The sequence below is a fragment of the Epinephelus fuscoguttatus genome, linkage group LG3, assembly GCF_011397635.1.
Source record: "Epinephelus fuscoguttatus linkage group LG3, E.fuscoguttatus.final_Chr_v1".
Classification (NCBI taxonomy): domain Eukaryota; kingdom Metazoa; phylum Chordata; class Actinopteri; order Perciformes; family Serranidae; genus Epinephelus; species Epinephelus fuscoguttatus.
This window is the reverse complement of record NC_064754.1, coordinates 48,500,488-48,561,435: the sequence shown is the minus strand read 5'-3', so window position 1 is coordinate 48,561,435 and position 60,948 is coordinate 48,500,488. Positions and strand designations below refer to the sequence as shown.

Sequence of the window (60,948 nt, the reverse complement as noted above, 5' to 3'; positions counted from 1 at the left end):
CACCATACTTAGCTATGCAGGAGTCTGACGTTCCACTCCCTGGGGTGTCTCTCCTGGTTCGGTTTCGTGGTGGTTCTACGGCTTTGTCTCTGAGGGAAGACTCATAATACAACAGAGGTAAAACAATAACACAGGTTAACACAACAACTCCCAACACAAACCACTTATGGTGGCGTGGTTCTAATCCTAATAATTCTACTAATAATTTCATTTTTTTTTTTTTTTTTTTGCAAAAAGGTAAATATAAACGTGTAAAATATAAGAGTAAATATGGAGTGTAAATGTTCTGCAAGCGAGTCTTTCTTGTATCCTGGCTTTATATTACTCAAACGTACTCTGGGCAAAGTGTTGCTTCAGAGGAGCTTCAAACCTTCACATTGATCACAGGATATCTCTTCCGCACTTATGCTAAGCTAAATGAATAAATGTCGGTGTGAGTAAGCTGTGCGTGTGTTTTTTTTTTTTTTTTTTTTAAGCTTTAGTGTCTCTTATGTCCTCCAGTGTTCGGGCAGGTGTCTCTGCCACTGCACACTGACTCCAGTGATACCATGTGTCACCTTTTCCCTGTAGTTTGACGGCGTGGGACGTCCGTTCCACGACTTTGTAGGGACCAGTCCACCTAGGCTCTGACCACTTTCGTTTGATCACCTTGAGTAGGACCCACTCTGATGTTGGGGGGTCTTTCCCTTCTGCTCCCTCCCGAGCTGTGGTCACCTGTTTGGAGAAAGCTGACACCAATGCTGTTAGATGGTCCTAATAGGGTGTGTCTTGCTTAGGGCTTTCTATTTCTTCTGGAGTTTGGATCCGAGCTCCCGGTCCCGGGAACTGGTGTCCTGTTTTTAGTTCATATGGCGTGATCCCTGTCTATGCGTTCACCGAGCTCCTGATTGACATTAGTGCTAGGCGTAGAGCATCTACCCAGCTCATTTTAGTCTGAGCACAGATTTTGCCTATTTTTCCCTTAATAGACTGGTTCATCCTTTCCACCTTGCCCTGTGACTGAGGATGATAGACTGTGCCAAATGTGTGTTTTAGCCCCAATGCCTTCTCTACCTGCTGTAGGTCTTTGTTTTTAAAGTGAGTTCCGTTATCAGATCTGATTCGTTTGGGGAACCCGTGCCTGGGGATATATTGATTTATCAGAAATTTGATTACTGTTTTATCATCCTCTGATTTGGCAGGTATGGCTTCTGGCCAGCCGGTGTATGCATCCACCGCCACCAGAAGATACCTGTGCCCTCCCACTCTCTCTATCATATCTGTGTAGTCAATAATGACCTCTTGACCTGGGAGTTTGGGGAGAGGAAATTTCCCTTGGTGTGGTTTCACTGTGGGTCTGACATTATATTCTGTACATATTTTACATTCTCTGATGTGATTCTCAATCATGGCTGGCAGAAAAGGGTGCCACCAATGAGTGAGACCTCGCACCATTTGCACCTTTCCACAATGAGCCACCCCGTGAGCCTCCTGGAGGACTGATCTCATCAGCCCTGGGGGTAACACTGGTCTTCCGTCCGGAGACCTCCACACACCCTCTGTTCTCACTGCTCCTCTCTCTTTCCAGATTGTAAGCTCCTGTGGAGAAGCTTTCTGCTGCTCTGCTATTAACATATTTACATTACACGGTGGCAGGAGATCATGTACTGTGTTCTCTGTTTGTAGCATGATATACTGTGGACTATATCCTGCCTTTCTCTTGGCTGCCATGTCTGCAGCCTCATTCCCCTAGCGATAGCTGTCCCTGCTTTATCATGGCCCTTACACTTAATGACTGCTACCTGTGCTGGCTTCATCACTACCTCCTGTAGCCTCTTCATATCTTTTCGTGTTTAATGGGGTTTTGCTGCCGTTAGAAAACCCGATCTGATCCACTGTGTCATCTCCACATGGATTGCTCCTACAACATATGCAGAGTCTGTGTAGATGTTCACTCTCTTCCCTTCTGACCATTCTAATGCTGCAATCATTGCCTGGAGCTCAGCCAACTGTGAGGACTCTTTCCCTGTCACCCTTTCCGTGAGGACTTCCTCAAACCCTGTTTCTGTCTGTCTCACCACTGCATATGCTGCTTTCAGTCCTCAGTTGGATGCCTGAAACAGCATCCGTCTGTGAACAGTGTTTCCTCTGCGTTAGTCAGGGGCTTCGCCTGCAAATCTTCTCTCACCCTGGTGTCTTTCTGCACCTTTTCCTCACATCTGTGTGGCTCGCCCTCTCCCATGTTATCTGCCATGTTTACACCTTCATGTGTGAATGTTATGTGTGGTGCATTTAAGATCTTTTCCAGCCTCGTCTGTCTGAGTGATGTCATAGTAAATGCCGCTGAGTTTACATATGCCACTATGCTGTGCGTTGTTAGTACAGTCAGTGCGTGTCCCATCACTATGTGTGCTATTTTCTGCAAAATTTTTGCCACTCCTGCTGCATGTTGTGTGCACGGTGGGTGTCTATCCTCGGTTGGGTCTAAGGATATGCTTGCATACATCAGCACCTGTCTGCCTCCCCCTTTTTTCTGAAAAAGCACACCAGAGGTGGTGTGTGCCCTTTCAGAAACATCAAGAAAAAACGGTCGCTTGTAGTCCGGGATGGCTAGATGAGTAGCAGTAGAGAGTGCCTGTTTGAGGGAGATAAATGAGGTTTCAGCGTCAGTGGTCCACACCAGGGGAGCAGTAAGATTGCGCATGCCCTGTGTGTTAACCATGGCACGCAAAGGATAGGTTAGTTCACCATAAGAGGCCACATAGTGCTTGCTGTACCCTGTGAGGCCCAAAAATGACAACATGTCTTTCACGGTGTGTGGTTTTGGGTGATGCAGAATCGATTCTCTGTGTGTGACGGGACACGGCCGTGCCCTTAGCCGACACTATGCGACCCAGGAACGAGACCTGCTGCCTACAGCATTGTAGCTTGGTTTTAGAGACTTTGAACCCTGTGTGGTGTAGGCGTAGTAAGACAGAGCGTGTGGCCTCCAGGCAGGTGGAGGGATCGGGTGCGGCCAAGAGGATATCATCAACGTACTGGATTACCACAACCCCTTCTGGTAGTGACAATTCGGCCAGCTGCTGTTTGAGAACCTGATTGAAAAGACCAGGTGACAGGATAAAACCCTGTGGGACGCGGGTGTAACGTAGCTGTCTACCACGATGAGTGAATGAGAAAATGTCGCGAAGGGGCGACGAGAGGTAGGCAGAAAAAGGCGTTCGCAAGGTCTATACAAGAAAACCACTTATGTTCTGGCGACAAGCTAGACATGGCGGTGTATGGGTTTGGCACTGGTACTGTGGGTGTGGAGATTACTGCATTAATGCGTCTGAGATCATGCGCCATGCGATATTTGCCTGTATTCTGTTTCTCTACAGGAAGAATGGGTGTGTTCCAGCTGGAGTTTGAGGCCTCCAACACTCCAGCCTGTAACAGACCCTCGATAGTATCTGCAATACCAGCCTCAGCTGCTGGCTTGTGGCGATATTGATTCTGCCAAATCGGTGTCCAATCATTTAACTCAAATGTAATGGGGTGACCTGTGCACAGTAGCCACATCGGTGGGCCCAGAAGACCAGAGAGAGTCAGGAAGTGTGTGTAACATGTGTTCTGCGTCCGGAGGGTCAGTCTTTGCCTACCATGAAACCTCTCTATCTGTCGGTGTTCCAGGATCGCCTTGTCTGTAGCTCCCTGCCTGATGCGATATGCTTTCTCAGAGGGTGAGAAATCCACCTGAGGAATTTGAGTGCGGATCCAATCAGTGAGTTGCATTAGCCTCTTACACATAGGGCCCAAGTCTTTGGCCTGATGTTTTGCATGGATTGCCAGAGATATGTGAGGGGAGGCTTCTTCCTCCCCCTTATACCACTGTTGCTGTTCTGAAGCGAGGTCAACAGCTGCAGCCACTCACTATTGACCCACCAGTATACAGGACGACTGTATATCCCACCTGTGACCTTCAATTTCGTTATAAAATGCCTGCTGATACATCTCATCCCCTTTTCTATCATAATAAAGTGTTACATGGAAGGGATCAGGAGGAGGTGTGTAAGGATTTAATGACTGAACCCAAGGGCGCCATGACTGATAGAGCGCAAATCCCAGGAGTTGCTGTGGTGTTTGGCTCGAGGAGGCCCCAGTAGATATCTGCCCACTGTCCTTCAGCTGTGGGGGATGTGTCTGCAGATAACAACATTTGTGAAGATGAATGTACAGTTGACAATGAGCAGTTCACAGTGTATCCATTTGGGAACGTCACTATCAGTCCGTCCGGGCTGCACAGGATGGAGGCTCCACACTTTAATAACACATCTCTGCCCAAAGGTTAACAGGACATGCCATTGAGGAAACAAATGTGTGTGGAAATGTCTGATCTGCTTGGAGTATGGTAGTGGTGAGTGGTTTTGTGAGTGGCAGATTTTCTGATTGACCCGAGAACCCAGTTAATTCAACCGCTGATGATGACATGTGAGTAGCAGACACAGGGAGGTTTAATGTGGAATACCGTGCCCCCGTGTCCAACATGAAAGGCAGTTCTTGATTCAGTACTTTCAGTCGCAAGTAGGGGTCTGCCAGCCCCTCCCGCGTAGGGGTTCTTGGGCCCGTCAATATCCTTGGGAATCTTCCCAGGTCATCAGAGGATATTGACCCTGCGGGCGACAGTGGCATTGGGTGCTTGATGCACATAATCTTGATAACCTCCCCTGTGCGGTCCCTGATACCCGCCCCTGGGGTTCTGTTTCCGCCACCCGGGAGGTCCGAGCTGCCTGCCTCGCATCCTGTCCTCCAACCACTCGGGTCAGCATTACATGAGTGGGTCTGGTGTGGACAGCGTTCCCGCCAATGCAATGGGTCTCCACAAAGGAAGCACCCCCCATCAACCTGACCCCCTCTTGGGCCGCCACGTCTTCCCCCCCTGCCTCTGAATCTTCCTGTACCACCTCGGGAGCCGCTCCAATTGGGAGGGCGAGGGTCTACCCCCTCAGGGGTTGGAAAAAGATCGGGGGTAACTGTGGGTGATGGCTGAGGCTGCTGAATCATTTGATTGTTTGATTTTTTGTCTTTTTTCACATCGTTCGTTTTACGACGTGCATCCTCCAATTGAAGTTTGAGCAGCTGAACCTGTGCTGAGTCTGTGCTTTCCTTCTCTTCCGCCTGTTTAGCTCTGTGTTTTTTCATGTGGTGTGTGAGGTGTTTCTCCCACTGTTCAGTGGAACAGCCAGGAAGGTCAGGATTGTTCTCTAATGATTCTTTTACCTTCGTAGGCAGTCCCTCTAACACGGCCTTTCTGAACAGGGTGGTTTGTAGGTCACAAGACCCTGGGTGTACTCCAGCCACATCTACCCATGTGTTCTTACATCTGCTAAGGAATGTTGCGACGTTTTCGTCAGGTTCGATGTGAAACGTGAGCGTGTGCATGGCGCCAGATGGAATGGGAAACTGTTGTCGCATGGCCCGACCGATAGCAGTGGCATGTTGGGCGAATGGCTCTTTATCCGCTAAATTAACTGTTTTTGCCAACGTCTCAAGTGCAGTTAAATCCCAGCTGGAGAGCTGTTGTCCCAATAGCGCTCTCCAGTCCCCTAATGCTACTTTGTGACCCATGGTCTGTTTACAGAAACTCCATCCAGGGGCCTCCTCCCTCTAATGGCGGGGCATCTTATCCAGGATGCAGTGCATATCTGTAAAGGAGAAGGGTTGGTATACCTCTCCTCCTCCTGGGGTCTTTTCCAGGAGTGGCATGGCAAATGTTTTTGGCTTGTTCTTATTTTGTCGGAGATTATAAGGAGAATGTGGACAACCTGAACGTGAGCCCGCAGCACTGTGTGGCCTTTTGATTGACTTTATTATTCCTGTTAGTCTTACAGCCTTCGTACCTTGGTCACTCTCAGAGTCTGACCCTGACCATCCTTGACTTTCCTCATCCTCCATTTCCTCTATCTCAGAACACTCCTCTGGTTCTTCTTTCCTTTCCTTATTTCTCCTTTCTCTGTTGCTTCTATCTGACCTCTCTCTTTGTGCCCTCAACTGAAACACTGCCTCTGCTAGTGGCCTCGGCTCCTCCTCCGTTGCTTCCACGTTAGAGGTGCTGGAGGAAAGAGGGCCCTGTTTCATGCTTCTCTTACTGTCTCTGCTCTCTATGCTGCACACATCATCCTGCATGTCCCTACTCCTGTCTATAGATCTCAGAGTCTCCTGATACACATTCTGCGCTCCGCCACAATATTCATCACGTCCTGTTTCATTGCCTCCACCTGTACTATTCCCTGTCTTATTTCCTTCATCACTTCCTCTTTGGCCTTCACATACTCTCCTTCCCCTATCACATCTGTATTAAGCACACCGTCTTTAATCATCAACATTGGCATTTGCATATTCTTTCCTGAATATGGTGGGGGAATTGGAGGTGTGTGTGTTTGGGGTATCTCAGGATACAACCTATTAGAGGTGGGCTCTGGTGGGGGTGAGGCTGGATCCTTTGCAGGAGCAGACAGAGGTTGCTTATCTTTGTTTTGTTTTTGTGACTTTGGTCTGTGTTTTTCCAAGAGGCCCTGGCTGTAACTGCCATCTGATGGAGCAGAGCTCGTTTGCGCTCCTTCATTTCTTTTTGATGTTTCCATTTTCTCTTTATAAATTTAGGTTCGTTCTCCTTTTAGCGTGTTCTTCCAAATCATCTCTCGCCTTTAACTCTGCAGCCAGCAATTTCTTTGTAACATTTACTGCCTCCTCATCCCGAGGAAGCTCATTTTGGGCCTGTAATGCCTTCCATAAATCATCAAACTCCTTTCCTACAGCCTGTCTCTGCTTATCTATTACTCCTGACAATAACTGTTTCCTAATCTCCCGTACTGTGTTTTTACTAGGATGGGAGGACATCCACCTGCTCACGACAGTCCCTGTCAAATTCACCGTCCATGATGTCTCTCTGTCCCTCCTCTGTCCTTACTTATTTTACTCAGAGGGTACTACTCGTCACGATGTTAAAAAAAAAAAAAAACTTCACACAATTACAACAATACACACAATACTCAGCGCCACGTGACCGCTCTGCAGCGCAGTCTGCGCGGACTTATTTTCCCCTTTCTATCGCTGTGATTTCGCTGCTTAAGTTCCACCAATTGCAGGCCGACACATCCAAGCTTCTACACCACTCTCCTAGGAGGGTGCGGGATGCCTATGGCTCGCGACAATTGGCTTCTATCTTAAGGCAAAATTACACAGCTTCCTCTTTTCTTCCCCACAGAACGCGACCACCGCTCAGGCACGAAAGAGTTGGAATTCGAGTCACCTCTAATAGACTCTACACAACTCTTCCGCCCCGTAAAGATAGCTGGTTGTCGGTAAGCCACCCACAAAACAATATCCCCTAAAAGACTTATTTATTTACACTCCCAATATCAGGGTGGTTCTGCGGACCACTGAATAGATGTCTCAACATGAGCGATAGTATTCAGTGTTAGGGATCACATGGAAAACGCTCCCCTGCCCGCAGAACTCTGTAACCTCTTTTTTGTGTTGTAGCAATCTACACAAAGGTCTTTCAACCTCAGACAACCCGTGTCTTCAGACTATATTCTCAGCTGTCCAAGGGGCAACCTTATGGGTTCCCCCCCGAGCTTATCCACCTCAGGACACTTGTCTTTTTCTTTTTTAGAGATTAGATGGAAAACCTAATCTCAGGGTTTTTCACCCGACTATGTTTCGTATTTAGGAGTCAAATTTATGATTTGCTCCAGGGCCTTTCACCCGACTATGTTTCATGTTTAGGAGTCAAATTTATGATTTGCTCCAGGGCCTTTCACCCTGTCCTGTCGAGGTGTTGACTATGTTTCGTATTTAGGAGTCAAATTTATGATTTGCTCCAGGGCCTTTCACCCTGCCCCGGGGCTTTCACTTTTGTGTTTTGTTCTAACTTTATTCCTTTACATTTCAGACTAGGAGACTTTAGTACAATGACAACACAAGTTTTAGTGTTTCCAATTGCAGAACTTTGATAAAACAGGCGTCTGCTTACCTTCTTTTTAGGCCGCGGCAGGTGTTGTCACAATACTGCTGTCCTCCGCTGTTGAATGTCTTTTATCCCGTCACTTCTCCGGCTTCAAATCACGTCGGGGTCACCAATTGATGGACTGGGGGCTCATCCTACTCTCCAATGTGCTATGTGTGAGCTCAGTCCTGCATGTTCTTTAATGAAGCAATAGGAGAAGATATTCGGTCTCAGTTAATGTAGTTTATTAAGCAGTAAAGGAATAAAATTACAGAGCTCTGGGTCTCAACTTCAAGTCCCTGACGAACAACAAAGGTGTGTCAGTTCACGAAGTCTGACCTCCTGTCCTTTCCCTGACCCAGTATATTTGAGCGTAACAGAGTGTCATTGTGCACGCAAGGCGTTGTCCTCTTCTCATTGGCAGTTCCACTTCCTCCTTCACCACACCACGCCCCTGCCTCGTGTTAATCTGACTCCTTCCCGCTGACAGTGGGGGCGTGGTTCCTGTTTTGAAAGACAAGAGAACAACACAACTCCCTACACGTGCTGTACCTTACTATCTGTACATCACTTTCTATTATTTTTACCATATATGAAACTAATTATCTAAGCATTGCGGTATGTGCTCCTCAGATTTCATGTCTCTTCCTCTCCTGTACTTCTCCGCTTCTGCAAAGCAAACACATTCAGATCAGCTGAAATCATCTTAGTATTCTCATTGTTCACACATCTAAAACTTATATAGTGAAACACAACTGATAGTAAAATGCATAAAATCATTCTATTCCCAACAGTATGTATTAATACCTGGCAGTATACATGTGTGACAATAATCATATGTGTATAATAACAGTAGAAGTATGACTAATGACTAATGATGGCAGCAGCAGCAGCAGCAGGAGGCATCTGGCAGGACCATGGCAGCAGCACAACCACACACGTCACGCTGTCCAGGCACCGCTGCGATATGAGTTAATCTGAGAGACAGTGGAGCACAAAGGCTCCGGAGAAGAAGCCGAGTTAGTGACATCCAGAATGGCCGAGTTAGCAAGATGCAGTAATAGAAGATGAGAGTGAGAGAGAGAGAGAGAGAGAGAGAGAGAGAGAGAGAAGAAGAAGAAGAGAAGGTGCCCGGTGTATTATAGGGGGGTCCTCCGGCAGACTAGGCCTAAGTCAGCCTAACTAGGGGCTGGTACAGGGCAAGCCTGAGCCAGCCCTAACTATAAGCTTTATCAAAGAGGAAAGTCTTAAGTCTAGTCTTAAATGTGAAGACGGTGTCTGCCTCCCGGACCGTAACAGGAAGATGATTCCACAGGAGAGGAGCCTGATAGCTAAAGGCTCTGGCTCCTGATCTACTTTTGGAGACTTTAGGGACCACGAGTAACCCTGCGTTCTCAGAGCGCAGTGTTCTGGTGGGATAATATGACACTATGAGCTCTCTAAGATATGACGGAGCTTGACCATTTAGAGCTTTATATGTTAACAGTAGGATTTTAAATTCAATTCTGGATTTTACAGGGAGCCAGTGCAGAGAAGCTAAAACAGGAGAAATATGATCTCGTTTCTTAGTTCCTGTTAGTACACGTGCTGCTGCATTCTGAATTAGCTGGAGAGTTTTTAAGGACTTACTAGAGCTACCTGATAACAGAGAGTTACAGTAATCCAGCCTAGAGGTAACAAAAGCGTGGACCAATTTTTCTGAATCTTTTCGGGCCAGGTTAGGCCTAATTTTCGCAATATTACGCAGATGAAAAAATGCAGTCCGTGAGGTTTGTTTTAAATGAGAATTAAAAGACAAATCTTGATCAAATATTATAGTTGCCAGAGTTATGTGAAGAAAATATTCATTTCATCTTTTTCATATCTTTTACCGTTTTTAATCTGTGCCTCTCAAAGTACCATGAGCAAAAGTGGAGAAATTGTCAGTTTATAATGGGTGTGTATTGCACGGAATGCTGTGAGCTAGAGTGGAGAGAGCTCTAAAAATCATCTAAAACTTTTGTCTTTAACTTGTTGCCATGGCCACAATTTTCACTGTACAGACACAATTTATACCACAAAATGTAGAAAAATTTGTCCTGGTCACAGAAATGTTGACATGGAATCTCTCACACGTACACATTTTTGCTGAGTGGCTCCAAAGCGAAGGGAGCGCCGATTTTTTTCTCATTCACTCCCATGTAATCTGAGAGGAGAAATTTCTGGAAACAGCTGGGGTGCAACACATTTTAAATTCGCTCCACTGACCACATTTTTGACTCGAGAAATATAAAACACGACACGTGCATTCACGAGACGTGGCTGTCTCTCACAATCACTTTATTTTCTTGATTGGACCAACAGTTTGGGTATGGGAAGGACTTGTTCGAGGAGTTAAAACCCATTATAAACAGCCTTTGCTGATCTGCCCTCATGAGCTCTGTGTGTGCCCCTCAGGTGCAGGCAAGTCATTAATCGCCATGACAACAGCTGCACACACAGACATGGCCACACAGCTTTGTCTGTGTGTCTCACAATCTTTAAAGGACAGATTACAGCAGCAGAAACTTCATTTGAAAAAGCAAATACACATTATTAACCCCTAAAGTGCCAAAATGGGCTCTCTAGCGCCACCTAGGTGCACTAAACTGGCCACTGCAGCCCGTAGGAATGTCGTATCAAGATCAAACCAAAACTGGTGTGTTTGACTTACAAATCCCGCGCTGACACCCATGACCTAATTCCAACAGGAAGTGAGCTACTTGACCTTTCAAAGTAAGATTTCGCTTCAAACATGCTCTTAAAAAAAACATCTCCTCCTACACCGTTTATTGTATCGGCTTTAAAGACGCATACATGCCAGCTCAACTGCTACGAAACAGATCTTCTGTATAACTTTATCAACGGTTTGGGAATGGGAAGAACTTGTTCGAGGAGTTAAATCTCCACTAAAACAGGTCTCTTCTCTGTGTTCTGTCTCTGTCTGTCTCTACTCTTCTGCCAGGTGCACATGGCAACCACTGTCACACACAATATCCATTTTAACCCTTTAGGTGCCAGAGTTTATTGAGGAAAATATTCCATTTTCATTTCAACATTTCAAAAGACTGTGGCTTTCAAGTGGTGAAAGATAAAGGCATACTGTAAATCAGAAGACTATTCATCATGACCCAGAGTTTGTCATGGGAGTAAATTAACTCATCTAATTTGCACATTGTGTTGTCATTAGGTGGCGGCCATATTGGATTTCATACATCTCAGTAAAACAACATTTTGAACATATTTACACTGTAGATTTATTTTGATTTGTGCTGTTTTTGTCATCTCTTCCTCAAAATAAAGGAACAGGAATCAGATGGGAGTAAATTAACTCATCTAATTTGCATATTGTGACATCACTTTTTCATACCTACACCTACAGAAAGCATTCAAACATGAAAACGTTCAGCTCTGTAAGGATTTTCTGATGTTTGTGGCAATATGTTTGATATTTCTAACGACATAAGCTGCTTGCAGCTTTAATTATTAGGGACCGAGCCTAGAGGCAGAGGACTGCTCACAGTCTTTATGTCTTTAAGGCAGTTATGGAGTTTAGTTAATTGATTAGTTTCTTCTGGCTTCATCGATAAATACAACTGAGTATCATCCGCATAACAATGGAAATTTATAGAGTGATTTCTAATGATGTTACCTAAAGGAAGCATATATAGAGTAAATAGGATTGGTCCGAGCACAGAACCTTGCGGAACTCCAAAACAAACTTTGGTACGTGAGGATGATTCATTATGAACGTCAACAAACTGAAAATGATCAGATAAATAAGATTTAAACCAGCTCAGTGCAGAACCTTTTAGGCCAATTAAGTGTTCCAGTCTCCAGCAGTAGAATTTGATGGTCAATAGTGTCAAACGCTGCACTAAGATCTAATAAAACAAGTACAGAGACAAGTCCTTTGTCTGAAGCAATGAGAAGGTCATTTGTAATTTTGACTAGTGCTGTCTCAGTGCTGTGATGCACTCTAAATCCTGACTGTAATTCTTCAAATAAATTATTATCATGGAGAAAATCACACAGCTGGTCTGCGACTACTTTCTCAAGGATCTTTGACATAAAGGGAAGATTAGATATTGGTCTATAGTTGGCTAACACCTCTGGATCCAGGGTGGGCTTTTTTAGTAGAGGTTTAATTACAGCTACCTTAAAAGACTGTGGTACATAGCCTGTTAATAAGGATATATTGATCATATCTAATATATGAGTGTTAACTAAAAGGAAAGACCTCCTTAAGTAGCCTAATTGGGATGGGGTCTAAGAGACACGTTGATGATTTAGATGAAGAAATCACTGCAGTCAATTCTTGAAGAGAAATTGGGGAGAAGCAATCTAAATATATATTAGGTCTTACAGCTGTGTTTGAGGTTACATAGGTACTATCTGAGGACAGGAGGTCATGACCTTTGCCTCTAACAGTTAGAATTTTGTTGTTAAAAAAGCTCATAAAATCATTACTGCTAAGGGCTAAAGGAATACAAGGCTCAATAGAGTTTTGACTCTCAGTCAGCCTGGCTACAGTGCTGAAAAGAAACCTGGGGCTGTTCTTATTGTCTTCTGTTAATGCTGAGTAATAGTTTGCTCTGGCATTGCGGAGGCCCCTCTTATAAGTTTTGAGACTGTCTGTCCAGATTAAACGAGATTCGTCCAGTTTGGTTAATCGCCAATTCCTTTCAAATTTTTGCGATATTTGTTTTAACTTACAGGTTTGAGAGTTATACCAAGGAGCGAACTTTCTTTGCTTTTTTAACTGCTTTTTAAGAGGAGCTACAGAGTCAAGTGTTGTTTGCAGCGAGCCTACGGCGCTATCGACAAAATGATCAAAGTCGGTACGGGAAACCTCTGTTACTGAGGGACTTGGTATTGAATTTAACGACGGAGTAATCTTTTCCTTAAATTTTGCGACAGCACTATCTGATAAACATCTAGTATAGTAACTGTTGCTGAGTGGCGTGTAATCGAGTAAAGATAATAGATAAATAGATAAAAGATAATGATCCGATAGCGAGGGATTCTGTGGAAAGACTTTTAGGTTATCAATTTCAATTCCATACGTGAGAACTAGATCGAGGGTATGGTTAAAACAATGAGTGGGTTCATGTACACCCTGACTGAAGCCAATGGAGTCTAATAATGAGATAAACACGGTAGCCAGGGAGTCATTATCAACGTCAACATGAATGTTAAAATCGCCTACAATCATAACTTTATCTGATTTAAGAACTAAACTGGATAAAAACTCTGAGAATTCAGATACAAATTCAGGATACGGGCCAGGAGCACGGTACACTATAACAAATAAAAGTGGCTGCGAGGTTTTCCAGGTCGGATGTAAAAGACTAAGAACGAGGCTTTCAAATGATTTAAAATCTAGTTTAGGTTTAGGGCTGATTAACAGACTAGAGTTAAAAATGGCTGCAACTCCCCCTCCTTGGCCGCTGCCTCGAGGAATGTGGGTGTTTTTATGACTGTGAGGAGTGGATTCATTTAGACTAACATATTCATCTGGACACAGCCAGGTTTCAGTGAGACTGAGTAAATCAATATGATTATCTGATATTAATTCATTTACTAACACTGCTTTATACGATAGAGATCTGATATTTAACAGTCCGCATTTAATTCTCCTGTTTTGTCTTTCTGTCACAGAAGAAGTTTTAATTTTTATGAGGTTGTTATGCACAACTCCTCTTTGTTTAATTTTAGATTTCAATAATTTAGGTGGTCGGGGGACAGACACCGTTTGTATAAAACTATGAAAACTATGGCTGGGTAACTGAACTAGAAGCTCAGAGAGGCGTATAGGACTGCGACTCTGAGTCCTGGTCTCAACTCTGGGTTGTCAGGGATTTAAATTACAAATAAAGTTTGCCAGGTTCCTAGAAATGAGAGCAGCTCCATCCAAAGTGGGATGAATGCCGTCTCTCCTAATAAGACCAGGTTTTCCCCAGAAAGTTTGCCAATTATTAGAAACCACATCGTTTGCTGGACACCACCTGGACAGCCAGCGATTAAATGATGACATGCGGCTAAACATGTCATCACTGGTCAGATTTGGGAGGGGTCCAGAGAAAACTATGGAGTCCGACATCGTTTTAGCATATTCACACACCGAGGCAATATTAACTTTAGTGACCGTAGTAACTGGGTGTCATTGACGCCGACATGAATAACAATCTTACTGAATCTACGTTTAGCTTTAGCCAGCAGTTTTAAATTAGATTCAATGTCGCCCGCTCTGGCCCCAGGGATACATTTGACTATGGCCGCTGGTGTTGCTAACTTCATGTTTCTCAGAATAGAGCTGCCAATAACCAGAGTTTTATCCTCAGCGGGTGTGTCGCTGAGTGGGGAAAAGCAGTTGGAAACGTGAACAGGCTGGTGGTGAGCCGTGGGCTTCGGCTTGGAGCTGTGCTTCTGGCGTAACCCAACCTCCTGGCTGAACGGGAGTTACCGGAGGACAGTTAGCAGAGGCTAAGGCTATGCTATGTGGCTCCGCACCGGCTACAGGGGGCTGGCTAACTACCGCAGCTACTGAATGGTTTTCCATGGTGCAGAGCCACGCTTCTAATTCACTAAGCCTCGCCTCCAACGCAGCAAATAAGCTACACTTATTACAGTTACCACTGTCGCTAAAGGAGGCAGAGGCATAACTGAACATTTGGCACACCTAGCAAGCAGAGGGAGAAGCCATCGCTAGCTGTAAAGCTAATGTAGCTACCAAGGCTAGTAATGTGCAAACAACAGCTAAGAGCTTAGCAAGAAAGTCGTAGAAAGGAGGAGAGCTATAAGTGCTTAAACAGAACCAGTGTGGGTTAAGACTGGAAGTAGACATTAAAGCAACTGAAGTGAGAAAACAGGCTACTAGAATTCACCAGAGCAGTACAGAGATGCTGTCACAGAAACACCGGAAATGACACAACTCGCTTACCGCAATACTTCAGCACGTCCACGAGGACTGTCTCTCTCTGCTCTTCTGCCAGGTGCACTTACTTAATTACCATGGCAACCGCTGTCACACACAAACTCACAGAAACATGATGTGTGTGCGTTTCTTCATCTTACATGCAGACATGACAGGGGCAGAATCTCCATTTTAACCCTTTAGGTGCCAGAGTTTATTGAGGAAAATATTCCATTTTCATTTCAACATTTCAAAAGACTGAGGCTTGAAAGTGGTGAGAGATAATAATTAATTAAATTAATCCGAAAACTGCCAAAAAGGCCTCTCTAGCGCCACCTCGCAGTCTAGGCACACTAAAATGGCCGCTGTGGCTTGTAGGAATGACCTAGAAAGATCAAACCAAAACTGTCTTGTTCGTCTCATCAAGATCTACAAATAACGCACTCGCATCCCTGACCTAAACCCAACAGGAAGTGAGCTATTTCCCTTTCACAGTAAGATTTCACCTCAAAAATGCTCTTTTTCAAAATTCCTTAAAAAATCGAATCCCCCTACATCGTTTATCGTATCGGCTTCAAACTCACACACATTACTGATCAATGCGTCCTTATCAAATATTCTGTATAACTTTTTCATTACTCGAATGATTTGGATGTAATGGCATCTTCCAGGTGATGTCTTACAAAACCTCCTGACGATTTTTTGTTCCACCTAGACACACTAAAATGCCTGGTGTGACCAGTAGGAATCCTGGAGAAAAACCTAACCAACATTGGTTCGTTCGTCTCATCAAGACCTACAAATCTCATGCTGTAACCCCTGACCTAAGTCCAACAGGAAGTGCGGTATTGCCCTATCAATGTAAGATGACGTTTTTCACAAATTCTCTCTCTCAAAAAATATTTGCTCCTGCACCGTTTATCATAACTGCTTCAAACTCGCACACATGACAGTTCTACCTCTGGTGAACATTACTTGTGAAGGACTTTGTCATTACTGGAACGGTTTGGATTTTAGAAGCATTCTAAGGTGCGGGACACAAATCCTCATGATGATCTCTGTAAGAAAAGATGAGGGCCAACACATTGTAAACTTGTGACTAAGGTCACATTTTTGAGCCCATAGATATAAAACTATAAATGTCTGTGTTCAGAACAAGTTTATCTATCTGGTGATGCCTTCAGACTGAAGATCGGACCCACGGTTTGAGAACTGGAAGGACTAGTTCGAGAAAATTTTAACCCATTTTGTTGTCACCTAGTCTCTGTCTCAGCTGCAGCTGTCAATAATTAGCATAACAAAAGCTTTACCCTGACAGACACAAGCCAGAAGTGTGTGTGTGTGTGTGTGTGTGTGTGTTTTACAACAACATTAATGAAAGTAATAATATTATAATTATAATTATAATTATAATTCTGGCTATTGTGGTACAACTTGTGGAAAGTATATATTAATATCTAACAGTATACATATGTGACAATAATCATATGTGTATAATAACAGTAGAAGTATGAAATCAAACTTTAAGAGATGTTCTTGCGAAGCATGCTATTGTTGGAATCTAAACAGAACCATCTGTTCATCCAGCTAAGATTATACATTGCATTTACAATACAGGTGCATTTCAATCAGGAGAGACTTGTTTTTATGGTAAAAGAATATTGATTAATATGTGAACATATGAATAAAAATATGGAAAGTCTTTGGCGATTAGACCCTGTAGTGATGGTATGATTTAAGGAGGGTGATGAATCCGTAGTAAAATAGATGATATTCAATGATTGAAGATTCTGCCTTAAATGATGGCTGACAGCAGCAGAAAAGAGCAAATTTTGCAGTGGCATCCTGATTGGCTAAGAGAGATCGTGGAAAAGTTTGATTGGATAACTAGAGGAACCCATACACTCTCAGTCAGCTGATTAGAGGGAGTAGTGAGAGTGGGATGGAGAGAAATGTGAAAGGATGATCACACATTCACATTTTCTCTAAAATACATACCATTTCCTAACTACCTGCTTATTTCTTTATATAACATGCCCTTCTGTAGTAGTTGCATGTTTCAGCATTGAGTTATGTAAGTATTTCTCTGTTAGAAAAAAAACATACAATATGCTACAGTGTTCTATAAATTTACTTCTTCTTCTTCTTCTTCTTCTTCAGTCTAGTTGATCTGCCTTGGCACTACAAGTTATGGATGTTTCTACAAGCCATTGAGTCCATATGATAGAGGACTGGCCCATAGGTTAAGTTTTCTGTTGGGTACAGTGAAGCTGTCACTAGAACTGATCTGGAACAAGAAGGTAGTTGTCTGGTAATCCTGTGCACATTAACTGTTTCCTCCTCACATGGCAATGACCAGGGCCTGAATTCTAAGAGGCTTTCAGTTCAGCTTCATAACCTCAAATGTTCTCAGAAAAGTTAAAAGTTTGAGTAGCTACTACAGCATAGCAAAGTTATGCAGGTGGGTGACAATTAACAGGAAAAACTTGATTAATGAGTCGTGAAACATATGTACAGCTCAATGAGTATGAAATGAAGGGAATCATATGCTATGGCTTTCAGGGTTGCCAGATGGAGACCCAGCTGAACCACAGTATGTTGGTTAAGACATATTTGTAATCCTTTTTACTTAATCTCTGATCAGATACAGTTAGTATGATGTAGGCACGGACCTTTCCAGTTGCCTGTCTGTCAGCACCATTCAATTTGTGCTAAATTTTGCCAGGTCAAGAATTTCAAATGTAAACACTGGTAAACGCTGAGAAAAGATGGAAAGGATAGACAACAGCTGAACTAGCATCCTGCTAGCTATTGTACAGGCTATTGGAAAATAAACTGGACCACCTCCATGCCACATCAGTTTCCAATGGGATATCAAGTACTGTCATATTCTTTGGTTCACTGAAACTTGGCTAAATCAACCAGGCGCCATTCAACCAGGTCCCTCTTTTTCTATAAGTCAATCCAACACAACACAGGAATAAGTCGATCCAACACAACACAGGACTTCAGGAGAGAAGGAGAGGAGGAGTGTACTTTATGTCAAATAAGGACTGGTGTGACAGTGAGAATGTGAGGTGGTTCTTCCTGTGATCACTGCTATACACTGTTATTTAAGTGTGGGAGTGGCCTATTTGAATCCCTTTTGTTTGAGACCATGCTGCAAGTTGAGTGTGTTTGCTGATCCTGTAAGTTTATTTACCTCCTTTAACTTTAAGGTGAATGTGCTAGGAAAGGTAGTATCAGCACTGCTTCTACCTGGAGCTTGCATGTACGGAGCCTGGGTTTGGTTGAAGGTGGTGGTGCTGTTTGGGCTGAGAAAGCCATGTATAAGTAAGGTAAAGGAGGTTATGGGGATGGTGCGGGGAGCAGTGAGACCTGGCATTAGGGAAGTGTCTCTGGGACGCCAGAGATCACTGTCTAGCCTCCTGGAGGTGTCGTGGGACCAACTAGACCAGGGGTGTCCAAAGTTTTTTTAGTGAGGGCCAAATACAGAAAAATAAACAAAGGGCCACACACTAGAGGTGACATATTGACACATGAATACTGTGTGTATTTCTAAGTCACCTATAATGTGAAGAACATTGCTCTCAGTGGGAGCAGTGATGCTGTCCTTTGGATTGAAGGATGGCTGACATGTCAGGAGAAAGTTTGGTGGTTGAGACACAAAGGACTTCACAGAGATGGCTATCAGTCATTCTGGTTCTCAGTCTGCTTTTGTTCTGATTTAACAGAGAAAATGTTTGTTCACATATGTATGTTGAGCCGAACAGGCTCATAATTCTTTTTGCGTGGTGTCTCATCAGAAGAAACTTCGCATTATCCAAACTCTGATAGAAGTCAGGGAGCGAGAGAAGCTGATGTTGACTCTTCAGAGAATCATCACATTGCATTTCAGTCAGTTCTAACTGCAGACTCTCTTCCACTTCTTCTGCATCCACCAGGAAGGGGGTCGAGAACAGCTTGATTTGTTTTTCAATGACAGAAAAATCTTGGAAACGCTGGTTGAATTCTGTCACGAGAGATGCAATCACAGACACATATTTCTCCCTTTTAGCAGAAAGGTCGGCCTTTGGAAAAGCAGACTTGATTTCAGACAGCGCAGGGAAGTGTGCAGCATTAAAGCTTCGTAGTACACAGAAGGCTTTCATGTGTGCATACAGGTGTGGCACCAGCTGTTCTTTGCCTTGTAGGTTCTTGTTCAGTGTATTCAGATGATGAGTAAGATCAACTAAATATGCCAGGTCTGCCAGCCACAGAGGGTCACTCAGTTCATGAAGAGGTAGGCCCTTCTCTTTCAAAAACTGGTTGATTTCTGATCACAGCAAATAAAACCGCTGCAGCACAGAGCCGCGGCTGAGCCAGCACACATCAGAGTGGTAGAGTACATCCCCCTATTCAGCATCCACATCAGATAGGAAAGCTTGAAATTCTCTGTGGTACAGTCCTGTAGCTCGAATTATGTTGACAGTTTTTACAACAGTGTTCATCACATCGCCCAGCTGGACAGTCTTGGCACACAGTGCTTCTTGGTGGATTATACAGTGCATCCTAACAGCCTCACTTCCGCTCTCTTTTACCTTGGCGCACACCATCGATGCCATTCCTTGCCCGTCATGGCCGGAGCTCCATCCGTTGTTACTCCACAGAGCTTGTCCCATTTAAGCCCCATCTTTTCAACTGCCTCTGACACAGCTTCAAAAATATCTCTACCCGTTGTTGTGCCTTTTAGGCTCATCATATCAAGCAGCTCCTCCGTACAGCAAAAATTATCATCTACTCCCCGCAAAAAAATTAACAGCTGCACGGTGTCTGTGGCATCTGTGCTCTCATCGCATGCTATCAAGTAAAAATCAAAAGCACAAGCTTTGTCTCTCAGCTGAATTTTCAAGTTAGCTGACAAGTCCTTGATTCTCCGCACCACTGTATTTCTGGATAAGCTCATGTTGTTGAAATCCTGCACTTTTTCCGGGCACATTATATCTGTGACTTTGATGAGGCACTGCTTTATGAAATCATCGTCTGAGAACGGTTTGCTGTGCTGGGCAATAAGTTTAGCGACTTCGTAGCTTGCTGTTGTGGCGTTTTCCTGTATTTTGTTAGCACGAAAAAAAACCTGTTGTTGAGCTTGCAGGCTAGTTGCCATTTGGTTGACTTTCTGCGTTCGTTCGGCACCGGTGTACGATGTGTAGCTCTGATGTTTGGTGTCATAGTGCCGATGCGTTTCTTCTACTCTTTCATCACAGCAACATCTTCATTGCACATCAAACAGACACACTTTCCGTTGATTTCTTTGAAGAAATATTCATTTTCCCACCGTGTTTGAAATCTTCTACATTCACTTGCTATTTTGCATTTCTTCGGTGTTGCCATTTCTGGTGACTCGCGGTAAAACTTTTTCTTTGCTTAATTTTGTTTAGTGGAGAAGCACCGTTTCCGTGGCTGGCTCCATCTAGTGTTGAAACTGAGAAGTGCAACATAGTTGAGCTCAAGCTTCTTGTGCGGGCCATATTCAATTATATTTTCAGAATTTGCTGCAGGCCAATAAAAACTGGACCGCGGGGCCGCAGTTGGCCTGTGGGCCGTAGTTTGGACACCCCTGAACTAGACAAAACACTGGTGACAGGAGGTTCCCACCCGATGACCCCAGAGACATGTTAGTTATCACTGCTCACTGGTCTGTATAGTTAAGCCTTGTCATAATAGCTTATCAGAGGGCTTAGGAGGTTATTCACTGAGTGCTGATCCTTTCTCTAGAGCACAAACTTCTTGTGTTTATTTGAATTCAAAGAAGGCTACAAAGTGGTACCATGTTCGGGATGAGCGAACATGCCACCAACTTGGTGGAGTCACGATTTGTGGACAGTTTAATCATTCCACAACCAGAAACCATGGATTACCAGAACCATCTGGACACATGGACAATTATAAAGCAGCAGCTAACAATGTAAGAAGACACAAAAAAGGAATATCTCACAGTGTACACATTAAAGGAGCTGATGGGGTCACATTTCACTGGTGTTTTACCTTGTATAATTCCATGTGATAAATTAATGATTGATTGATTGATTGATTGACAAAGTCTATGGTTTAGATTATAATTGTGTTATTTTTTAGGCAAGTTTGTACATAAAAATGTGCTTTTAGAAATATTGAACGTGCATATAAGCAAAACAAAATGATTGCAGTTTTTCTGAGCTGCTTTGACACAATCGAGTGAAAATCTATACCCTCCAATCACTGTGTGCGAATCTCAGATCTAGATCTCAGATCTGTTTGTTTTCTTACATCATATTACAATATTGCACCAATCCATGACAACCTTCACACAGAAATGTTTCATATGTTCAGTTATCTTCCATTGTCATAATGTCACAATATATATGGCAGCAGTCACATGGAAATTATGTATCCATCCATTTATTGCATCTTACCACATTTTGTTTAAAGTAGTTTACAGGTGCAACTCCTCAGCTATCAATTCTCAAACATATTTACATCACAGAAGGAAAAACTGAGTTTAACACACTGTAGGTGCCACGGTTACTGAACATTGAGCAGACAGACATCAGATGAGGAACGAAAGGCTTTTTGTGCTGATAGAGGTGGACACAAACCCTCCATGCTGTCTGTGTCGATATCCAGTGCATCAACAGAGCCATGGAAAGGGAGCTGGTTTACAGCTTGGAATTGAATGATGTCCACAATAGATGTCACATAAGTGCGGTTTCTCTCAAGCTGGTCCTCATTCACAAGCATGGACACCTCGGTCCTAGTCCCTTCTCTCCTAACCCTCTCCTGCCACAACGCCACTTGCTTGCTTCGTGCCTTGCCAGTCCCTTAACACGCACAATAGCATGGCGCCAGTTGTTATAGCCACTAGTGGTGAAGACATCTGTTTTACTATGGCCAAATCCAAAATTTCTACACGCATAGCAAAACACAGCATCATTTTTGCAGGAATATTCAAGCCATTCTCTGTTATCGAACCATGAGCTGCAAAAGGAACGCTTTGCTCCTCCAAAAACTGATGATGGATACTTGTGTAAACACACTTGAAGTGGCTCCTCTTTACCTAGGTCGTCTGGTGGTGCTTTGGATGAGCCGGGCACCTGCTCTGGAGCTGGGGGTGAAGGCAGCGGCTGGGCGGGAGTGAGCAGGATGAGGCTGCCGCTTGCTCCTCAGCAGCTTGGCTAATGCTAACCACACATTGAGGTCGAATCTCTGTCTCACCACCATTACCGTTGTTGTCTGACTTGTTGTTGCTAGTCATCTTTTGCTTGAACCATTTTCTTATATCCATGATGGTGATCTCGTTGACGTTATAGGCTGAGAACGTACAGCAAAAAGCTGCGTCCGGCTGGAGCAGCGGCCGCCGGTAACTGCGCTGGACGCAAATGAGTGACGTGCAGTCACTTGCACTTGTCATGACAGACAGCGTTGACAGTGACGTTGCTGAAAAAAGGCAGGAATTTTATTTACCACTGAATTAAAACTAAACTGGCAAATAGAATACTCACTTCACTATCAGTGTGTTCTATATTGTTATGTCAACATTAATTTAAAAAAAAAAAAAAACTTCTTCTCAACTGAGCAGCATGCAGACACATGAGGGTGCAATGCATGCTTATGCACCCTCGTAGAACTGGGCCTGGCCTACATGTACTAGGATGCACTGCATGTGAGCTTCAGACACCTATAGCTTTTACTTCAGGTGCATTTGGAAATACTCGCTCTGAGTGTTGAAGCACACTTTGGTATTCCATTCACAAATTGGGAGTGCTGTTGGAATTTCCCATGTGATTATTTCGAACACCACATGGGGCATTCTGTCTGGGGAGGCGGAGCAGCAGAGCACCAAGCAGAGTAAATATGTGACGAACTTAAGTGTTCATGTAAAATTAAAAGATCTGTTTCTCATTTTAGTATAGTACGTAATATTGGATTTAGGCATGCACCCTTTGTTGGCCAAAACAAAGAATTAGGCAATAAAAAAAGATCGCTTAATGGTCATCTTCCTTCATCGCCGTGGAGTGCTGGGGGTCTTACAGCACCCCAAAAAAAAAGATGGAAAAGCCAAAATTAAAGTTCTGTTTGTAGCAACAGAGTAGGTTCTCTACTAAGCTCTCCTAAGGAACTATTAGTCAGTTTGTACACACATCAGCCACTAAAAAGTGCTGCACTATGACTACATGGGGCATTACCTAACTAGTCCGGACACAAAGTCATAGCAAATCCATGTGGCCAATCTCTGATCAATGATAGAGCTCCATGATCATGGCTACTGTGTACGTTAGCTTTCTGGTTGACACGAACCAGTGGTATTGTAGTACATCATAGTATCCAGATCAATTATTGAATGAGAATATAAATATGTTAGGTCTCTACTGGACTACTGTGTTGTAAAATGGCATGCGATAAATGAGATAATGATTCTGGGAGGCAGAAAATAACTGCAGTTTTACAAAAAGATAGTGTAATATAATTTATACCTAATCTATAGTGGCATGTGTAACTATTTAGTTGTTACTCAGTTATGTTGTAACTTATCTTTGTGGTGCAACCACTTTTATTTTAGTAATGCTTAAATCACAACTTGGTAATAATTTATGTCGTAAGTAGTTTAAGTTTGAACTTAAACCCAGCTGGTGCAACAGGCTGCCGCAATGCAGGCAGAAAGACAATGTTCTTTTATTTTAATGCTTATGGTCCTTACAGAGAGGGGCCAAAAAGAGTAAATGTGCAACTTTCGGTTTAAACAAAACCAAAAACAAATTTGGGCTGAGTTTTATTTGTTAGTGTTTCCCTTGAAAGAGGAAGCAAATATTCAAAAGGTGATGGAGGATGCTTGGGTCAGGTCTGCTGATTACATTTTATTATATGTACAGCATATATGACGCCCAGTGAGGCTGGGGTCGGGGTGGAAATGTAATGACATATGTATGTATTCAAACCCTAATCTACACAACGAGTGTCATGTTGTAAAGTAAACAACTCTCCAGAAATGGTTCTTTATTATCTTTCATAGAATGAGAAGAGCAGTAGCACCAGAGACTTCCACCTGCCGAGTCAGCTGAGAGGCCATAGACATACTACGTCTTTAACCGCTTGAAAAAGGTTGGGCACCAGTGCTACTCTTATACCTACTCTGTGCCAGCTTTCAAGAGTGCAGAGGCAGATTGCGTCAGAAGTTGCTTAGCAACTGTAACCAGCAACGTATCATAGCCTATTTACCAGAAATCCTGACTGCCAAGCTTCCAAGCGCTGTTTTTCAAGTATGTAGGCTCAAAATATTGTCTGTGGGACAGATGTAAAGCTCTGGATAGTCCTGCACTAAAATGATCAAATTCTTCTCCATATTTATCACAGGCTGATATTTACAGAAGAAAGATATTTGACAGCTGTGATTGGTTGTTCCTTGTCACATGACATGTGGTGCACAATGCTACGTTCCAAAAGTTGAAATCTGTTTATTTCAGGGCACAGCCATTATGCCCTGAAGAACAGGCATCCGAGAACACTGCGTGAGAGCATAAAACACGTTACATGTGTACGGTGCCTAATTCAGTGCTGTGCTAATTTGAATGAGTATAATTATTCTTTTGTGTGGCTTTTGTTTCACTTACAAATGTTATCAGACCCAAATGATCAAATTCTGATGGAGCTGTGATGCTCAAAACAATTTATACTCCATTTTACAGCTGCAACAGTAGCAACGTAGTGGGCTACTAGGCTATTAACTAACATGCTATGATTGGTCAGTTAGCCCAGTCCTCGAACATGCATGCAGTACACTCATATGCATCCCCAAATGACAGGCACACAAAGAGGATCATTTTAAGTAAAAAAGGCAAACTTTTAATGCACTGTTCAGGAGTATTGCTCTTAATTTTGTTGTATTACACAAATCCTGTTATCCAGAGTTTATTTGTGGACTGCTCGCTCCTGCCCCCGGCAAAATTAAAACTGCCAGACTTGTAATGCAAGGTAACACACACATGGGCTCCCTTTGTGTTAGTGTCAGTGACAGCATCCAACAAAAACTGCCCACGCTGAAATTCATTGCAGCAGTATGATTCCGTTTCTGGTGGCATCATATGGCAGTTTGAGCAAATCACCAGTTGGAGTTTGCTCTCAATAGCTTAGGTTCTAGAGGGCCATCTACTGTGACTCCAGTAAATACAGCTGAATACCTGAATCAGCCAAAACAATGTTAAATGTATTTTTGTCCACATCCTCTGCATATTTTGGTGTTGGAAACATAGCTACATTGCAATAAAAGGGAGGAGAACAAGAAATTCGGTTCTGGAGTGGCATCTAGAGCCTGCTCCCTATGGGGTGCCGTTTGTAAAGTGGCTCACGCTGAAAATAACATCAACATTTTGCCACATTTAGCTTCAAACAATGTTTAAAAAAGTATTGTGAATTTTTTAACGTCACCTTTTACCACATTTACAGCAATATTTGTTAACTTAGAAATATATTAAATAGTTAAATCTAAATATTAAATGTGGCACCTAAATGTTAAATGTTAAATCTAAATATTAAATCTAAATCTAAATCTAAATGTTAAATCTAAATGCTAAATATAAATATAAATCTAAATGTTAAATCTAAATCTAAATGTTAAATGTTAAATCTAAATGTTCTGGGTGAAACTAAATATTTAGCTAATATGCAAAATGTGGCAAAATGTTGATGTTATTTTCAGCGTGAGACACTTTACAAACAGCACCCCATAGCTCCCTGCTCCTTCCAGGAGGTGAAATTCAACCTGTAGTTCTTCTTGCCTCCAATTATATCACTGTTCATCAAATGACGGTGTTGGAAGATGGAAGGACAATAGAATTTGCTGCTGGAAACTCAGCTTTTTCTGTCAATATATGCATTTATTGCTTCAACTGACTTAATTTACCATCAACACTGATTGGACATTCCCACTGTGGTGAATTTTCCATTGCATGTTTTGAGAACTGCAACATTCAGGAAATGGGCAGAGCAGGACCTTTTACATCAATGAAAAGACATATTGTAACCAGGAAAAGGCTTTGTGGTGTAAATCTGCCTGTCAAAACAGTGTAACAGTTCCTATCCAAGCCCCGTTGACAACAGGAATCCATCAGCACCCCTTAAACTTTAATATGACAACTTTGACCATTCCATCAGTTTTTTTTTTGTCTCGCTTGGATGACATACCTTTACTTTCAACCAGACTATGTGAATTGCATATTCTAATCCACACCTACAGGAAAAAAATAGCATTGCAGAGCGTCATTCCTGTTGGGTACATGAAAACTAAACCCCTGCACTTGCCTAAGACTTGCAAAAAGCCGCTATTTTTAATTAACCCATTGAGAGAGACTCTCACTACGCCCTTTTGCACCCTGACTAAGACCAGAGAGTTGAAACCTGTCAGTGTTTTTAATGTCAGCAGCCATGTTTTGAAATAAAGGCTTTTTAACTTCATTCATCTGTTTCTGATCCAGGCATGAGTGTCTGAAGTTCATCTTTTGTTCCCTTACTACAGCCTGTTCTGTTTTTTTCTGAAAATGTCAGCCTGTGGACGATAAATGAGGTGCAGACTACCCTCTGTGTCACCGGTGATGAGGAAATGCATCGAGTGCTGGATGGAGCAGTGAATGACAACAATCCCGGCCACACTGTTTGCATTGGAAACACATAATGGACCTAGTGTCTAGGTACCATGTCTAAAGGGTTACTTTTGGTTCCAAAGGTGCTATGAAGAACGTGTTTGGTGGAAATGTGGCTTAAGACACATCCACTGTGCCACTCACTGCCACTCTGCCTCAGAAAAGAAAAAACAAAAGACTGAAATGTGAAATATATGAAGGCCACTGCAAGCAGATACCATGTACTGAATTTCAAAGTCATAACTTTGTTGACTGCAGGTCTGGGTTCTGAGGCAGGGGTGAGTGGGCTCTGATGGCAGAGGTGTTGTTAGCCAGCATATGTTGAGGCCAAACAGCTTAGACCCTCTTTGGACCAGTTAAGAAGTACAAGTCAGGTCAGGCAGCCTGAGCACAAATATTGTGCTGGTATGACCTCTTGAACAGATGATCCTGACTTGAGTGCTCCCCCACCCCCTTTACACAAACACACACACACACACACACACACACACACACACACACACTGCCTACAGTGAACTGTACTCAGCAATGTGTGGTTAAAACAACCACCAAACACAGGTGTTGTCGTATGTAGAATTTTAAAGCCTGACATGAACTTAATTTTGGCAGATGACTGGGATCAGACAAATCCAATGAGGCCAGCATTGTGGTTTAAAGTTGTCTTAATGCTGGTTTAGGATGAAACACTGTTGACATGTATGCATGTCTGCCACTGTGTGCCTTTAAAGAGCTAATTGTATTAAGTCATTGCATTAGTTAATTGCAGACTAATGCAAATGTAATTAAAGTTTACAATGCAGTTTAATAAAGTTTCTTTTTTTTTGTCTGTATCGCAAAAGAAGCAAAGCAGCAATGAAACCCGAGGCTAACTGTACATATGATGTCTATGATTGAATAATAAGGAGTACATCATGTATCATGCTACAGTCAGTGGACTGTATGTCCCTCAAAGTAACACTATGTACACTGTCCATGCACCAGACACAGACCTGTTAACAATAAGGTAAACTGAGCTACTGGACGGTGGTAGACTTAAGAGCTGTCAATCATCTCAAGGCTGCACGCGTTAAAGAGACCACGTTTTAGTCTTCTGGGTGTAAAACGATCAGGTAAAGTATTTGACAGCATGATGGCAGATTATATGATGAAACATCAAGTGAAGGTTGTGGCTGGCCAAAGTCTAAAGCCCAGTTCAGACCAAAGATGCATGACAAGATGAGTTGAAATAGGCAACTACTTGCTGGTAAAACCTGCTGGTTCACACCAGTGCCTCTAGATGAGTAGTAATTTGTAGCTTTTTAAGATTTAAATGAGGATAGTGATAGTGAGATACTGGCTACTGAAAAACAGACACAAAACCAGCATCAGATGGACTGTACTAATAATAAGTATGCCACAATAATATAAATAACCAGCGCCAATTAATCAGTCAATGAGAATGAGTGTGTGTGTGTGTGTGTGTGTGTAGGAGGGCATAAGAACATAGAGCGAGCAGCAGCAGTGACCTACCGTCTGACACCAGTACACAGGACGGAAACAGAGGGCTCAGCAGGGACAGAGCACCTGCTGCAGCAAGCAAACATGCCGTCTGTGGTCATTTTTACTTGACCACTGGACTTCACTACAAGCTGATTGGCTGTTGAAACAGGTGACGTGCTTTACTTTGTAAAACCAGCCACCAGCGATTTGACTGGCTGAGTTGCAGGTGACACCATCAGCCAGCTTGAGTCGAAATAAGACCGACCACAGTTTTGTCTTGCCGTGAATCTTTGGACTGAACTGGGTTTATCGGACCAACATATTGCCTCATCAAATAGTAATAAATGATAGTGGTGATCAAATCTCTTCCTTTACTGTTAGGTTAGATCATCTTGGTGCAGGTGAATGTTGAGGTGGCATGGTGATGTAGTGGTTAGCACTGTTGCCCCACAGCAACAGGGTTCCTGGTTTGATCCCAGGAGAGAAAAAAACTTAAATTAAAGTATGAATGTGGTGGCACCAGAGGAGCAGAGAAGCAGGTCAATGGAATGTCTGCTCTATTTTTCATTTATTTTCTAATATAAGACAGACTTTCAATAATTTTATCAGTTATTATGATTTATGGACTTGCATAACCTTTTAGCTTTTAGGTTGTACAGATTTTAGGGATATGAAGTACAAAAAAAATACCAATGAAGGCACTGGAGAAATATTTCCATGAAAATATCAAAATGGTTTTGCACTCTGCTCATAAAAATTAGCATATCTCAAAAACAAAAAAAGTGTTAAATATTTTGATCATGTTTCTACATTTAGAAATGTTTTGGATCAGTTTGTATTGTTTCAATACTGTTAACCTTTTAGCTTGGGTTGTACCAATTTTAGGGATATGATGCATTTGAAGATTCTCCAAGAAATGACACCACAAGAAGCAGAAATAAATAGTTAATGGACCTCTACTTGTATAGCACCTTTCTAGTCATCCAACCACTCAGAGCACTTTTTACACTTACGAGTCACATTCACCCATTCACACACACATTCATACACTGGTGACTGAGGCTACCATACAAGGTGCCACCTACTACTCAGTTTTTAACACACTCATACACTGATGGAACAGCCATGGTGAGCAATTTGGGGTTCAGTATCTTGCTCAAGGACACTTCGACATGTGGACTAGAGGAGCCGGGGATGTGATGAGTGAACCGATTAGTGAACGACCCGCTGTACCTCCTGAGCCACAGCCACTAACTAGTTATGTGGCCTCGTGTGGTTGGTCCAACTTCTTAGAGGGATGTGGCGTTCAGCCACAGGAGATTGAGCAATAACAGCAAAAATACATACATATGCACTGGTGGACCATTTACGTATATGGCACAGTTCAAAGGGTTAAATAAGGCCAGTTGGATTGAGATAAGGAACTGGCAGCTGAAATGTTCAGATATATATGTCTGACAGTTGGGTCTGCTCCTTAATCTGTTTAGATATTTCCATCAGAAGGATGTTGGGTCAACAGCTAAACTGTTGAAACATCTGAGACTTGGAAGTGATTGTAAAAAATATCACACTCAGCTGTACTTGATATGAGAAAGGCTCAGTCATTACTACCTCTTACTATTATGTCTGTAGTCAATGCATTCACGTAATTTATTATCGGTTTATAGCTCTGCTAGGAAAGGACTTTGTCTTCATTTCTATTCAAAGTGTGCTTCTGTGTTCAGCAAGGCAAATACAGCCGAGCTGAGACACTCTCCAGTCTCTCCTCATTTAGCTCTATACAACAAAGGGAGATGAGTTGCATTTTCGGATGCATTTATTATTCCTTCTCCTATTCCTGTTACTCTCTCTCTCTTTTTCACACACCCACCCACACACACACACACACACACACACACACACACACACACACACTGCCCTTGCTATTAAAATCTGAGGGTATTTTTGTTCCCATTAAATGAATTATACCCATTACTCTCTTTGACAACTCTGCATTGAGTGTGCACACCCCGATTTAACATTGTTCCAATTCCTCTCACTATTATTGCAATAAAACATTCATCATAATAATTAACCATTTTGACATCTAATTTAAGCTAATTAATTTAAGAGAAAGAATGCTTGAGTCATATGGAGCTCCGTAAATTGCCATGAAACTTCTGCTAGTCATAGGAACAGCAAAGAGCCCTGATGGGTTTCAACATGCTTTGGGACTGTACTAGGGGTTTCACCGAACAGTCGACTATTTGAATATTCGACTATCAAAACCACTAATTGACACTGTGCGTCACAGTCAAGTATTCATCTTTGTCTTGTTTTTCTTTTTTCAAAAGCCCGGTGCTGTAATAAAGTGGTGGCATGTCATCTAGGATTAATGATCTACAGCAGATATGCAGCTGGGGGCACTGTGGGCATGTGAGACTAGTGTAGTGTGTGTGTGACGTCAACATGTAAGGGGCGCCACGCAGCAGACAGGAGATGGAACAGAATGGCTGAGACAGCTCTCAATGCTCGATTGCAAGTATCCACAGTCTGGAAATACTTCACCAAAACAGATAAAACCGTTGGCTGCAATATATACAAGGCTACCCTAAAGTACCATGGCAGTACCCCTACAATGCATAACCATTTGAAGCTACACCCGCTCATGGCTAGCAGCTCCAGCAGCGGCGACGTTAGCGGAGAGATGCGCCAACAACAGACAACAATCAGAGACTTCTCCACACATCCGATATCCGACCAAAGAAAAAGGAAAATAACAGGTCTGTTGGTGAATTTCATTGTGAAGGATATGCAACCGCTTGCTGCAGTGTCTGGAAATGGCTTTAAGGACATTATCCATTTTTTTGAGTCGGGTTACGTTATCCCATCCCATAGGACACTGTGGAACAACATCACACACCAGTTTGATGAACTGCGAGTGCAATTAACATCCGAAATGAAAGATCAGAGTGTTTCACTCACCACAGACCTATGGACCTCTCCCATCATGGAGGCATACATCACTGTGACATCGCATTATCTCACCGACACCTGGGAGATGAAGGCAAAAGTCCTCCGCACCTGCGCAATGCTAGAGCGGCACACCACTGCTAACATCGCTTAGAGACTGACGGACACAATCAGTGAGTGGGGCCTGATGGTGTTCTGCGTTGTACATGACAATGCCAGCAGTATGAATCTGGCGATGAGTTTGTGTGAAGATTTCAACCAAGACCTTGGTTGTGCTGGACATGCATTACAGTTGACGATAAAGGCGGGGCTGGATTTTGCTGAAGTGGCAAAAACCAGTGATTTGGCAAGGCGAGTGGTCAGCCACTTTCGCCACTCTGCTGTGGCAACGAGTGCTCTGAAGCATCGACAGGCCCCTCTTAATGTGAAAGAGAAGAGGCTCCAGACCGACTGTCCCACGCATTGGAATTCCACCTTTACAATGCTGGAGCAACTTAACGAGCAGCGCATTCCTGTCCAAGACGTACTCGAAGATGAGACTGTCACTAAATCCACTGCCAGAAAAGCCCTGTCAATGAGAGCCTCGCAATGGGAGCTAATCCAGCAGCTACTGCCTGTGCTGAGACCCCTGGCAAAGTCAACAAAGATCATGTTTGGGGAAATGCACGTTGGGCTCTCATTTATCTACCCCTTTATCCTCAATTTGGTGGATGTTGAAGAGTCAGATGTACTGGCAACTTGCAACTTTAAAACGCAGTACTAAAACAGCTGAAAACCAGGTTCAAGTTGAACACTGAGGACGACTTGGCAGGGTCAATTCCTATAATTGCCTGCGTACTGGATCCCAGATTTGAAGATCTCTGTTTCCTTCCAGAGGACACCAGAGCGGAGGTTAAAAGCCAACTGATTCAGCTACTGCGAGATGGAGAGACGGAGCAGCCTGCAGCTACAGGTAAATATCATTCATTAATTTCATAGCTGTTAGAGTGTGTGTGTGTGTGTGTGTGTGTGTGTGTGTCTCTGTGTGTCTGTCTGTCTGTCTGTCTGTCTTCTGTCTGTGGTGTGCATGCGTATGTGAGGAGGTAGTCTAATGTCCATGTTTTAACATATTTGTAAAATTGGAAATTAGATAGCTAAACTTAAATTCACTGAAACCCTGAACTCAAACACGATTGGTACTCTGGCTGTGATTTTATCTGCAGGTGCAGATGACACCACAGCAGACAGCAACGTGGACAAAAACACTGGAGAGGAGCCCGGGAATAAAAAAACTCAACTCGAAAGTGATTACGACGAACTGTTTGGGCCTCACTACGCCAGTAAAAAAGTAAGGACTGACAGCACCTGTCCAGAGGATGTAGAGAAATATTTCCAGGTGACCCGCATCTCCACGGTAAGCAACCCTCTGGAGTGGTGGGCACGCGAGGAGAAGCACTTCCCCCGTCTGGCAAAGCTGGCCAGAACCTAGCTGGCTAGGTGCAAGCTGCTGACTTGGTTGCTTGGCTGAGGTGGACGTGCTGACGTATTGCGGTAAGCGAGTTGTGTCATTTCCAGCGTTTCTGTGACAGCGTCTCTGTACTGCTCTGGTGAATTCTAGTAGCCTGTTTTCTCACTTCAGTTGCTTTAACGTCTACTTCCAGTCTTAACCCACACTGGTTCTGTTTAAGCACTTATAGCTCTCCTCCTTCTCCTCCTGCCTCTGCCTCCTTTAGCGACAGTGGTAATTGTAATAAGTGTAGCTTATTTGCTGCGTTGGAGGCGAGGCTTAGTGAATTAGAAGCGTGGCTCTGCACCATGGAAAACCATTCAGTAGCTGCAGTAGTTAGCCAGCCCCCTGTAGCCGGTGTGGAGCCACATAGCATAGCCTTAGCCTCTGCTAACTGTCCTCCGGTAACTCCCGTTCAGCCGGGAGGTTGGGTCAGAAGCACAGCTCCAAGCCGAAGCCCGCGGCTCACCACCAGCCTGTTCACGTTTCCAACCGCTTTTCCCCACTCAGCAACACACCCGCTGAGGATAAAACTCTGGTTATTGGCAGCTCTATTCTGAGAAACGTGAAGTTAGCAACACCAGCGGCCATAGTCAAATGTATCCCTGGGGCCAGAGCGGGCGACATTGAATCTAATTTAACACTGCTGGCTAAAGCTAAACGTAGATTCAGTAAGATTGTTATTCATGTCGGCGTCAATGACACCCGGTTACGCCAATCGGAGGTCACTAAAGTTAATATTGCCTCGGTGTGTGAATATGCCAAAACGATGTCGGACTCCGTAGTTTTCTCTGGACCCCTCCCAAATCTGACCAGTGATGACATGTTTAGCTGCATGTCATCATTTAATCGCTGGCTGTCCAGGTGGTGTCCAGCAAACGATGTGGGTTTCGTTAATAATTGGCAAACTTTCTGGGGAAAACCTGGTCTTATTAGGAGAGACGGCATTCATCCCACTTTGGATGGAGCTGCTCTCATTTCTAGGAACCTGGCAAACTTTATTTGTAATTTAAATCCCTGACAACCCAGAGTTGAGACCAGGACTCAGAGTCGCAGTCCTATACGCCTCTCTGAGCTTCTAGTTCAGTTACCCAGCCATAGTTTTCATAGTTTTATACAAACGGTGTCTGTCCCCCAACCACCTAAATTATTGAAATCTAAAATTAAACAAAGAGGAGTTGTGCATAACAACCTCATAAAAATTAAAACTTCTTCTGTGACAGAAAGACGAAACAGGAGAATTAAATGCAAACTTTTAAATATCAGGTCTCTATCGTATAAAGCAGTGTTAGTAAACGAATTAATATCAGATAATCATATTGATTTACTCAGTCTCACTGAAACCTGGCTATGTCCAGATGAATATGTCAGTCTAAATGAATCCACTCCTCCCAGTATCTCCTCCCAGTCATAAAAATACCCACATTCCTCGAGGCAGCGGCTGAGGAGGGGGAGTTGCAGCCATTTTTAACTCTAGTCTGTTAATCAGCCCTAAACCTAAACTAGATTTTAATTCATTTGAAAGCCTCGTTCTTAGTCTTTTACATCTGACCTGGAAAACCTCGCAGCCACTTTTATTTGTTATAGTGTACCGTGCTCCTGGCCCGTATTCTGAATTTGTATCTGAATTCGGTAACACTTTACAATAAGGTACACAAAATTCAAGTAGTTACTGATGAACTAATGAGGAACGAAAGAGTAACTAATGAGGAACTAATGAGTAGTTACTGAGGAACTACGGTACACAAAATTAGAGTAGTTACTGATGAACTAATGAGTAACTAATGAGTAACTAATGAGTAGTTACTGATGAACTAATGAGGAACGAATGAGGAACTAATGAGTAGTTACTGATGAACTAATGAGGAACGAATGAGTAACTAATGAGGAACTAATGAGTAGTTACTGAGGAACTACGGTACACAAAATTAGAGTAGTTACTGATGAACTAATGAGGAACTAATGAGTAGTTACTGAGGAACTACGGTACACAAAATTAGAGTAGTTTCTGAGGAACTAATGAGGAACGAATGAGTAGTTACTGAGGAACTAAGCTACACAAAATTAGAGTAGTTACTGGGGAACTAGTGAGGAACGAATGAGGAACTAATGAGGAACGAAAGAGTAGTTACTGAGGAACTAAGCTACACAAAATAAGAGTAGTTACTGAGGAACTAATGAGGAACTAACTATTAGTTAATGGTCAGTTCTTCATTAACTCATGATCAAATTTCACAGAGGGGTTAATCACGACTTAATAATTAGTGAACTAGTTACTAACCCGTCCATTAGTTAACCTTTTTATGTCATAAAGTAAAGTGACACATAATAAGTAGTCTTTCATTACTTTATCATCATCTTTACAATTAGTTCCTTAACAAATAAAATCACAGACAGCAGGATTCTTGAGAAGAGTTTAATTAATTATTTTCAGACCACATACACATTAATATGACCATCCATGTTATTCTGTACAAGGTGCTGACACACCAAACCGACATCAAAGAACTAGCGGCAACGAAAGCCAACTGTTGCATCGTCTACGTCGCCTCACGTCACCCTGTGTCAGTTGCATTTGAACACACCACAAAGACTACACCCAACGCTTGAAACTGTTACTCATTTATTTTGGCACTGCCCCATTGTCAAAAGACTCTGGAGTGATATTTGTAATTTTATCACGAACAATACTGTTTTGGAGGGATGTGCTGTTTGGACTTTTTGACTTTAACAGAAATATGGCAAAACCCACTGAAAGATTTATTATAAATCTCATCTTACTTTTGGCAAGATTTCACATTCACAAATGTAAGTTTACACATAGAAAACATTTTATATTTTTAATATTTTCTTGTAAACTCTTATTCCCCCTGGCATATGTGATATATGACATATATGTGTAATGTTGAAGATCTGCATTCTGTAAACTTCCTGTCTGAAATAAAGTTGTGGGGGAAAAAAAGAAGACTACATCCGACGGCCAAGTAGCACGTACGTTCTGCGCCTGCGTGAAAGGAAATAACGCAAAAAGGGAAACTGGAAGTCCGTTGAATGCATGAGATCAACAAAGTAGCGCGGAGTGACAGAGTGATACATCCTGTCAGCCGAGAGGTTTCCTATCTGTGCAGCCGAGCACCGCAGCACCTCCACGGACTATGACATCCAGACGGTCCCGGTGTTTCCTCTGCAGGCTCCACTTCACTCAACTTCACTCAGCTGCTTGACAAACCCGCTGCTTCTTCCCACGTTAACCTGAATAACAGGTTGGATCCAAACGGAGAGCCGGGGCTAACGTTAGCTGGGAAGCTAGCGGAGGCTAACTGGCTGCTTCCCTCCGGTCATGCTGCGGCTAACGCTCCGCTAGCCGCTCCCAGCTAGCTCTGGTTTCTTATTCAGGTTAAAGTGGGAAGAAGCAGTGGATCTGTCGGGCGGCTGAGTGAAGTGGAGCCTGAGGAGGAAGCACCGGTTAGCCCCGGTTTCACTACAGGCAGATTCACTCGCTACAGGGAAGAGGATATAACACCTGAACAGCCAGTCAGAGTGATCTCTCTCACCAGCAAGCTCCGCTGCCGACTCAACGCGCTCAATCAGCCGAAAATTTGGAATGAATGATGAACTAACTATTAGTTCTTCAGTAAGTCCTGATCAAATTTCAGAGGAGTAGTTACTGAGGAACTAATGAGGAACTAACTGTTACTTAATCATTACTTACCTTTTTTGTGTACCCTAAAGTAAAGTGAGACATCAAAATGATTAGGTAATGATTCAGTAATCATTACCTAATCATTTTGATGTCTCACTTTACTTTAGGGTACACAAAAAGAGTAACAAATGAGTAGGTAATGATTACTGAATCATTACCTACTCATTTTGATGTCTCACTTTACTTTAGGGTACACAAAAAGAGTAACTAATGATTAGGTAATGATTCAGTAATCATTACCTACTCATTTTAAAGTGAGACATCAAAATGAGTAGGTAATGAGTACTGAATCATTACCTACTCATTTTGATGTCTCACTTTACTTTAGGGTACACAAAAAGAGTAACTAATGAGTAGGTAATGATTAAGTAATAGTTAGTTCCTCATTAGTTCCTCAGTAACTACTACTCTGAACTTTGATTAGGAGTTAATGAAGAACTTGCCATTAACTAATAGTTAGTTCCTCATTCATTCCAAATTTGTTTCAGTTTTGTGCACCTCAAACACCTGTACTGTGAACAACGGTGTGATCAGTATACAGTACTTTACACGCAGCCCCCATGATAAATTCTTTAAGCTTATCCTACCTAAAATGTGACAAACTATCATATTTATTTCTAAGGCATCATCGTACAGAATAACATGGATGGTCATATTAATGTGTATGTGGTCTGAAAATAATGAATAAAACTCTTCTCAAGAATCCTGCTGTCTGTGATTTTATTTGTTAAGGAACTAATTGTAAAGATAATGATGAAGTAATGAAAGACTACTTATTATGTGTCACTTTACTTTAGGACATAAAAAGGTTAACCAATGGACAGGTTATTGAGTAATGATTCTGCACTGATGAAGTAACTAGTTTACTAATTATTAAGTCGTGATGAACTCCTCTATGAAATTTGATCATGAGTTAATTAAGAACTGACCATTAACTAATAGTTAGTTCCTCATTAGTTCCTCATTAGTTCCTCAGTAACTACTCCTCTGAAATTTGATCAGGGGTTACTGAAGAACTGACCATTAACTAATAGTTAGTTCCTCATTAGTTCCTCAGTAACTACTCCTCTGAAATTTGATCAGGGGTTACTGAAGAACTGACCATTAACTAATAATTAGTTCCTCATTAGTTCCTCAGTAACTACTCTAATTTTGTGTAGCTTAGTTCCTCAGTAACTACTCTAATTTCGTGTACCTTAGTTCCTCATTAACTACTCATTAGTTCCTCAGTAACTACTCATTACTTCCTCATTAGTTCCTCAGTAACTACTCTAATTTTGTGTACCGTAGTTCCTCAGTAACTACTCTAAATTTCTGTAGCTTAGTTCCTCAGTAACTACTCATTAGTTCCTCATTAGTTCCTCATTCGTTCCTCAGTAACTACTCTAATTTTGTGGACCTTAGTTCCTCATTAGTTCCTCATTAGTTCCTCAGTAACTACTCATTAGTTCCTCATTAGTTCCTCATTAACTACTCTAATTTTGTGTACCTTATTGTAAAGTGTTACCCTGAATTCTCAGAGTTTTTATCCAGTTTAGTTCTTAAATCAGACAAAGTTATGATTGTAGGCAATTTTAACATTCATGTTGACGTTGATAATGACTCCCTGGCTACCGTGTTTATCTCATTATTAGACTCCATTGGCTTCAGTCAGGGTGTACATGAACCCACTCATTGTTTTAACCATACCCTCGATCTAGTTCTCACGTATGGAATTGAAATTGATAACCTAAAAGTCTTTCCACAGAATCCCTCGCTATCGGATCATTATCTGATTACTTTTGATTTCTTTTAACTCGATTACACGCCACTCAGCAACAGTTACTATACTAGATGTTTATCAGATAGTGTTGTCGCAAAATTTAAGGAAAAGATTACTCCGTTGTTAAATTCAATACCAAGTCCCTCAGTAACAGAGGTTTCCCGTACCGACTTTGATCATTTTGTCGATAGCGCCGTAGGCTCGCCAAGTAACAACACTTGACTCTGTAGCTCCTCTTAAAAAGCAGTTAAAAAAGCAAAGAAAGTTCGCTCCTTGGTATAACTCTCAAAGTTAAAACAAATATCGCGAAAATTTGAAAGGAATTGGCGATTAACCAAACTGGACGAATCTCGTTTAATCTGGACAGACAGTCTCAAAACTTATAAGAGGGGCCTCCGTAATGCCAGAGCAAACTATTACTCAGCATTAACAGAAGACAATAAGAACAGCCCCAGGTTTCTTTTCAGCACTGTAGCCAGGCTGACTGAGAGTCAAAACTCTATTGAGCCTTGTATTCCTTTAGCCCTTAGCAGTAATGATTTTAGGAGCTTTTTTAACAACAAAATTCTAACTGTTAGAGGCAAAATTCATGACCTCCTGTCCTCAGATAGTACCTATCTAACTTCAAACACAGCTGTAAGACCTAATATATATTTAGATTGCTTCTCCCCAATTTCTCTTCAAGAATTGACTGCAGTGATTTCTTCATCTAAATCATCAACGTGTCTCTTAGACCCCATCCCAATTAGGCTACTTAAGGAGGTCTTTCCTTTTAGTTAACACTCATATATTAGATATGATCAATATATCCTTATTAACAGGCTATGTACCACAGTCTTTTAAGGTAGCTGTAATTAAACCTCTACTAAAAAAGCCCACCCTGGATCCAGAGGTGTTAGCCAACTATAGACCAATATCTAATCTTCCCTTTATGTCAAAGATCTTTGAGAAAGTAGTCGCAGACCAGCTGTATGATTTTCTCCATGATAATAATTTATTTGAGGAATTTCAGTCAGGATTTAGAGTGCATCATAGCACTGAGACAGCACTAGTCAAAATTACAAATGACCTCATTGCTTCAGACAAAGGACTTGTCTCTGTACTTGTTTTATTAGATCTTAGTGCGGCGTTTGACACTACTGACCATCAAATTCTACTGCTGAGACTGGAACACTTAATTGGCCTAAAAGGTTCTGCACTGAGCTGGTTTAAATCTTATTTATCTGATCATTTTCAGTTTGTTGACGTTCATAATGAATCATCCTCAAGTACCAAAGTTTGTTTTGGAGTTCTGCAAGGTTCTGTGCTCGGAACAATCCTATTTACTCTATATATGCTTCCTTTAGGTAACATCATTAGAAATCACTCTATAAATTTCCATTGTTATGCGGATGATACTCAGTTGTATTTATTGATGAAACCAGAAGAAACTAATCAATTAACTAAACTCCATAACTGCCTTAAAGACATAAAAACTTGGATGAGCACCAATTTCCTGATGTTAAATTCAGACAAAACTGAAGTTACTGTTCTTGGCCCCAAACAACTCAGAGACTCTTTATCTGATGACATAGTTTCTCTTGATGGCATTGCTCTGGCCTCTAGCACTACCGTAAGAAACCTCGGAGTAATATTTGATCAAGATTTGTCTTTTAATTCTCATTTAAAACAAACCTCACGGACTGCATTTTTTCATCTGCGTAATATTGCGAAAATTAGGCCCATCCTGACCCGAAAAGATGCAGAAAAATTGGTCCACGCTTTTGTTACCTCTAGGCTGGATTACTGTAACTCTCTATTATCAGTTAGCTCTAGTAAGTCCTTAAAAACTCTCCAGCTAATTCAAAATGCAGCAGCACGTGTACTAACAGGAACTAAGAAACGTGATCATATTTCTCCTGTTTTAGCTTCTCTGCACTGGCTTCCTGTAAAATCCAGAATTGAATTTAAAATCCTACTGTTAACTTATAAAGCTCTAAATGGTCAAGCTCTGTCATATCTTAGAGAGCTCATAGTGTCATATTATCCCACCAGAACACTGCGCTCTGAGAACGCAGGGTTACTCGTGGTCCCTAAAGTCTCCAAAAGTAGATCAGGAGCCAGAGCCTTCAGCTATCAGGCTCCTCTCCTGTGGAATCATCTTCCTGTTACGGTCCGGGAGGCAGACACCATCTCCACATTTAAGACTAGACTTAAGACTTTCCTCTTTGATAAAGCTTATAGTTAAGGCTGGCTCAGGCTTGCCCTGTACCAGCCCCTAGTTAGGCTGACTTAGGCCTAGTCTGCCGGAGGACCCCCCTATAATACACCGGGCACCTTCTCTCCTTCTCTCTCTTTCTCTCTCTCGTATTCTATTACTGCATCTTCCTAACTCGGCCATTCTGGATGTCACTAACTCGGCTTCTTCTCCGGAGCCTTTGTGTTCCACTGTCTCTCAGATTGACTCATATCGCAACGGTGCCTGGACAGCGTGACGTGTGTGGTTGTGCTGCTGCCATGGTCCTGCCAGATGCCTCCTGCTGCTGCTGCCATCATTAGTCATTAGTCATACTTCTACTGCTATTATACACATATGACTATTGTCACACATGTATACTGCCAGATATTAATACATACTTTCAACATATTGTACCACAGTAGCCAGAACTATAACTATAATATTATTACTTTCAACAATGTTGTTGTAAGCTACTGTCATTACCTGCATCTCTCTCTCTCTCTCTCTCTCTCTCTCTCTTTGTGTGTCTCATTGTGTCATGTGGATTACTGTTAATTTGTTATGCTGATCTGTTCTGTACGACATCTATTGCAAGTCTGTCCGTCCTGGAAGAGGGATCCCTCCTCAATTGCTCTTCCTGAGGTTTCTACCGTTTTTTTTCCCCGTTAAAGGGGGTTTTTTGGGGGAGTTTTTCCTTATCCGCTGTGAGGGTCATAAGGACAGAGGGATGTCGTATGCTGTAAAGCCCTGTGAGGCAAATTGTGATTTGTGATATTGGACTTTATAAATAAAAGTGATTGATTGATTGAACCTACCTGGCTATCCCAGCTACCAGCACCCCAAGTGAGAGAGTTTTCTTCCTGGCTGGGAACACAATTACCCATCAGAGAACAAGTTTACACCCAGCTCATATGGATGCCCTTGTTTTCCTGAATGCAAGGAGCGCAGGAATAGGATTATTAAAGAGGAGGACTTTGACGAGAGCGAATAACTGTTTAGCAAGCAGGCACAGACTGATAGCCCACTGGAATATTTTGCTTTTTTGCACTTTTGTTATGGTGTTGCACTGTGGTGAGTAGGCTAAGTTTTGCATTTTTGTTTACAACATTCAAAGCCTATATTTTCTGTTAGCCAAAATAACCATTTGGGTAAAATGTGTTATTTCAATAAACGACGTCTGTAATCTTTATGCAACCTGTGGACATTTATGTTTATTGGCAAGATTGCAACAATTGTTTCACAAGTACCGATGTTGATCTTGTATTTCAAACAGTTTGAGCATGGGGCATATTTAGAGCTGAAACAGCATTCAGCGACCGAAGGTGGATATAACTTAACTTATATATGGCATGGTTGTTGTTGAATATAGAATTGTTTGAAAAATATTTTTGTATGTCATAGTGATGCTCAATTTGACTTTTTTCTGACCGATAGCCGACGCTCATTACCCGATTATTAACCGTCAACAAGATTAAAATGCACTATTTAGAGTGGCGTGTCTGACACAATAAAAATTAACCCCTCGGGCGCTGTGCTCTGCTTACGACTGGCAGATAAAAAATATATTTTAGATCTTATTAAAATGAATAGCAAATAATAATGAGACTTCCTAATGTATAAAAGATTAACAAAATGTAAAGACACACTGAATCCTCCCAAAACCTCCTTCGCAATATGTCTATTTGTGTAACTGAACAGAAACGCGCGTCCATGCTCTTTTTTTCTTTCTCTATCTCTCACTCTGAACGAGGGTAAACAAAATTCACACTTATCCACAATGTATGACAGCAAATACATTGTGTATTTATGCTCATTAACAGAGGCAATCTCAGTGTAGAGGGTTAGGGCTGGCAGCAGCGGATTTAAGAAAAAAAAACAACCTTCCAGCGAATATTCGACTATTAGTCGACTTTTGGGAAGTATTTGACGAATACTAAAATGCAGTATTTGTCAATGCCCTAGACTGTACAGAGAAATACACACACACACACACACACACACACACACACACACACACACGTTTGTGGGTCACCTAGTTGTCTAGTTTTTGAAAATCAGCCTTTTGGTTTTCTTCTTACTGCTCTTCTGTGATAGATCTCTCTAAGCAGCACATTGATATACTATAATGTGTGTGTCTTTGTTCTCTGCATTTTGCCAAATACTTTTTTTCTAGCTCTAAAGGCTTGTTTCCACTGCAGGAACTTTGGGGTAATTTTACAGGACCGGGGCCGTTGGTGTGTGTCTCCACCGCAGGAACCACCCTCGAAGGACAGAGTTCCGGAACTTTTACGGGGGCTAAACAAGTCCCTGCCTCGGGGTAGGTACTCAGAACGGCCCCGAAAGACTCCTGGCTGGGGCTTGGGGTTTACTTGGTGCTGATTGGATATACTCAAGGAGGGATGTGACGACAACAGAAAGCAACAAAATAGCCGGCATTTTTAAAACTCAGCAGACGTTCATATAGCTTCTGCCGCCATGTAAAAAAAACCTCACTAAATGGCCCGTGAAAAAAATATTTTTTCCAGCGGATATCTTAGTTACAATTTGATTGAATTAGCAAAGCAGTTTTGTGTTGATATGTGTGGTATTTATTCAGTTATGGGAAATCACGATGTCTAGAAAGCATCAGCTAACAGCAGCATCAAAGCTAACATCAGGACGTCATCTGTTAAAAGCCTCCCGTTGTCGTATATGACATGAAACTACTCCATTTAGCTCAATCATGTTGTAACTAAGACATGCGCTGGAAAAAATATTTTCTTCACGGGCCATTTAGTGAGTTATTACAGACACCGCTATCGGCTAACGGCGTCCCTACGTCGCCCCGGTCAAAATGGTCGCACAACAATTACATCACATCCAGAGCCCGTAACTTTACAGGAACCTTTCTCGTACTCCGCTCTCTCAGTGGAGACACGGCAGGTGAGAGGGCCGAGCGAGAGGACGTTCCTGTAGTAGTTCCTGCCCCACATATAGTACCAGGAACTTCTTCAGTGGAAACGGGCCTTAAGAGACACGTGAGCCCAAACAGCAGTAGGCTGCTACTGTTATTGGCACATTATTTTCTTAATGATGAGGCAAACTCTTGCATAGACTGCATTTTGAATTTATTTATTGATTGTCTTTGAAACTCCAGCCCAGAAAATATAATTATTTTGCCAGCTTGTTTGTTAGCTTTTGCAGTGCTTGGCATTGAAACAGGTACCTAGTACAATTAAAGCTGCAAGCAGCATTGCGAGGGAAATCAGACTCACACCGTTTCTGCCTCCAGCTCATGTAGACACTTAAAGACAAAAGTTGTAGACGATTTTAGACCCCTCTCCACTCTAGCTCAAAGCTGACAATTTCTCCACATTTGTTCATGTTACTTTCAGAGGCACTAGCTCACTTCCTGTTGGATTTAGGTCAGTGCGTGACTTGTAGGTCTTGATGAGACGAACAAGGCAGTTTTGGTTTGTTCTTTCTACGACATTTCTACAAGCTGCAGCTGCCATTTTAGTGTGCCTAGGTGATGCTAGAGAGCCCATTTTGGCACTTTTAGGGTTAATTTTTTTGTTTCATCAAATTTTTTGCCAGTCCTGACATGCATGCCAATTTTGGTGAGTTTTTGAGCATGTTTAGGGGTCAAATTTGGGTTTTTGGAGATGGTGGGAGAAAGGATAATAATTAAAGCTGCAAGCAGCGTTGGACGGGACCTCAGACTCACGCCATTTCAGTCTCCAGCTCACGTAGACAGTTAAAGACAGACGTTTTAGACGATTTTATACCCCTCTCCACTCTAGCTCACAGCTGACAATTTCTTCACATGTCGTCATGTTACTTTCAGAGGCAGTAGCTCACTTCCTGTTGTATTTACAAGAACAAGCCAGTTTTGGTTTGATCTTTCTACGACATTCCATTCTTCATCTAGGTGGCGCACAAATCATCAGGAGGTTTTGTGTCACGTCACCTTTAAGAGGGCATAAGATCCAAACTGTTCGAGTAATGACAAAGTTATTCAGAAGATCTGTTTAGCAGGAGTTGGCCTGTCATGTGTGCATGTTTGAAGCCGATATGATAAACAGTGTAGGAGAAGATATATTTTTGAAAAAGAGCATTTTTGAGGGGAAATCTTTCTTTGAAATGGCAAATAGCTCACTTCCTGTTGGAATTAGTGCAGGGGTTTCAGCACGTGATTTGTAGGTCTTGATGAGACAAACAAGCCAGTTTTTTTGTTTGATCTTTCTATGACATTCCTATGGGCTGCAGTGGCCATTTTAGTGTGCCTATGTGACGCTGGAGAGCACATTTTGGCACTTTAGGGGTTCATTTTTTCATTTTATCAATTTTTTCACCAGGTCTGACATGTGTGCCAATTTTGGTGAGTTTTTGAGCATGTTTAGGGAGTCAGATTCCAGCTCAAAGAGGTGGCGGGATAAAGGAAGAATAATTAAAGCCACAAGGTGGGTGGGACCTTGGACTCTTGCTGTCAGCCTTCAGCTCACGTAGAAGGTACAAATTATTTGTAAGAGCTGAAATGTCGATAAAACAAGCAATGTCTATAGAACGCAACGTCATTTTTGGCAATAGAGGGACTTTATATTAACCGATGTATTAACTAAAATGTAATTGTTATATGTCAGCTATGGAAACAAAATGTCTTCTGCACAACATCCACATTGAAATGAAATACACTGTAATGATAAAAAAAATTATATAACGTGAACAACAACATGGTGTCTGTCATACTGTTAAGAATTGAAGTGTTCCCCATGTACTGTAAAAGACAAAGATCTGTGGTGACAGTACTCCTGGTTTGTTGTGTAACACATTGTGATGTAAGTACATGAATATATAAATACATACTGTACAATTTAACAGGATAACAAATATTAACATGGATAAAACATGAATCATAAAGGAGAGTAAATCATAAAAAAGACAAAGACTAAAGTGGTGAAAAAGGAGCTTGTAATTTTGGAGTGTAACATTTCCTCAAAGATGTGTATACTTTCTGATGTTTGTAACACTCTGTTATGGACTTGTACTTGAAATGAGGTAATTTGCTGTAACCCTCCAGGTCATTCAGTTGGGTTCAGAGAAATAATATTGATGAAAATAAATGGAAATACTTTTAAGGTCATTTTTAAAGTAATTTAAAACCTCTTGACCTGTTGAAGAGCTTGGGTGTATTACAAATGAATGCGCTCATTTTCAAGTTCATTTTTAAAAAAGTAAATGTTTCTTCTGAAGGTGGTGTGAGCTTATATTTTGAAAGTTGTAGACATAAGCCATGTGACCAGGGATGGGCAGTATTTCTATTACTTGTATTTAAAATATGTATTTCAATTACATTTGAGTATTTTGTAATTTGTATTTGATAAGGCAGATAAAAAGCACATGTAATTTGTAACGAAACACTTTTGAGTGGAGTAATTTTGTATTTAAAATACTCAAAAAATAAAAATAAAAATAATAGGCTACACAATCTTATAATATTGGATGTAACAATATTTTTTACTTTTTTTTTTTTTTTTTTTTTAATATTTTTATCTATATGTTTTTTTAAACTTGGGCCATTCAATGTGCCCTTCAATGACCTAGTGGTCTGTTTTACTGGACTGTGCATAACATAGGCAATTGTATGTTGTTGTGGTTGATGCTTGGGATGAGTATGCTACAAATGAATTGCCTCATGTGGGATCAATAAAGTTGTCTGAATCTAAATCTGAATCAATAAACAAAATTTAGGGTAGCCTACATGTCCCTACCTCCAAATGCTCCAAGTTAGACAGCAAACAAGTTAACTAGCTACAGTAGCTATAGTATCTTGCTGCTATTTAGCTAGACCGTTGGTGGACAGTTCACAGCACAGCTAGACTAGACTTGCCAGGCATGCTGCTCACGTGGATGGACCCACACTACCAGTAGACTATCTTGCTGCTCACGTCTTCCAAGTTCAACCGATTGTCTGTCAAGGTAAATATTTTCTCTGAGTATGACAGATGTCAACTGGCTTGATGTATGATTTATGTCTGGGTATGGCTACGTAGCCTATTGTATAAATACATGGTGTTGATAGCAAGCCCCAACCTCCAGGGGAGACGAGTGAGGCCAATGTGGAAGTGCCAAAAACTGCAGTTCACTGACTGTCCACTTGAGGCTGGCTCCGGAAGTGAGTCAATTCCCATAGACCCCCATGTTAAAATGCCTAACATTAGAGCAGAAATAAACATGTTTACAGCCTGGTACAAAAAATGGTTTTGGTCCCTATAGTTAATTTCCCCTTTCATGACAACTGGGGGGGGGGGGGGGATTTTTTTCTAACTCTTCCGTTTAAATGTTATTAAGGTTTGAAATTGTACATAATTAAGGGTGTGGTCACTTTGAGTGACAGGTCACACCATCACGGGTGGCTAACTAGCATGCTAACTAGCCGCTGGCTCTGCTGTGCAGAGCTGAGCTCAGACTCGGCCGTGTGCTCGGCGTCATCTTAGCCAATTCTTACCCATGTTCAAGGCATTGAACCTGTCCTCTCAGCCGTGTTTGTGCCTTTTGGATATTTTTTCAGGCAAATATTGGAGTAATATGGCTTGCTGTTCGATTAATTATACCAACAGACCGTCCAAGAAGTCTGTGCTCCAGGTTTTTCGGTAAGTGAAATTTGGAAATTCTAGTGTTATTTTATTTATGTTTATATGTTAGCGCTAATTAGTGGGTATCGGTGTTTGCGGTCACTACGGTCACCACCTAGTTTGTCAGCAGCGTGTATCAGTGTCTGTGGTCACCACCTAGCTTGTCAACTTATTATTATATTATTAAGCCTTTATTTAATACATATAAAATCACGTTGATATCAGAGGTCTGATTTTCAAGTGCGACCCGTATCACAGCAGCAACATCCACATCAAGTTACAGAGCCACAGACAATACAATACAACACAAGCTTAGCTCGTTAACTAGCTAACCAGCCAGCTAACATTTAGCCTTCGAGCAAGACGCCAGTCCGGGGATGCATCGAAGTCAGAGCCTGACAGAGAAGTGTTAGGATTTAGGCATTTAGGGAGAGAATAGGCAGCGCTGGGGGAGTCCAACCCTCACCGGTAATAGGTCCGACTTACTGCCAGCCACGCGAACCAGACTCATGCTCCTTCGGTACAGGGACTGGATGGCCCTTAGCAAGGGGCCACCAACCCCATACTCCTGGAGCACCCCCCACAGGATGCCCCTGGGGACACGGTCATAAGCCTTCTCCAAATCCACACATGTGGACTGGTTGGGCAAAGTCCCATGCGCCCTCCAGCACCCTGGCGAGGGTAAAGAGCTGGTCCACGGTTCCGCGTCCGGGACGAAAACCACATTGCTCCTCCTCAATCTGAGGTTCAACTATCGACCGGACCCTCTTCTCCAGCACCCTTGAGTAGACCTTACCGGGTAGGCTGAGGAGTGTGATCCCCTTGTAGTTGGAACACACCCTCTGGTCCCCTTTCTTGAAGATGGGGACCACCACCCCGGTCTGCCACTCCAGAGGCACTGCCCCCGATGTCCACGCAATGTTGCAGAGGCGTGTCAGCCAGGACAGCCCTACAACATCCAGAGCCTTGAGATATCCAGGACGAATCTCATCCACCCCCAGGGCTCCGCCGCCTCAGAGTTGTTTCACTACCTCAGAAACTTCTGCCCCAGGAATTGGATGACCCGCCCCCGAGACCCCCATCTCTGCTTCCTCACTGGAATACGTGTTGGTGGGATTGAGGAGCTCCTCAAAGTATTCCTTCCACCGCCCGACAATGTCCCCAGTTGACGTCAGCAGCTCCCCGCCCCCACTGTAAACAGTGTGAGCAAGTTGCCGCCTTCCCCCCCTGAGGCGCCGGACGGTTTGCCAGAACCTCTTTGGAGCCGATCGATAGTCTTCCTCCATGGCCTCACCGAACTCCTCCCACGCCCGAGTTTTTGCCTCCACGACTGCCACCGCTGCGCTCCACTTGGCCCACCGGTACCCGTCAGCTGCTTCCGGAGACCCACAGACCAACCATGCCCTGTAGGCCTCCTTCTTTAGCCTGACGGCTCCCCTCACCTCTGGTGACCACCAGCGGGTTCGGGAATTACCGCCACGACTGGCCCCAGCGGCCTTGCGGCCACAGCTCGCAACCGTCGCCTCGACAATAGCAGAGCGGAACAAGGTCCATTCGGACTCAATGTCCCTCTCTGCCCTCGGGACACGGTCGAAGTTCTCCTGGAGGTGGGAGTTGAAGATCATCTGGACAGGTTCTTCTGCCAGGCATTCCCAGCAGACCCTCACTGTTCGTTTGGGCCTGCCAGGTCTGCGCGGCGTCTTCCCCCACCATCTGATCCAACTCACCACCAGGTGGTGATCAGTTGACAGCTCTGCTCCTCTCTTCACCCGAGTGTCCAAAACATATGGCCGCAGGTCAAATGATAGGACTACAAAGTCGATCATTGACCTGCGACCTAGGCTGTCCTGGTGCCACGTGCACCGATGGACATCCTTATGTTTGAACATGGTGTTAGTTATGGCCAAAGTGTGACCCGCACAGAAGTCTAGTAACTGAACACCACTCGGGTTCAGATCGGGCAGGCCGTTCCTCCCAGTCACGCCCCTCCAGGTCCCGCTGTCATTGCCCACGTGAGCGTTGAAATCTCCCAGCAGAACAATGGAGTCCCCGGTCGGGGCACTGTCCAGCACCCGTCCCAGGGACTCCAAAAAGGGTGGGTACTCTGAACTGTTGTTCGGTGCATAAGCACAGACAACAGTCAGGACCCGTTCCCCGACCCGAAGGTGCAGGGAAGCAACGTTTTTGTCTACCGGGGTAAACCCCAACGTACAGGCAGAGAGTCTGGGGGCTATCAGAAAGCCCACCCCGGCCCTCTGCCTCCCACCCGGAGCAACTCAAGCAAAGGAGAGAGTCCAACCCCTCTCAAGGACTAGGGTTCCAGAGCCGGAACTATGTGTCGAGGTGAGGCCGACTATATCTAGCCGGTAGCGCTCAACCTCTTCCACAAGCTCCGGCTCCTTCCCCGCCACAGAGGTGACATTCCACGTCCCAAGAGTCAACTTCTGTAACCGAGGATCGGACCGCCAAGGCCCCCGCCTTGGTCTGCTGCCCAATCCACAATGCACCGAACCCTACAAATATTATTCCTTTCAATAATGTTGTAAGCTACTGTCATTACCTGCATCTCTCTCTCTCTCTCTGTCTCTCTCTCTCTGTCTCATTGTGTCATGCAGATTACTGTTAATTTATTATGCTGATCTGTTCTGTACGACATCTATTGTACGTCTGTCCGCCCTGGAAGAGGGATCCCTCCTCAGTTGCTCTTCCTGAGGTTTCTACCGTTTTTTTTCCCCGTAAAGGGATTTTTTTGGGGAGTTTTTCCTTATCCGCTGCAAGGGTCATAAGGACAGAGGAATGTCATATGCTGTAAAGCCCTGTGAGGCAAATTGTGATTTGTGATATTGGGCTTTATAAATAAAATTGATTGATTGATTGATTTGTTTGTCCTTTCAGTTGACAGTCAGATTTGATTGTGAAATACAACATTCAGTCAGTAACAAAGACAAAATGAGTGCAAATATAAATAGAATTTATTGAAATTTTAAACAAGTTATAGATGAATATAAAAAACTCAACATTGGCCATGACAGCCTGGGCTATGTTCAGGCCGAACAAAATGTGTCTTCAAGGCCAAATTCAAAAGCAGTGACACTGCCAACTGTAAGCAGTTCACTGCATTTGGAAGTATATTTAACTAATTTACTTAAAAACATATCATTTCTCCTAGGTGTGAGATGAATGTGTCTGATGTGAGGATGCTCAATTATGGCAACATTTTAACTATGAACAAATGTTGCCATAACACTGTAAAACACATTTCCTGGCCTTATCAATCTTTGCTGGATTGCCACCAGCCTCCAACCTGCACCTTTGGGCCAATGAAGAAAATATTATCTTAATGCCAGGATGCTGGAGGTGAAGCTGGTGCAGGTCCTCCTTCATCATGCTGACCAGCTTGATACTGCTGACCTTCCCCATATCATTGCCGCCACAGTGGATGATGAGGACATCTGGTGCTGCTCTTCCTTGCAGGGAGTGGGAAAAGAAGAAGAGAAGGCCTCTCCACTGCAGTCCACCCCAGCCAAACCAGCAGACACGGACGCCCGGCATGCTGAGGGTGCTTCCCAAGGTCTCTGCAGCTCTCTGGACACCACGCCGGACATAGCTGTCACCAGTGCTCCACACTGTGCATATGAAAGTAAAATTCATTCATTCATTCATCTTCTAACCGCTTCATCCTCTTGAGGGTCACGGGGGGGCTGGAGCCTATCCCAGCTACATCGGGCGAGAGGCAGGGTACACCCTGGACAGGTCGCCAGACTATCGCAGGGCTGACACATAGAGACAAACAACCATTCACGCTCACATTCACACCTACGGACAATTTAGAGTCTCCAATTAACCTAGTCCCCAATCTGCATGTCTTTGGACTGTGGGAGGAAGCCGGAGTGCCCGGAGAGAACCCACGCTGACACGGGGAGAATATGCAAACTCCACACAGAAGGGCTCCCACGCCCGGGATCGAACCGGCAACCCTCTTGCTGTGAGGCGAGAGTGCTAACCACCACATCACCGTGCCGCCCATGAAAGTAAAATGAGTGTAATAAATAATTAGCGTTACATATTTAAAAATGTTGAAGCGTTTTTAAGATTGTGTAACCTCAATAACAGCTAAATCATTGTTTCAAGGTTTGTTGCATAACGTTAGTTTAAGCTAAACTCAACTTACCTCAAGTTTCGTGAGGGAGCTGCAGGGGAGCTGGCACCAATGGAGAGCAGACAACACCACAGGGCTAGCCAAAGTAGCGTAGCTTCTTAGCCTTGTAGCTTGTTAGCCTAGCTGTTAGCCTTAGCTAACTTAGCAGTGCCGAGCAAGGTGGGCGTGTTTAAGCAACCAGGCTTCCTTCGGCTCGCCTCATTGCCCATTTTTGATTGTCCGGGAGTTGGGTGGAGTCAGGCACTGCCAAGATGGCGACGTCCAGAGCGGAGTATTTTGAGCTTCAAATCCACTCTTCAGAAACGGATGGATGACGTCACGGTGACTACGTCCATTATTTTATACAGTCTATGGCTGATAGTTATAATATCAAGATGCTTATGCTAACTGTCTTATTTACTGTGTAACTGCTAACTGTGTATACCCTATAGCCCAAACCAGAATACTTTGCTATACCAAATTGTGAGAAAACAAGCGTAAATTTGCCATAGCTGTGACCAAATTTTCTACTATCACGCCATTAATGGATGAATCATGGTTGTTCTTTCTGGTATAGTTACTTGTGGTTTCTAAATGCAGCGTGTACTTTTTGAGCATTTTTGGTCTCTCTCTCCGTCTCATTGTGTCATGCGGATTACTGTTAATTTATTATGCTGATCTGTTCTGTACGACATCTGTTGCACGTCTGTCCGTCCTGGAAGAGGGATCCCTCCTCAGTTGCTCTTCCTGAGGTTTCTACCGTTTTTTTCCCGTTAAAGGGTTTTTTGGGGGAGTTTTTCCATATCCACTGTGAGGGTCCTAAGGACAGAGGGATGTCATATGTTGTAAAGCCCTGTGAGGCAAATTGTGATTTGTGATATTGGGCTTTATAAATAAAATTGATTGATTGATTGATTGATTGATTGATTGATATATAATGTGTAGATGCTGTTTCAAATGGAGATTCTGCTGCTGTAATCTGTCCTTTAAAGATTGTAACCCCACACACACAGGCTTGTGTCTGTCAGAGTGAAGCCATTGTTATGCTAAGGTCTCGGGGGTAATTGGCCGTTTTTGACTACTTTTCATTTTACCTTTAAATTTCACCTTAAAAAACTGTTTACCTTGCCTTGTTTGGTATCGTTCTTTTCAGCACAACCTCACCTATGTGACTTTACAGTTATTTTTTCATTTTGACACACTGTATTAACACAGTGGACCTAAAATCACACAAAAACCATAAAATCCGAGTAGGAAAAAGTTTGATTTTTTACTGTGAAAACCACAAACATGTCTAACGAACCATTTTTGTAACTTAGAATAAAAATATAAATTGTAAACTTCAAAAACATATGTCCTAATTTAGCAAACAACAACGTTATATATAACTATTTACTTTTACTTAAAATGCAAGTGATGCCTCAGGCGTTTTTGAACAACTACTTACAAAACAATCAGACGGCACACAAATTATTTGTCAAAGGGAGAAATGCCAGCACTCACAAATGTCTTTTTGGTAAATTTAATAAACCAACTTGGGTGGCAGTACCAGAAACACAGACGTTTCAACATAAAGTCTTCTTCTGTCGAAACGTCCATGATTGTCGCTGTTTTTGGCCGTGCACCTTTCTAGGGGATTTATTTTGAGAGTGCTTGCTTTTCTCGTACGTGATTTTACACAAATTATTTGTACCACTCTGAAAAACAGTTCCTGTCCACCACAACACACTACAGGAGGAGGACACAACAGGAGCACAACAGGAGGAGTGACACACACTGTGTGGCTCTGCTGCCGGAGCAAACGGAGATCCGGACCTGGTGGGCGTGCCCTGCCACACCGTCCGCTCCTCTGTACGGACCTCTGAGTACCGCTCAATGCGGTCGTCGGAGGCTCATTTTCCTCTCTCCTCTTCTAAAACACACTACACACATTAATTATACACTCCAAACACGCTAAATGTCACAAATCCCAACTCTATCTATGATCGCGATCGCTGTCTCTCTCGCTGCCGTCACTCCCACAACTTCCCCCTCTTCCCCAGCAACAAATGATGTGTGTTGCCGTACAATTTTGTGATTGGTTGATTTGGTGCATTTTTCAACCAATAGGAAAGGGGGTGTCGTTTTGTTTTTGTTTTTTGCTGTTGCCTTCAGCACTTTCGTCAGGCCGAACGGCCATTTCTTCCTGCATCAAACACGGTTCAAACGTGACAACAATATTCAGGAAAATCATGGCGTTTATTATTTATCATAAGTCCGGTTTTATATGGCCTATCAAGACGATTTAAAAAGTGGTACAAAGTTTGAAGTTTGCACTTTCCACACAAAATGAAACAGACTCAGCGAGGCTGTGTGTTGCTGCTACATCGTCTCAAATCGGTCACATGATTTTGATGCGCCGGCGCGGTTCTGGACCGCAGAGGGTTAATGACTGCATGTAGTTGACTGACAGAAAGGGTGAGAGCCCAAGCACTTGAAGATGGGTTTAAAATTTCTTAAACTAGTCCTTCCTGTTCCCAAACTGTGGGTCTGATCATCAGTCTGAACATACCACCAGAGAGATACACTCGTTCCGAATGCAGACATGTAGCTTTTGTGTGTGTGGGGTCAAAAATGCGACCTTACTCACAAGTTAAATATGTGTTGGCCCTCTAAAATTTTTCGACAGTCCTGACATACTTGCCAATTTTGGTGAGTTTTTGAGCATGTTTAGGGGGTCAAATTACAGCTCAAAGAGGCGGCAGAAGAAATAATAAAGAATAAAGAATAATTAAAGCTGCAAGCAGCGATGAATGGGCCCTCGCACCTTCACGCAACCTGGGGGGGCTGGCAGGATACCTTCTGACGCATCAGTTCATTTCTGTCAAAATTAGACATCGCATGCAGGAGTGACTTGGCATATCCTTGATACGGTGCTGGAGTGACATATTTCACATTTTGTATCACTTCCTCTTTCCACTAGAGGGAGTTGGAGAGCGCACTAATTATACATCATGTTTTTATACATCAAATATACACCACAGCATGTAACTTTCAGATGAATCGAAAGATAAGTGATTGATGAGACCTGTTTCCCGTCACCACTAGGTGACATTATGAGTGTCAGGAAATAATTGTGATATAAATGTTTTCAGGGCAGGACTAATATGAATCATGTGAAGTTTAGTGGATATTGGACCATTTACATCAAAGATATAGCACTTTTTGTTTTTCATGTCGAGACCTCAAAATTCAACACTCTGCAGCGGGCATGCCATTCAACATTGGGCAGATCCTGTAATAACTTTTGGTGGCAACGTAGTCAGGCTCACATAAACCAAGTTTGGAGCAAATCTGATTAAATCTGTAGGACAAGTTGGGTTAATTTACAAACCCTGGAAATGGGCAAAAATGCAGAAAAGTGGCTAAAGTAAATTCAAAATGGAGGACTTCCTGTTGGGTTTGGAGCATTGCTCCAAGAGGCTTTTTTGTACGTGATAGAGTGTTACAGGTGCCCACCAAGTTTAATAACTGCAGGTCAAACCAGCTTTGGGGGCTGCTTAATTGAAATATTCTAGGGGGCGCTGTTGAGCCATCTTGGTGCATCAAAGCACAAGAATGACATCAGACAACAGGACTTGTGACCTCTGATGTGTATGCCATGTTTGGTGAGTTTTCAAGCATCCCTTGTCCCTTCAAACCAACGTCGTGTTTAACGCTATGGGCCCTAGGCCTTTCACAGTCATTCTAAAGGCTACATACACATTCTATATCTTGTTATTTTCAGGACAATCTGGGCTAACCAGATTTGCCATCATTCCATGTCCTTCTATGTGCCTGTATCTTATATTAATTTTTATATCAATGATAAAAACAAATCTGCGTGACTAAATTCTTACATTTTTACATGTATCTCATCTGAAGAGGGGAGACTCTCTGGAATCTGGCAATATAAAAACCATGATGCTGGGACATTCTGTCACTTCACAGTTGTCCAAAACATGTGGTTTGTGTCAGGCGGACATGATTGCCAGTATTTTTTCATTATTGCAAGAAATTCCATTGACTCATTCACAAGTCAAAAATGTGTTTTATCTGAAAGAAACATGCAACATTTACATCTAAGATAATAGAAAAATAATCAGCCAAGTGCAATGATGTCCTCCAAGATAATATTTGTTTTTCAGTTTCAGTTATATATTGGGGGGACATTTTGGGCATTGGTGTGGGGGGCACGTGTCCCCCTCAATGTACAGTACAGGCCAAAAGTTTGGACACACCTTCTCATTCAATGCGTTTTCTTTATTTTCATGACTATTTACATTGTAGATTCTCACTGAAGGCATCAAAACTATGAATGAACACATGTGGAGTTATGTACTTAACAAAAAAAGGTGAAATAACTGAAAACGTGTTTTATATTCTAGTTTCTTCAAAATAGCCACCCTTTGCTCTGATTACTGCTTTGCACACTCTTGGCATTATCTCGATGAGCTTCAAGAGATTGTCACCTGAAATGGTTTTCCAACAGTCTTGAAGGAGTTCCCAGAGGTGTTTAGCACTTGTTGGCCCCTTTGCCTTCACTCTGCGGTCCAGCTTACCCTAAACCATCTCGATTGGGTTCAGGTCCGGTGACTGTGGAGGCCAGGTCACCTGCCGCAGCACTCCATCACTCTCCTTCTTGGTCAAATAGCCCTTACACAGCCTGGAGGTGTGTTTGGGGTCATTGTCCTGTTGAAAAATAAATGATCGTCCAACTAAACGCAAACCGGATGGGATGGCAGCTGGTTCAGTGTGCCTTCAATTTTGAATAAATCCCCAACAGTGTCACCAGCAAAACACCCCCACACTGTCACACCTCCTCCTCCATGCTTCACAGTGGGAACCAGGCATGTGGAATCCATCCGTTCACCTTTTCTGCATCTCACAAAGACACGGCGGTTGGAACCAAAGATCTCAAATTTGGACTCATCAGACCAAAGCACAGATTTCCACTGGTCTAATGTCCATTCCTTGTGTTTCTTGGCCCAAACAAATCTCTTCTGCTTGTTGCCTCTCCTTAGCAGTGGTTTCCTAGCAGCTATTTGACCATGAAGGCCTGATTCGCGCAGTCTCCTCTTAACAGTTGTTTTAGAGATGGGTCTGCTGCTAGAACTCTGTGTGGCATTCATCTGTTAACTTGCGATTTCTGAGGCTGGTGACTCAGATGAACTTATCCTCAGAAGCAGAGGTGACTCTTGGTCTTCCTTTCCTGGGTCGGTCCTCATGTGTGCCAATTTCGTTGTAGCGCTTGATGGTTTTTGCGACTCCACTTGGGGACACATTTAAAGTTTTTGCAATTTTCCAGACTGACTGACCTTCATTTCTTAAAGTAATGATGGCCACTTGTTTTTCTTTAGTTAGCTGATTGGTTCTTGCCATAATATGAATTTTAACAGTTGTCCAATAGGGCTGTCGGCTGTGTATTAACCTGACTTCTGCACAATGCAACTGATGGTCCCAACCCCATTGATAAAGCAAGAAATTCCACAAATTAACCCTGATAAGGCACACCTGTGAAGTGGAAACCATTTCAGGTGACTACCTCTTGAAGCTCATGGAGAGAATGCCAAGAGTGTGCAAAGCAGTAATCAGAGCAAAGGGTGGCTATTTTGAAGAAACTATAATATAAAACATGTTTTCAGTTATTTCACCTTTTTTTGTTAAGTACATAACTCCACATGTGTTCATTCATAGTTTTGATGCCTTCAGTGAGAATCTACAATGTAAATAGTCATGAAAATAAAGAAAACGCATTGAATGAGAAGGTGTGTCCAAACTTTTGGCCTGTACTGTATATGGTGAGTACTGCCCTGTCAGCATGCATAATTAGGCTGCAGTTGTCTGGGTGCGCAAAGGTGAAGTGCGCTTTTCTTGTCATACAAAGTTTGATGGAGTGTCAACTGGACAATATGGAGATGTTTGCATCTTGAAAGATGGACTACAAATGTGGATAGACAGGGAGAAAAACACGCAAGCCTAAGACGTGGTAAGATACGATATTCCTCACTATATGACATGACTGATAACGATCTGTATCATGGATTGTAAAGAAATTTGTCAGGTTTTTATTTTGTAGACAATTGATCTCAATTTATAGCATGATGGGATGACAGCACAATGATGTGTGTGGTATCACTGGAAAGCTCTGCTTCTGCGCTTTCATGTAATATGCATTGGCATTTCTGAGCGAGCCTGTGTTCGCGAGTAATCCATCCAAGAGTAATGTGTGTGCAAAGCTGTATGAAAGCTTTGTCATACATAATTTTATTGTAAATTTATCAATTTTTTTTCGCTGTGAAAACATTGGATTACTGGCAAGTGCTTGGCCTTGTCAGAAAGCTACAGTTCCGCTGTTTCACGTGATATACATTGCTTCTCGCTATGATGCACAGTCGCAGAGAAAATCCACAGAGAAGAACAAGAACGGGTGTGAATTTGGACACACTATGCGTCATTTGGGCCCACAGGGTTAATGGTGAACAGGGTGGCCCCACAGTGACAGTGTTTGATGAAAACTCAAGAGCTTCATTTTTGAGTATCATCAAGGTCTAAGGACTTAGACCAGCAAGTTTGAGGTGGGTCTGATTAACCTGCTAGAGGAGGGACATTAAAGAATGTATAAAGTAGCTTTCTGTTGGCAGTAGGTGGCGCTATGGCGGTGATTCAAAATTTCTCTGTAGATGTGTTCAGGGCTGGACTGTCATAATATGTGTGAAGTTTTGGCAAGATATGCCAACATGGAGTCAAGTTACAGCAACGTTTATCATCACGGCGAAACATCAAAGTTTGCCACCAGACCATGGCCACACCTTTCGACGAAAACTCACAGTTTCCACAATAAAGTGTCATCAACATCTTATGGCTTTTTTGACCAAATTTGAGGTGGATCTGGTCAATTCTGAAGGAGATGTACATTAAAGTCTAAAACATGACATTTCCTGTTGCCAGTAGAGGATGCTGCATTTATCTCTAGTTAGTGACATATAGATGTGTTCAGGGCGCGACTGTCATCAATCCTGTGAAGTTTGGGCAAGATTGGACCATGTATGCTGGAGTTATAATCTCTGTAGTGTAATCTACCTGTTAAGTCTTATGCTTTAGTATCAGTTGACCTTTAAAAATACATGTCGAGGCAGTATACTCTGCTTGATCATAACCAGTCACACCATGGTTTATTGTTTCATGTATCAACATAATGTGCACACACACACACTCATTGGTGTATTGTATTGGATGCAGGATCTGATGTTCAAGGATGAAAGTGGAAAATATCTGGGCTCTGATAGGATCTGATGTGTATGTATGACACCATCATGTTCCATCTGATAGGATTTGATGTTCATGTATAACACCATTATGTTCGGGTTTATGTGTTATGGATTAAAGAAAAGAGGTGGAGATACCTTCACCAGCATAAAAGGAGAGCACACAGAAAGCAAAACTTCAGTCCTGCTCCAGAGCTTGACTCATTGAGTTGTATGTGTTGTTGCCTGCGAACACATTAAACTCAGTTACACTCGATTCTACGTGTCTCCAGTGATTCCTTGACTGCTGAGTAGTTGGTTTTAAAGATACTTATTCTGGACAAGAGCGTGGTGTCTGAAGCACTACTGTTAGGGGCCCAGGGTCAAGAAGTATATATGGTCAGGGTCAAGAAGGTATTTATGGCCCAGGTCAAGGATTGGTGAAGTCCAACTAGGGTGTCTCTCTGTCGTCTGTTTTACATTGTCTCACATTTCACAAACACCACCAATCTATATAAGCAGGGTTTTTGGAGCTGTTATTCAGAGCAGTTCATATTGGCTTTGAACCCTCTCCAGGCAATCTAGATGCTTGATTTGATGCTGTACTTCTTGAAATAAACCTTTTCTGTATATAAGAAAGACGGCGTCAGCGGAGTCTCCTTCATCACCTTAACATCATCGCTATTTAATAAACAACAAGAGCAAAAGTAGTCTAAAAGTTGAAGATGAGGTCGGGACTCACCAGGCCCCGTTCCGGGCCCCGAATTCTGCTTCATCAGCTACTTCCTGTTCAGTGCCGAGACCCCTAACTTTGACGCCATTCCACGGTCACATGCACTGACGAAAACTTGAGCTTTTAATAACTTTTCATCTTAAAGATCTTGGGGTGGGACAGACCAAGGTTTGAAGTCAATCTGGAAATGGCCAAAAATGCACCAAAATTGCACTGTAAATTCAAAATGGCTGACTTCCTGTTGGGTTTAGAGCATGCCTCCAAGAGGCTTTTTTGTAGGTCCTGGAGTGTTACATATGCCTGCCAAGATTCATACTCCTGGGTTAAACTAGCGTCTGGGGCTCTTTCCTCAAACTTTTGTACGGGGTGCTACTGAGGCATTTTTTGGCACCTGCTATCCAGACCTATATCAGATGTCAATTTATATAAGTATGCAAAGTTTGGTGAGTTTTCCAGCACCCTACTTCCCTCAAAAAGGCTCTTCTTTTCGGAGAAAAATAATAATAATAATAATTAAAGCTGCAAGCAGCGATGAACGGGTCCTCGCACCTTCACGCAACTCGGGGGGCTGGCAGGATGCCCTCTGACACGTCAGTTCATTTCTGTCAAAGTTAGACATCGCTTGCAGGAGTGACTCTGCATATCCTTGATACAGTGCTGGAATGACATATTTCACATTTTGTATCACTTCCTCTTTCCACTAGAGGGAGTTAGAGAGCGCACTAATCATACATCATATTTTTGTACATCAAATATACACCACAGCATGTAACTTTCAGATAAATCGAAAGTTTAGTGTTTGATGAGACCTACTTCCTGTCGCCACTAGGTGGGTCTATGAGTATTAGGCAATATGATAATGAAAATGTGTTCAGGGCGGGACTACTATGAATCATGTGAAGTTTGGTCGAGACAGGACCAGTTTTGCCAAAGCTACAGCAATTTCGTTTTTCATGGCGAGACCTCAAGATTCAATGCTTGGCAGCGGGCGCGCCATTCAACATTGGGCAAATCCTGTGATAACTTCTGGTCACAACGTAGTCAGGCTTACATACACCAAGTTTGGAGCCAATCTGATTAAATCTGTAGGACAAGTTCATTAATTTACAAGCCCTGGAAATGGGAAATGGGAACGCGTATGCATTCCCCGAGGGCTTGGACCCCTAATAATATATAATAATAAACAGCGCAATTTCAATTGGGTCCTCCGGACTACTTGCAGTTGTCACTTCAGCCCTTCAGCCGAAGTCCCTAATAATAATAAAAGTACCAAAATCAATATGGACCTCGGCCTAATGACACTAAACTAAGCTGCAGTTTCGTGATTACAGCGTTTTATTCTGATATCAATTTGAAATCACCCAATCAAAACCCCTCAGCTGCTGAAGAAACAATTCCCCCATAGTATTTTTTTCAGAACAATAATATTTTTTTCTCCCTATTAGTAAGTTTGGATTTCAACCCAAAATGCACACAGAGCCTAAACTCAGTGTGAAGATGCTCTCATCGCCATGAAGCAGACACTTAGATGTGTGAAGTGTAGGCCTCTGAGGGAGACGGGTTCCCCTCTGGTTGACAGCTGAAACATGTTTGGAGCAAAATGAATAATACAAACACCTCACCAGCTCCTGAGTTGATCAGAGGCTGCTCCAGTGTGACTTTGCTCCCTAGCTCAAACCCCCAGGAGATTGCTCTCTGTCACTGACGCCATTCTGTTTACAGTATGAATCCAGCAAGCGACAAAGTGTTAATCACAGCAGTATCAGTTTAACTGCCTAAGAAATAAAAAGTAGACAGTTCAACTATAGTTGGCATTTTTCTTACTTCTGACTAGGCTGACCAGTTTAAATGATGAAAGAAAAAAAAAAACAACCTTCCCAAAGCTGCAGTTCAAAGTGTCTAAATCCACATTTTGTGTTACAGTTTTGGCTACACAAACCACAAAAGGCTGGGTGCAGTTGATATTACATTGTTTCCCAGCTGAGAAGGACATTATTCTTTTCATCTCTCACAAGGCTGAGGGAAATGTGGATTCTATGCACAG

The 60,948-nt window shown here is 42.7% G+C and overlaps 1 long non-coding RNA gene across 1 annotated transcript; it reads right to left on the bottom strand.

Moving 5' to 3' along the window:
• Positions 1-205: 205 nt before the first annotated feature.
• On the bottom strand, positions 206-8,762 carry LOC125886594 (uncharacterized). Its single transcript, XR_007449047.1, has 2 exons — positions 7,997-8,762; positions 206-728 (listed from the first exon to the last, which is right to left on the bottom strand). It is a non-coding gene; the product is annotated as an uncharacterized LOC125886594 (long non-coding RNA).
• Positions 8,763-60,948: the final 52,186 nt, after the last annotated feature.